Genomic DNA, 72,089 nt, shown 5'->3' with positions numbered 1-72,089 from the left:
ACATGGGAGCTAAAATTGTTGGGGTTAATGCCTTGCCTGAGGAAGAAGCATGTTATCTTTTTAAAGCGGTTGCAGGAATTTCTGATGATTCTGTTTTGAGTGATGTTGCAAAACAGTTTGCAGAGGAATGCAAAGGTATACCTCTCGCGCTTGTTGTTGTCGCCAGGGGATTAAGGACTAACTGTAAAACACTAAAATCCTGGGAACTGGCCCTTGGACAGCTGCAAAAATACACATTCAGAGAATTCGAAGGAGAAAAAGATTTGGTGTATTCAATAGTTGAGTGGAGCTATGACAATTTGGAGAGTGTCGGGGCTGAGTCACTGGCTCACTGCTTTTGCTTTGCAGTTTGTTTCCAGAAGATTATAGCATTCCAGTTGAATGTTTGGTCAGGTACGGCAAAGGGCTAGATTTGTTCAACGAGAGAGACACGTTAGGTGATGTAAGAAGCAGAGTAGACGTGCTTGTTAATGACCTCAGGAATTACCATTTGTTGCTGGATGATAGTGAAAGAGAAGACCATGTAAAATTGCATGATGTCGTGCGAGAAACTTGCTTGAAAATTGCATCAAAAGGCGAGCATGTATTTTTGGTAGGGAATGCTAGAGAGGAAGAAAGGCACCAACTACCGGATTCATTTGGTCCTTACACGGCTATTTCACTAACATTAGAAGGTTCCATTAGACTATTTCCATTTGGCGAGGAATGTCCAAGGCTTAAGCTATTGCGTTTGGTATTCCAATCAGGCAAAGTGAACCTATCAAAAGATGCTTTCGAAGGAATGGAAGATCTCAGGGTCATGGAGTTAAACAATTCACACGCAGAATTTTCGCTATCATGGCCAGGCCAAATGTTAACGAGCCTTCGGACATTGTGCCTGGATTATTGTGTATTGGACACTGGAACGTCATCAATGCTTGGTTATATGATGCAATTGGAAATGTTGAGCTTCTTTAAATCCAGACTTCAGGATGATCAGTTTCCAGTGGAGATTGCTCGGTTGAGTAATTTAAAGTCGTTGGATTTGAGGGTCGAGCGAAGTCAGCAGCCGTTGCCTCATGGTGTCCTGTCAAGCTTGAAGAAACTAGAAGAATTGTATATGGGATCTCCTCACCATTTGCGGCTGGGGAGAGACAAAGAAGAAGAAAGAGGATGCCTTGAAGAGATCGCATCACTCTCTTGCCTTGAGTGTCTCCAAATTCATGTCTATGACCTTAACCTCCTATTTCAGTTATTGCACCAACTTCCTATTCAGAGGTTGTTAAGATTTCACATTGTAGGAGCTGATCATAAAATTAACCGGAGAGATCTTACTAGAGAGTATCAATTTCGGAACAGTTTCGAACTTATTTACTATCGGTATCATAAGAGGAGGTTTGTATTTAAACAAGCATTGGATCCTATAGTTAGCAGCATTGTTAAGAGAGCAGAGAATCTCACTTTTGAGGGCGTGCCCTGCTTGAGGAATCTGGTGAGCGACTTGGATGAAGATGGATTTGTCAACCTGAGAAGGCTTAAATTAGACCATGAGGTACACCAATGCCTTATTGAATCCACCACCAATTTAGTTGCTCGACAGGTTTTCGAAAATTTGGTGTTCATGGAATTAGATCATGTGAATTTGGAAGAAATATGTCGTGGGAATCTTCCACCTCGGTGCTTCAGTCAGCTTCGGGAGATGAAACTTAAGTACACAAATATTAAGCATTTGTGGAAGGGGCCAATTGAACCTCCGTCACTTTGCAGCCTCAGAATTGTTGAGCTAAGATACTGCCATCGAATTGTAACTCTCTTCTCACAATCAACGCTGAAATGTCTAGTGAAACTCCAAAAGCTAGTAGTTCATCAGTGTACAAACTTGGAAAGCATTGTCATGAGGGAAGAAAGTGTGAACGAGGAAGTGCTTGAGCTACCCCTACTCGAAACTTTAGTGATGCAAGAATCAGGCTTGTTGTGTTTTGACTCCAAACGTGAAACAGCCAGAGCTTTTCTCAACCAGGTCAATCTCTCTCTCTCTCTGTTTCTTTGTCTCTCTTTCTGATATACTTCCTTTGTGTCAAAGAAGTATTTGACCATAATGAGCTCACTGAAGAAGCAATTTATTTTTCCCAAAAACTGTTAATTAAATATTCAAAATTGTTTCAGTGGTCATATTCTAGTCCTTGAATGAGTTTGCCAAAAAAAAAATTTGTTTTTTATTTAATCTTTTAGCGCAAGTAAAAACCAAATGGTGATGAATGAAATTTTGACAATGACAAATTTTGATAGCAAGGATTAATGCTATGATTGATAAAAGATACCTTTCCTCCAGGTCATTGACCGGGCATACATAAACATACATACATATGTGCGAAGATACATGTTTGTATTACATAAGTAACTAAATTTTCCAGGTTTCGCTGCCTCGCCTGGAAGGACTACAGATTAAAACTTATAGGCATCGCCCCAAAGAGTTAGTGGGAGATGGAATGCATAGCGGGTATCTTGAGAACTTGAAGTATTTGCAGATCACCGATAGCTGTATCGGATGCATTGCCAAAGCTGATGGGGTGACAATATTACAAAATCTGCAGAAACTTGTGGTTAACAGTCACGGGATGCAATTACTTTTTGAGTTTGAGGGGCTGAAAGTTCCTGTGCTAACAAAAACAGAACTCGAAATTCTTCCCAAACTGGAGTCATTGGAATTACAACAATCCTCAGGATTAACCCACATTTGGAGGAATTTTCCAAGAGGGGTTCGAGTATTCCAAAACTTAAGAAAGCTTATAGTATGGGAGTGCAAATTACTAAAGTTTTTGTTTGATCCTCCTTGTGTGGCGAATATGCTTGTGAGCCTTGAGGCGCTTGAAATTAGTGATTGCTTGGAAATGTATGGAGTTATTGGTGGGGAATTAGGAGAAGATCAGATCAGTCAGGAAGATGATGCTCAGCAACAAGATATCGTTGGAAAACATAGAGAGAGCTCTGCATTGGAAAGAAGCAACAAGCTGGAATTTGTGTTTCCCAAACTGAGCTCTTTAATTTTGATAGGCCTCCCAAATCTTTTGAGTTTCGCTGGTAGTCGCCGCGAGGAATGTGAACTCAAATTTCCCTGTCTAACACATCTGAAAATACTGCTGTGCCGGCAGTTGAAGCAATTGTGTCCAGGAAAGCTGGATGCACCAAATCTTGAGAAAGTTGAAGTGGTCGAGAATGCCATTCCTGTGGATTTAAAGGTACATTAATACATATCCCAATTCTAATTTACCATTTTAATTTTGTCCGATCACTCCACTATCCTTCAGTTTCCCTAGCTGAGAGTTGAGTATTTACGCTTTTCTTTAACTATTTTTGAGTATATATTTCACAGGATAGAAAGTTCATCTTTTTGAGGGACTCAGCGGCCTCTGATTTCTACCGAAGGAAGAAATGGGAGTTGTCGTGATGTTAAGGTGCACACTTGTCATGGACTTGCATGCACTCTCTCCTTTTCTGTTTATTTTAGTTCGATCTCATGCATCTTTCATTCATATTATTTATTTATTATGTTTATTTTTTATTTATTTCAATGTACATTTATATATATTTTTTGACCTATATGAATGGATCAATCATATACTTACATGATAATTGAATTTGGTTTGACTTGTGTTCAAATGATTAGGACCCTAAACAGTTTTTTTTTACCTAATATACATACTTAAATATACTCACTTTTGGTGAACTTTAATTTGATTTACGTTTGTGCTATCTAACATACAAATAAATAATATGTAAGGGAAAAAATTTAAATAAGGTAAGTTGGGGCTGTGGAATTTTGTATTGTCAGTTCTCTTATCAACATCTTTGATGTAGATATTAGTTTTTTTTTTTTCAAGCCGTAAATATTAGTATGTTGGATTAATTTTTTTGGGAGTTTCAATATCTAACATGTAATTTTATGTTGGACATTATTCATATTTAATGTCGGATTGCAATATTCACGCCCTTTGTTTTTTTATCTGAATGTTGCAGGAGTCAAGAAGTTAAGCCAATAGTGTGGTCCGCTACTACGGCTGTGCTTTTATGTACTTGGCAGTTGGACATGGATGAAAATCTTAGCTGTGGTAAAAGAATATTTGTGGAGCTCATAACTATATATTTAGGGCCCAATAAACAAATCATTGATAAATGTCCTTTTAGCAAATGCCTTTGAAAAGGACAAGAACTATAAGGCATTTTCAATCCGTTTAAATTTATTCCTAGATTGCAAGAAGTTTCTTTTCAAGATTCATTATTTTTGAAAGTCATTTTTTCATGCATTGTCAATATATACATGAACAAATGTAGATGCATGTCAGATAATTGACAGTTGAGGAATTGACATGACCTAAAAAAGTACAAATTGGATGTCCCAAAATGCCTATACGAGTAATTGATTCTATCCTACTTATTCTCTTCTCTTTTCCCTTCTCCATAAAATAAGAACCCTAATAGCGAAACTATATGCCGTCTTAGGCCATTCATCACCGCCTTCTGCCTACTCCACACTATCGCCAATTCTCACAAGCTGATTTTGACCAAATTTTTCGAAGAATCATTTGCGAACAATTGATAATTGTATACAGAACGAGTGCAGTAGCATCAATTCGTTATTGGGGCTTTCAATTGTATACAGTTATTTGGATTGTTGGTCACCATCATAGCATTTAAGGTTTGGTAGGGTGAGAGGTCAAAAGTTCAAACCTTACTTCTTACCAATTGCCACTATATACGGCTTGCCACTTTAAGTGGTTTAAATCCATACGGCTTTACCATATTCCGAACTCAATGAACAAACCTTAGGGGAGGTAAATATAATTAAATCACACAAACATATATATACATATATTGAAAGCACCAAAATGATCTAGTGATTTAGTTTTATTGGTAATATTAATGACTTTCTTCTATTTTCAAACATAAATGTAATTTTAAGTATTATTGGGGCTTTTTATACCCTACCAACCTTTAAGTTTTGTTAGCAGTAGAATTCCTTATGGAAGGGAAATTGATTTGCAAAGGTTATAGGTTATAAATTAATTCACTTGACAAAATTTTGTGTTAAATTTTATTGACCAAGTATTAATTAAGGTCATATTCTTAAAAGTCTTGACTAACTTAGTGTATGTTAACCTTCTTAAACTTTATAAATTCAATGTCTCATTGCACAAGATAGTTATACAAAAAACGTAGACATGGTTGAATTTAATTCATGTGCATAAGAATCATATTTTGGTTTTCTTTTTCCGTGATGTTACTGATTCCAAAAAAAATCCGTCCAAAGATTGACATTATTGACATATATCTAATCTAATTCTAGATTAATATTAATAGAATAAGTGACCCTTAATGGCTAAATTATGTTCCCAAGGTCCTTTTCCATTTTTTTTGCGGTTATTGCCAGGGGATTAAGGACTAACTGTAAAACACTAAAATCCTGGGAACTGGCCCTTGGACAGCTGCAAAAATACACATTCAGAGAATTAGAAGGAGAAAAAGATTTGGTGTATTCAATAGTTGAGTGGAGCTACGACAATTTGGAAAGTGTCGAGGCTAAGTCACTGCTTTTGCTTTGCAGTTTGTTTCCAGAAGATTATAGCATTCCAGTTGAATGTTTGGTCAGGTACGGCAAAGGGCTAGAATTGTTCAACGAGAGAGACACGTTAGGTGATGTAAGATGCAGAGTAGACGTGCTTGTTAATGACCTCAGGAGTTACCATTTGTTGCTGGATGATAGTGAAAGAGAAGACCATGTAAAATTGCATGATGTCATGCGAGAAACTTGCTTGAAAATTGCATCAAAAGGCGAGCATGTATTTTTGGTAGGGAATGCTACAGAGGAAGAAAGGCACCAACTACCGGATTCATTTGGTCCTTATACGGCTATTTCACTAACATTAGAAGGTTCCATTAGACTATTTCCATTTGGCGAGGAATGTCCAAGGCTTAAGCTATTGCGTTTGGTATTCCAATCAGGCAAAGTGAACCTATCAAAAGATGCTTTCGAAGGAATGGAAGATCTCAGGGTCATGGAGTTAAACAATTCACACACAGAATTTTCGCTATCATGGCCAGGCCAAATGTTAACGAGCCTTCGGACATTGTGCCTGGATTATTGTGTATTGGACACTGGAACGTCATCAATGCTTGGATATATGATGCAATTGGAAATGTTGAGCTTCTTTAAATCCAGACTTCAAGGTGATCAGTTTCCAGTAGAGATTGCTCGGTTGAGTAATTTAAAGTCGTTGGATTTGAGGGTCGAGCGAAGTCAGCAGCCGTTGCCTCATGGTATCCTGTCAAGCTTGAAGAAACTAGAAGAATTGTACATGGGATCTCCTCACCATTTGCGGCTGGGGAGAGACAAAGAAGAAGAAAGAGGATGCCTTGAAGAGATCGCATCACTCTCTTGCCTTGAGTGTCTCCAAATTCATGTCTATGACCTTAACCTCCTATTTCAGTTATTGCACCAACTTCCTATTCAGAGGTTGTTAAGATTTCACATTGTAGGAGCTGATCATAAAATTAACCGGAAAGATCTTACTAGAGAGTATCAATTTCGGAACAGTTTCGAACTTATCTACTATCGGTATAATAAGAGGAGGTTTGTATTTAAACAAGCATTGGATCCTATAGTTAGCAGCATTGTTAAGAGAGCAGAGAATCTCACTTTTGAGGGCGTGCCCTGCTTGAGGAATCTGGTGAGCGACTTGGATGAAGATGGATTTGTCAACCTGAGAAGGCTTAAATTAGACCATGAGGTACACCAATGCCTTATTGAATCCACCACCAATTTAGTTGCTCGACAGGTTTTAGAAAATTTGGTGTTCATGGAATTAGGTCATGTGAATTTGGAAGAAATATGTCGTGGGAATCTTCCACCTCGGTGCTTCAGTCAACTTCGGGAGATGAAACTTAAGTACACAAATATTAAGCATTTGTGGAAGGGGCCGATTGAACCTCCGTCACTTTGCAGCCTCAGAATTGTTGAGCTAAGATACTGCCATCGATTTGTAACTCTCTTCTCACAATCAACGCTGAAATGTCTAGTGAAACTCCAAAAGCTAGTAGTTCATCAGTGTACAAACTTGGAAAGCATTGTCATGAGGGAAGAAAGTGTGAACGAGGAAGTGCTTGAGCTACCCCTACTCGAAACTTTAGTGATGCAAGAATCAGGCTGCTTGTGTTTTGACTCCAAACGTGAAACAGCCAGAGCTTTTCTCAACCAGGTCTCTCTCTCTCTGTGTTTCTTTGTCTCTCTTTCTGATATACTTCCTTTGTGTCAAAGAAGTATTTGACCATAATGAGCTCACTGAAGAAGCAATTTATTTTTCCCAAAAACTGTTAATTAAATATTCAAAATTGTTTCAGTGGTCATATTCTAGTCCTTGAATGAGTTTGCCAAAAAAAAAATTTGTTTTTTATTTAATCTTTTAGCGCAAGTAAAAACCAAATGGTGATGAATGAAATTTTGACAATGACAAATTTTGATAAAAGATACCTTTCCTCCAGGTCATTGACCGGGCATACATAAACATACATACATATGTGCGAAGATTCATGTTTGTATTACATAAGTAACTAAATTTTCCAGGTTTCGCTGCCTCGCCTGGAAGGACTACAGATTAAAACTTATAGGCATCGCCCCAAAGAGTTAGTGGGAGATGGAATGCATAGCGGGTATCTTGAGAACTTGAAGTATTTGCAGATCACCGATAGCTGTATCGGATGCATTGCCAAAGCTGATGGGGTGACAATATTACAAAATCTGCAGAAACTTGTGGTTAACAGTCACGGGATGCAATTACTTTTTGAGTTTGAGGGGCTGAAAGTTCCTGTGCTAACAAAAACAGAACTCGAAATTCTTCCCAAACTGGAGTCATTGGAATTACAACAATCCTCAGGATTAACCCACATTTGGAGGAATTTTCCAAGAGGGGTTCGAGTATTCCAAAACTTAAGAAAGCTTATAGTATGGGAGTGCAAATTACTAAAGTTTTTGTTTGATCCTCCTTGTGTGGCGAATATGCTTGTGAGCCTTGAGGCGCTTGAAATTAGTGATTGCTTGGAAATGTATGGAGTTATTGGTGGGGAATTAGGAGAAGATCAGATCAGTCAGGAAGATGATGCTCAGCAACAAGATATCGTTGGAAAACATAGAGAGAGCTCTGCATTGGAAAGAAGCAACAAGCTGGAATTTGTGTTTCCCAAACTGAGCTCTTTAATTTTGATAGGCCTCCCAAATCTTTTGAGTTTCGCTGGTAGTCGCCGCGAGGAATGTGAACTCAAATTTCCCTGTCTAACACATCTGAAAATACTGCTGTGCCGGCAGTTGAAGCAATTGTGTCCAGGAAAGCTGGATGCACCAAATCTTGAGAAAGTTGAAGTGGTCGAGAATGCCATTCCTGTGGATTTAAAGGTACATTAATACATATCCCAATTCTAATTTACCATTTTAATTTTGTCCGATCACTCCACTATCCTTCAGTTTCCCTAGCTGAGAGTTGAGTATTTACGCTTTTCTTTAACTATTTTTGAGTATATATTTCACAGGATAGAAAGTTCATCTTTTTGAGGGACTCAGCGGCCTCTGATTTCTACCGAAGGAAGAAATGGGAGTTGTCGTGATGTTAAGGTGCACACTTGTCATGGACTTGCATGCACTCTCTCCTTTTCTGTTTATTTTAGTTCGATCTCATGCATCTTTCATTCATATTATTTATTTATTATGTTTATTTTTTATTTATTTCAATGTACATTTATATATATTTTTTGACCTATATGAATGGATCAATCATATACTTACATGATAATTGAATTTGGTTTGACTTGTGTTCAAATGATTAGGACCCTAAACAGTTTTTTTTTACCTAATATACATACTTAAATATACTCACTTTTGGTGAACTTTAATTTGATTTACGTTTGTGCTATCTAACATACAAATAAATAATATGTAAGGGAAAAAATTTAAATAAGGTAAGTTGGGGCTGTGGAATTTTGTATTGTCAGTTCTCTTATCAACATCTTTGATGTAGATATTAGTTTTTTTTTTTTCAAGCCGTAAATATTAGTATGTTGGATTAATTTTTTTGGGAGTTTCAATATCTAACATGTAATTTTATGTTGGACATTATTCATATTTAATGTCGGATTGCAATATTCACGCCCTTTGTTTTTTTATCTGAATGTTGCAGGAGTCAAGAAGTTAAGCCAATAGTGTGGTCCGCTACTACGGCTGTGCTTTTATGTACTTGGCAGTTGGACATGGATGAAAATCTTAGCTGTGGTAAAAGAATATTTGTGGAGCTCATAACTATATATTTAGGGCCCAATAAACAAATCATTGATAAATGTCCTTTTAGCAAATGCCTTTGAAAAGGACAAGAACTATAAGGCATTTTCAATCCGTTTAAATTTATTCCTAGATTGCAAGAAGTTTCTTTTCAAGATTCATTATTTTTGAAAGTCATTTTTTCATGCATTGTCAATATATACATGAACAAATGTAGATGCATGTCAGATAATTGACAGTTGAGGAATTGACATGACCTAAAAAAGTACAAATTGGATGTCCCAAAATGCCTATACGAGTAATTGATTCTATCCTACTTATTCTCTTCTCTTTTCCCTTCTCCATAAAATAAGAACCCTAATAGCGAAACTATATGCCGTCTTAGGCCATTCATCACCGCCTTCTGCCTACTCCACACTATCGCCAATTCTCACAAGCTGATTTTGACCAAATTTTTCGAAGAATCATTTGCGAACAATTGATAATTGTATACAGAACGAGTGCAGTAGCATCAATTCGTTATTGGGGCTTTCAATTGTATACAGTTATTTGGATTGTTGGTCACCATCATAGCATTTAAGGTTTGGTAGGGTGAGAGGTCAAAAGTTCAAACCTTACTTCTTACCAATTGCCACTATATACGGCTTGCCACTTTAAGTGGTTTAAATCCATACGGCTTTACCATATTCCGAACTCAATGAACAAACCTTAGGGGAGGTAAATATAATTAAATCACACAAACATATATATACATATATTGAAAGCACCAAAATGATCTAGTGATTTAGTTTTATTGGTAATATTAATGACTTTCTTCTATTTTCAAACATAAATGTAATTTTAAGTATTATTGGGGCTTTTTATACCCTACCAACCTTTAAGTTTTGTTAGCAGTAGAATTCCTTATGGAAGGGAAATTGATTTGCAAAGGTTATAGGTTATAAATTAATTCACTTGACAAAATTTTGTGTTAAATTTTATTGACCAAGTATTAATTAAGGTCATATTCTTAAAAGTCTTGACAAACTTAGTGTATGTTAACCTTCTTAAACTTTATAAATTCAATGTCTCATTGCACAAGATAGTTATACAAAAAACGTAGACATGGTTGAATTTAATTCAAGTGCATAAGAATCATATTTTGGTTTTCTTTTTCCGTGATGTTACTGATTCCAAAAAAAATGCGTCCAAAGATTGACATTATTGACATATATCTAATCTAATTCTAGATTAATATTAATAGAATAAGTGACCCTTAATGGCTAAATTATGTTCCCAAGGTCCTTTTCCATTTTTTTTTGCGATTATTTATTTTTTTTAAACCAAGATGCTTGGATTTTATTGCCTTAGAACAGTTTTTGAGGGGGACAGAAGCCTGACCTCAATGATACAAGACAAGTACAAGACACCTACTTACTTAAGTCGACGTCGCCGAATAGACGGGTAAGATAGTTTATCCAACCGATATTCACCCCTAACTACACCTGGTAAATCCCTCAAATGTTCATAAATACATACCGATTCAACCAAGGCACACCCCACATTGGCTAGAACATCCGCAACCTTATTGGCCTCGCGATAGCAATGCTTAAACTGTATACTCCCCTAAGAGAACTCGCAACACTGCTCGGTTATTCATGTAACACGGCCTTCAAATTTCATCTAGGAAAAATAAACTTGCTAAAGTGAATTTCCATCCTGAATAGAGTTTTGAAAATAGATTTCAGAATTAGTGAAGAACAAGAAACAAACTTTAGCTGGATAATATAGAAACTGAACATGAATTGGAAAACAAAATTTATGTAAATTAATTTTACATGGAAGAAATAGGCACCAATTGTGGAGAAACAAAAGAAAAGGGAGAAAATAAAAAAAATGAAAAAGAAAGACAGATTGAATAAATCACCAATATGATTTCGTAGTTTTGAGATTTAGGTTTTTTTTTCTGATAATACCCTTACCATATACTCCAATTACAATTAATTATGATGCGATATCTTGATAAACTAATGCCGAAACAACAACTTTTGGGGGTTTTCCTGTAATATCAATTTTCATGTTTTAGTTTAGGAATAAAATCCTATTTACGTAAACTTTCTCCAATAGAATTAGGTTTAGAATGGAATTATGCAATTATGAAGGAAAATCATTTATTGTAAACTAGTACTAGATTCCTTTGAATTGCTCTTAGAATATAAGACAAATAGGAAAAAAATCTAATCTTTTAGGAAATAAGTTAATCTCTTGGAGATACATTAAGGGAGAGCACATTTGGAATGATTTCTTTGGGTTTTGCATGTAAGGTAATACCATCTTCGAGATATATTTTGCTAGAACAAAAACTTTGAAATATTTTTCGGAAATATAATTTCATTAAGACAGTTTTTATACAAAAAAAAATTAAATTGGAATAAATTTCAAATGTAATGACTTTTGAAAACAAAACAAGTACGAAAAGTAATTTCTTGCTACAAACTTTAGAAATTAAACAATAAGATGAAATACATTTTTCTTAAGCATAAGCTAACTAACTTCGACTTTTTGAATGAAAAATTCTCAATTTTATTAATTAAAAAACAAAGTAACAAATAAAAAACTCAAGCTCTAAGCCTCAAGTAAAATAAAGAAATTAGTAAGAAAAATCTCTGTACACGTCTCTCTATTCTCAGAAATTTTGGCTTGACAAATATTATAAATTGTATTTCAATCTAATTTCACAATAACTATTGGTAAACCATTCACACGCACTTGTCCAATCATTGGACAAATATTTTTATCAAATTATAAGTATGAAATATAAAAGTTTATTTCTATGATTCACGACAAGTGCCACTAGCTATTAATGCAAACCAGCAGCATTTTTTTTAGTAGAAAATAGTAATACAGTCATGACAAAATCATGATTCACAAAAAAAGATATTTAAAAAAAAGGGACCACTCAGGTCAAATTAAGAAACTTTCGATTCCTTTTTAAAGATTCTTAAATGTGTCAATATTCATTAGGCTCAAGAAATGAAACACGATAGTAAAACCGATAAACAATCAATGCATCAAAATAGAAATTGTACATTTTAAGCAACAAAAAGCAACCCAAAAAAAAAACAAGTTGAAAGAAAGAATGTTTTAAGAAGAAATATCTTTTAATCTGTAAGAAAGAATGGTGCACGAAAAGACTATCTTTTAATATCCTTTCTTACAAGTTGATGTATGGCTTCTAATAAAAATAAAGTTCAGTTCTTTTGAGTGTTTAGTTTTAACATGCTTGGTAGGATTATGAAACAAATATCAAATTTAAAATATAATTACATTTGATAGATATAAGTAACAAAATGAGTAACATTGTCCCACAAAACAAACCAAAGACTAAAATCTAAAACAAGAATAAAACAAGTAGACTAATATAAGGATATTAATTCTTTAACCATATATTTATTTGAGAGGATGTAAAATTGCAATAAAATCTCAATCTTATAAAATTATTTCTGTTTAGGCATGTCAATAGGTAGGATTTGGATTTGATCTCTTTGATTCAGATCCAGATCCATTAAATTTAATTAGACCCAAATCTAAATCTAGAAAACTTATGGGTCTGAAAAAGTCAATTTCCCACAGTTTCCAATGCCTAATGAGCTACCACCCGATATAAACTTATCCCAATACTCTTTATTTGCATGAGTCCCAAGAATCAACTCTTCAAAACGAGATAAATTCCAACGAGAAAGAGAAACATTTGTTTCCTCTTGTTGTACTCAACGGTATGCCCATTGTGCTCGACATCGTGCTACTTAACAGGAAATCTCAAGGGAAACAACACTGTTTGAGAGGTAGCATGAGCTAGAAAAATTAACCACGTTTACAGCTTGTTCCTGCTGAAAATTTCCCACAGATTCCTAATTAATGATTAGCATGACGAAGCTTCTCTAAAACTATTCTTGTTCATACAAAAATTAATTCTCAGGTACGTTGTACATGTTGAAATGTTGCCTCAAAATTCTGTTCGTTGTTTGGATATCATGAACTCGTGTATAAGTTAGCAAGTCACAAAAATACCTAGACTCGAGTCCGATGAAATATTGACCCTTTTAAGTTATTGCTGTTGTACTGGCCACCAACTTAATTGTTCCCCAGGTCAAGTCGGTTAAACTTGCCTGTAAAAGAGGGGTGAGGTTTTATACCGAGGATTATCTATTCTTCCCTAACTATTAACTTTCTACCTCCTCCTCCTTTCTCTTAGGTAACTTAGGCAACCTATGCACGGTGAGCACATACCTACAGAAACGAAATCATTTTCAAGTGTAATAGGAACCCTACTCTTCGGCTTTTCTTCAATTCCTTAATTCTCTTCTTCTCTTCCTTGATTTAATTCTATACATGAAAGCACTTCCTTCTAACAGTAAACATTATACGTCTAACCTATATCAAAATGTAAACAAGTATATGACTGGGGCCTGGGGGATTGCAGGCATTTGAACAAATATATTCAATAATTTTACATGTTAACTTCATTTTTTCCTTTTGCATCTTCATATTCTTTTTTGGGATGGGATTTAGCAATTCTTGGGCTAACAAATTGGGCAGAAGCATACTTTGCTTCTCTAGATTGCTTTGAATTTGTTCTTTTCGAGGCTAAAGGCAACTTCAATATTCTCTTGTCGGATGAATCTAACAATTGTGGGGCTAACAAGTTGGCCATAAGCATTCTTTGCTTCACGAGATTGTTTTTGAGTTTTTTATTTTTGAGGATTGTGATTCTTGACTTGTGCCCATTAAAGTAGTTATGGAACATCATTCATTCACAAAGTAACAGTGACAAGGAAAAGATGGAAGTGATGATTACCATTCCAAAGGCCATAGGACAGAATGTTATAACTACAAAGCACAAATGGGATTCCTATTCCCGTTACACTAGAAAGTATCTTCTCTCCATCTAGCAGAAGATTTTCTGTCACACAAGTCTATATCACACCTATGTTATACCTCTTATTTGGTGTAAGTTATTCAATATTTAGTGTACCTTTTCACTATGTTCGTTTGTACCAAGACTTATACCAAGAAAATACAAATTAGGACAAGTCTTGGAGTAGATTAACTTAGTTAAAATATACACCAAATATTGAACAACTCACAGCAACCAACGAGTTTAACACAGGTATAACAGGTCAGTGTGTACTAGAAGACCTTTGCCCTCTCTCCCTTATAAATGTATGTCAAATTATCATAATAGTTTCTCAACTACTTAACAAAAAGTTTTGTTAGGTAATAAAACATTATGACATAGCTACTACACTATTAATGAATAATTAAGGTGTGCATGTCAGTTTAGATACGGTTTGAGCCTTGATGAGGATCCGAGTTTGGATTGTACAAAATCAAACTCTGAGCAAACCTATGATTCTCATATAGGGTTTGAGGATGAATATGGTTCACATTTAAAATATAAGTCCCCCAACACATAAAAAATAAGACTGGTTTGTATTGGATTTGTGTAAGATCGATTCATTGTCATACCTAGTATATCTAAACTATATTTAAACACAAACAACTTTTGACTTGAGGGATGGACAAAAGGGATTTGGGACAGACACAATTGTGTTTTCATCCAATTTTATATTATTATCATATATACTGTATTATTTGACGTATAGTCATATTATCTTTTCTGTAAAATAGTTGGTATATAATATACATGATTAAAATATTTCATATATATATTCTATACAACAAGTTTGATGCAAGGACGAAACTAAAAATTTTAGTTTGAGATTCAGGACGAAATACACATGCATATATAAACTTCCGAATCAACCTGATATTTTTTGAAAATTTTGGGGAAAGGGGACAAATAGCTTAAAATACATAGGCCCTCCCTTCCTATCCCTAGTTCTATCCTTGGATTGATATACATTAGATATTATAGTGAATACAACAAGTATGCAGAACCAGGCAGAACATAATCGTACCTTCCCTAATTCAAACAAGTGCACTTATTGTTGGTTTTTAGGACATAAACTAAGAAACAACACCTTAGTTAGCATTGCAAAAAAATGGCTTATAAACACTTGTATTGAAACTAAAAATGAACTTGTATTATTCATTCATCAACTCACTATTTATAGTATTTACATGAAACAAACTAACATAATTTCAGCTAATAATTTTCTAAAAAATATCAACAAAACTATTTGATCCTACTCAGCAAATTCTAGCTAAAATGTTTGTTAACAAACCAACAGATCTTTGGTAAACAAATATCCTAACAACAAGACTTAATTAGCTACTAAATAATTTATTTTAGTACCAAACACAATCTAATAAAATCTATCGAAAAAGTTGGCAAATCTCAACTCTCCTCCTTGTCACTTTTGCTATAAATTTTGAATTGTTTGCTCAATTCATTATTTCATTAGACCTTGTTTTGGACAAGGTTTTTGTAAGAACCTCTGCAACTGCAAATTGGCCTCACACTGAACTTCTTTTTTTGACTTTCAAGTTGAAGATTAGCCTTGCAACAAATCACTACTTCTGGTTTTTTACGCTAAACTCCAAATAAAAGATGGTTTTTTTTTTATGGATCCAAATATCCTTCTCATAGGTTCAAAGTGAAACACCCTTTTACAATATTTGAACCTATATAGAAAATATGAAGTTTTGCATGGTTCTTCATAAATTTTGTCATCACTAACAAAACCTGTAGACCCAAATCCAATAATATTATACTCTTGATAAATATTAGGAATCAATTTGATACCTTGTGACTTATCAATGGCTTCCTCTTGAATTCTTCTAGGATCTAAATTCTTGATTTCATCATGCTTCACTTTAAAGTTGTCAAAATCTAACCAATTCGTAGTGAAACTTTTTCTTTTCATTTTAATTGAGAATAGTTTATTCTGGATCAAGTCATAAGTCAGTACCCTTACGAAAACAGCATCAAAAAATTATATATGAATGCTGGCATTAGATCTCTGTATAAATATAATTCTGTGGCCTGTAATTTGTGCATCCATTGGTTCTTTGAATAGCGGTGGAATAAAATTTGTGTCCACCATAACCCATAGATTATTGACAACCAAATAAGTCCAAAATTTAATGACCCAAATTTGGTAAGTTTCATCACTAAAAGTTGAAGCATTTGACAAAAAGTTATTTCCTATCATGGTTTTGAACTGATAAAGGATCCTCACTGAATTTACGCACTCTTAAAAAACAACACAAACCCATAACACATAAGTTCTTAATACAAATTTATTGGTTTTTTAGGGTATAAACTAAGAAACAACATCTTAATTAGTGTTGCAAAAAAATAGGTTTACAAAAGACTTGTATTAAAGCTGAAAATAAGCTTATTGTCTTCATTAATTAACTCACTATTTATAGTGTTTGCATGAAACAAACTAATACAATTTCAATTAACAATTCTCTAAAAATTCTCAACAAAACTACTTGATAGCGCAATCTTCTACTTAGCAAATCCTAGCTAAAATATTTGTTAACAAACCAACATGATTTTTGGTTAACAAATATCTTAACAACAAGACTTATTTAACTATTAACTAAATTATTTTAGTACTAAACACAATCTAATAAAAATTGTAGAAAAAGTTGACATATCTCAAAACTTATAAATGTGTACATGACAAATGCAAGAAGGGTAGAAAAGCGTGAGTGCCCTCCTAAGATTTTAAAAATTCTTTTATATCCCTTAAAAGATTGTTAATATTTCACATGCATTCTTATAGAAATTAGGTTTTGCCCTCCCAAAATTTTAAAAGTTCTTTATATTCCCTTAACAAACTAAAAAGTTTTCACCTATGCCAATGTAAATACTAGACTTAGTACCTGAATTTTTTTTTTTTTTTTAACAAAAGCATAAGAGTTTTAACAAGCTGGGCTGGCAACCCCCTGCGGGTATAAGAGTGCCCCTTAAGCATATATCTTTATAAATTTTGTGCCGAAATTCCATGCTTTGGTTCCTCCCATGTATGTGTGTATATATTAGACGTAGATATATTGAACAACAAACATAACAAGTAAGATCTTGTTTTCACATGTTAATTCGAAGTTTGGCTTTTGCATCTTCAATATTCTTTTGTAGGATGAGATCCATTCATCGTTGGGCTCACGAATTTCGCAGAAGCAATCTTTAACATAATTGTCATGAATTTTGTTTTTTCAGGCTTTGATTCTTGACTTGTCCCCATAATATTGCTCGTGTAAGTTTATAACTTTATTTCCATTAGAATCGTAAAAGTTATGGGAAAAAGAATAAAAGTTATGGTTACCATTCTAAGGAATATAGTGTAATAACTACTAATAAAAAATGGAATTTCCATTTCCAGGTGCATTAGCAAGGTATCATATCTATCCTCTATAAATTTGCCTTGATGTTGATTGCAGTTTCTCAACTTTCTCACCTATGAATTCTTTATCCCTCATTTGACCTATTCACGACTTCATTCTTTGTTGGAATTATCACCCTGGTTTTTCAATCAATCCAACAAAAAGAGGTATGTGTTTATCTTTTTCAATTTCTCTTTCGACTCAGCACTTAAATATGCTTTTTTCTTTTGTTTTTGCGTGGGCATGTAAGCACAAATCATAATCATATTTTTGCATAATTTGTCATAATATCCATGCATTGTTTAAGTAGAAGTATAAGAACAAGAAAATACGGCTATGGCCCTCTTCTAGCACCAGGATTAAATGGTAAGTTTTCCAATTAAGTATTAACTTTAGCTATAAAACTAATAAGTTTTGTTATGATGGTGGTAAGACATAAACATTATAACTAAAAAGTACTATTTTTCTAACTAATGATTATTTACTTAACTGCACTCACCACTTATTTAACAGAATTAAACGGATATTATTCTACTTCAACCAATTGATGCCAGTGATAATAAAACATAAGGATACCCACATTGATCCATAATACATTAATAACCAACAGGTACATGTGTCGTTAAAACACGTATGCCATGAGAAGTTCATTCGGATAAGAATATGATCAGTGTAATAATAATAATAATAGCTCACAAGTATTTGTATACCAATCCTCAATATAATGCTGGCCAACAAATACGTGCGTCGTTAGGAATGTATTTAATTGATGAGTATGCAATGAGAAGATCATTGGGATAAGGATACAAGTACAGGAAAAGAAATATAGAATTCATATGTTACTATTCACATGGCTTCAACTTTCAACTGCTTGCCTTGGGCACTTTTTAATAATTTGATAGAGTTATTTGAGTCTTTTGTGGAACAATGGACTGCTTGGTACATAGGCATTTTCGTAAATTCATTTTTGACCCATAGGTGTAGAAAAAACATAGTGCTGATTAAGATTTTAGCCATTAATGCACATTAAGCTCTTGAGATTCTTTCTTTTAAAATTGGTAAATAACTGAGAAGGCCTCTAAATTTCTAAATTCCTACAAACGATTTTGGCTTTGTGCAGTTTAGGAATTGTTTTAGTGTAGTTTAGGATTTAAGTTTTGTTTTAAAAAAAGAAAGTTGTGAACAAAGACTTGGACAATTGAGGAGTGAGTAAAGAAAGGAAATTTGGAGAAATTGCGCTCACAATTTCTGGAGTTAACATGGGGTTGGAGAAGCTCATTTGAAAAATAATGTGCTGCAGGAAGTTGAAGCAATCGTGTTCCAGAAAGTTGGATGCACCAAATCTTAAGAAAGTTAAAGTGGCAGAGAATGAAGCCATTCTCGTGGATTTAAAGGTACATATACCCTAATTCTTTTAAGGGAGAATTGTAGTTTTAGTCCCCAATGTATTACCCATGCACAGAACTGGTCCTCAATCTATTTCAAAAAGTAAATTTGGTCCTTAATCTATCCAATTTTGCGTAAAAGTGGACAATTGACAGATTCCTTCCAGTTGAGTAACGGAATGTGGCGCGTGCACTCACTGTACCAGAACGTGCAAGTGGTTTCAATGTTTGTAAATCAAGAAACTATTTAAAAAGTCAAAATCTATCCTCTCTTTTTCTCTTCTTTTCATTTTTTCACATCTCTGTTCTTTTCTATCCTTGGACAAAATGTGAACGATTTTCAGTAAGCCTTGAAATGGGGTCGGTAATTTGGCTGGTTTGAAAGCTAATCTGGAAGAACTGAAGACAGGCGGAGGGTTGAGCTTCAGGTTTTTGGAGGCAGCGTCGACGAGTTCGTGGAGAATTGGAAAGGAAAGGTTCTTGAGGTCTGATGGCATTCGAGAACTAAAAGGCGCAAACCCGGACTGGGTGAGTTTGGGCGTTGTCAAGTTCGAGGGTTCTACCCCGGAGCCCATTTCAGGAGGGTTGCAGAGAGTGAAAAGAGCGACAGTGGCAGAGGGAGAAGATGAGAAAATAATCTACAGAAATTTTGAGCGGTGGCCTGAGTAGCACCATTTGGAATAAAACCATCAGAATTTTATAGCAGAAACTGAGAGAAAGGATACTTGGAGTTGGTCTGAGTGAGCAGCTTAGCTGGCAGCACTGATTGAAAAGAAAAAGAGACCACCGAGTGGATTGTTTACCTTTTGATTCTTAAGTCCTATAAGCAGCGAGATAAATGAATTTAGGAGGAGAAAGTAGCTGCCATTATTAGCTAAGTGCAAGCGGTGAGTGAATGGAGCAATAGAAACTGATATATTAATTGGGCGGTGACCGAGTGAAGAAGCACGCCTTCAACTCTTTTCTTACAAACTAAACACTAGGAGCAAAACTGAGAGAGAGACTCAGCCACACCCCTTCATCACAAAACACAACCAAGTGAGAGGAAAAGAGAACATTCTGGTTTCTCCTTGCTTCCAGCCCGCAACCAAGAGAGTGAGAAAGAGAAAGATAGACATTTGCTCACTTCATTGCTCCAGCTTCTAACCTCAAAACCGTGAGCCAAAAGTGAGTTCGAAGAAGAGGCTGGTGCAGTTTTGGGAACCGAAGCAGGAAACTAAAAGTGCAGTCTGCAATTTTCCAAACTCTAAGAGGAAAGAAAGAGGTAAAATGACTGCAATAATTTTTTTTATCTGCTGAAGTCCTTGAGTACGTATATAGTATGCTAGATTCTAGTCAAGAAAAGTAAGTTTGGTTGCGAGAAATCCTGCTCAGAACTGGTAGCTTGCTAAAAGAAAATTCTGCTCTTTAGCTAAGAAACAGGTACGGATTGTGCAGGTGCTATCAAAGGAGGATGGAAACAGGTAGCTAGGAATGTATGAATATGTTCACTTTAAGTAGTAAAAGCAGGTTACGGTAGTAACTTGAAAGAATCTGAACGTGCGCATGAAAGAAATCTAGTGCAGGTTGCTTTGCATCAGATTTTGCAACCTTGCACCGGCATGGGATTTGATTAAGTTTCCTCTTGGAATCTAGTCATAAACTTCCGTGTTTAGCTTAGGATAATCTGTAGTTGAATATGTATCCTTTGTAGGATCAGCTAGGACATACAACAGAAACGGAACTAATGATAAAATATCAAACGAAAGGCTGCTGCTGCTACTAGAAATTAATGTTGCAGCCGAGAGAAAGAATTAGGCACCATTGCAGGTTCTTGAAAAAACTGATTCCAAACCTTTGTATTGAAGTGTAACTCAGGGTATAACATGTTAGTTCCAGCATGTATGTTAGATTAGAAGGGACAATTGAAACCACTTGCACGTTTTGGTACAGTGAGTGCACGCGCCACATTCCGTTATTCAACTAGAAGGAATCTGTCAATTGTCCACTTTTACGCAAAATTGGATAGATTAGGGACCAAATTTACTTTTTGAAATAGATTGAGGACCAGTTCTGTGCATGGGTAATACATTGGGGACTAAAACTACAATTCTCCCTTCTTTTAATTCCAGCTTTTAATTTTGTGTCTAACTTCGCAATATTTTAGTTTCCCTAAGAGTTGAGAATTTACATTTTCTTTAATTATTTCTGAGTATGTACTTCACAGGATGGAGAGACTATCTTTTTGAGGCATTCAATTCTATTATTGGTACAGAGATAAGAGACAAAAAGAGTTGTCTGGATATTAAGGTACATACATGTCATAGGCTTGCAAACTCTGTTGTTTTGTTTCTTTTAGTTCGATCTCGTATATTTTTACTTTTTTTTTCCTTTTGTTAGGGAAGGGTGGGTGAGGAGGTATAAGAGGATGGTGATTTTGATTTTCAATGTGCATTATGCATACTTTTTATTTATATGAATGAATCAATGATATATTTACATGAGAATCGAATCTAGTTTGACTTGTTTAAATGATTAGGACCCTGAACAGTTTTAATCAGATATACACACTTAATTATATCCACTTTCAATCAACTTTAGTTTGATTTACATTTGTTCTATCCTATATTTTTCTATATATAAAACATAAGGTGGGGGTTTGATATTAAAATTTTGTGTCATCTTTTGATTTTTCAATTTTACCGTCACAAAAGTAAAGGTTTACTAAAGACAACTACTTAAGTTTAGTAATTTTTAATAACTTCCACTTCCAGTAACTTTTGTTTTTTGTTTTGCCTAAAAAAGTATAACTTCTTTTTTTCCCCAAAAAAAAAGCCTAATAACTTCCCTTGGATTTAACAAAAATAATTAAACTATTTTTTCTTAATTTTCACATGCATAGGGTGTACTTTTCCTACGAGTACAAATATATTTAAGCATCATTAATACTTGCCTTTTTAGTTTTCTTTCATATATATGTTCACACACTTTATGGAGGCTAACATACTCGGTAAAGCAGTATTTTTGTCCCTAAGATTGTATATTCATAATAATTCGTCAGTTGTTGGACATATGAAAACTTACATTTTTGTCAAACAGTTGAAAATGTAATATAACTTTGCACCAAACTATACCTCATGTATTTTCCAAAATAGTTCTAGAAAATTCCAAAATAATCTATGCTAAAAAAAATATTTGTTGGTGAGAAAAGTTTCTAAGTTACTTGTATCCTTTACGTTTGCTTTTCCAAAATCATTTCATTAAATTTACTTTAATGAGCTAACATTGTTTTTCTGCCTTTGTACTTGTACTCTTTCGTAACTATTATTACCTTAATTATGTATCTCTGAAGTTTTTCCATATTTTTCATGCAATTCATTAGATCCCTTTTCTCCATTTTTCAAATAACACAGTAATAGAAATTTGAACAGAATTTTGCAATAATGGTCATCCAAGAAATTGTCAATTCAATTCTGGGAACAATTGCAGAGAAGTGTGTCGATCCAATTTGGCATCAATTTCAGTACTTAATTTTCTACAAAAGCAACGTTCAAACTCTGAGCAATGACATCAAAAAACTTGAACTAAAGGAAACTGAGGTGCAACAAGAGGTAGATCGAGCAAAAGACAATACTGAAGAAATTAAACCAACTATTGTTGATTGGCTGAAACGAGTTGAGGATGTCAAGAAAGATGCACATACTATTTTTGAGGGTATGGAGACTATTAAGGTGAATTGCTTTAATATTGTTAGGCTTCCGAATTTGAAGTCACGGTATTTGCTAGGCCGACGTGCGGCGAAAAGAATGAGTGTTCTTGAAAAGCTTTTAGCATAGGGGAATTTTGATAAAGTTGGAAGCATTGCTCCATTAGGCAAAATGCGTTTTAGTGAATCAACCCCATCCTTAGAGGAAGGCCTAGTTTCTAGGATGTCAACAAAGAAGGAAGTGATGGAAGCTTTAAAACAGGAGAAAACAAGCCTAGTGGCGATTTGTGGTATGGCCGGTGTAGGCAAGACTACTTTGGTGAACCAAATAGCCGATCAGGTTAAGTTTGAGAAATTGTTTGATGATGTCGCCATGGCTACGGTGTCTCAAACTCCAGACATGAGGAATGTCCAAAATCAACTTGCTGAGCAGTTAGGGCTGACAATATCTGAGCAAACTGATTGTTTAAGAGCTAAAAGAATGTCTAAGAGACTAACCAATAGTGATAAAAGAACTCTTGTTATATTGGATGACATTTGGAAAGAAGTTGATTTTGAGAGTCTGGGAATTCCCGTCAAAGGTGAATGCAAAAGCTTAAAAGTAATATTGACATCTCGGCTCTCTGATGTGTGTAGTATTATGGGAGCTAAAATTATTGTGGTCAATATGTTGCCTGAGGAAGAAGCATGGCATCTTTTTAAAGAGAAGGCAGGAATTTCTGATGATTTCATTTTGAATGATATTGCAAAACAAGTTGCAGGGGAATGCAAAGGTTTACCTCTTGCAATCGTTGTTGTTGCTAGGGCATTAAGGAGCAATCATACACTAGAATCCTGGAATCGTGCCCTTCGACAACTAAGAAAGGACAAAATGGGAAACCTAAAAGGAGTTCAAGATTTGATGTTTTCAAGAATTGAATGGAGCTATAATCATTTGGAAACTGCTGAAGCTAAGCACCTACTTTTGCTTTGTAGTTTGTTTCCAGAGGATTATAGTATTCCGATTGAATGCTTGGTTAGGTATGGAAAAGGGCTACAGCTGTTCCAAGATACGGAGACATTGAGAGATGCAAGAGACAAAGTAGACATGCTGGTTGATGAGTTAGAAAGCTCCTATTTGTTGCTAAATGACGGTGAAAAAGAAGACTATGTAAAATTACATGATGTCGTGCGAGAGGTTTGCTTGTCAATTGCATCAAAAGCAGAGCATGAGTTTTTAGTGAGCAATGCTGGAGTGGGAGAAAAGAATTCTTACACAGCAATTTCACTAATATCGCAAGATTCCAATCATAATGTACTTCCATTTTGCAAGGAATATCCAAGGCTTATGTTGTTGCGTTTGGTATTCCAATTCGATTGGGCATTCGAATTAGGGAAATTGGACCTGCCAAAAGATTCTTTCTTAGGAATGGAAGCTCTCAGGGTCATGGAGTTAAACTTCTTTCATATAGAATTTGCAGTATCATGGCCTGGCCAAATGTTAAGGAGCCTTCGGACACTGTGCCTGGATAATTGTTACTTGGGCGCTGGAATGTCGTCAATGCTTGGACAGATGATGCAATTGGAAACTTTGAGCCTCTTTGTATCCAAAATTCAGGATGATCGGTTTCCAACTGAAATTACTTGGCCGAGCAATTTAAAGTTGTTGGATTTGAGGGTTAAAAGTAGCCTCCACCCCTTGCCTGTTGGTATCTTGTCGAGCTTGAAGAAACTAGAAGAATTGTATTTGGGATTTCATTGTCAGTTGCAGCTAGGGAGAGATAAAGAAGAGGAAAGAGGATGCCTTAAAGAAATCTCATCAATCTCTAACCTCACACGTCTCCAAATTGATTTATGTGACCTTAACCTCCTACTTCTACTATTGCAGGAATTTGATACTCAGAAACTGTCAAGATTTCATATTGTAGTAGGTAAGTATGGAGGAAAATTGTCAGCTCTGAGCAGAAACTACCAATTTCAGAATAGCTTCAAACTTTATTTCTCTCATGATGAACCGTTGGATGATTTGTCTAGCACTGAAGCATTGAAACAAATGTTTGATCCTAAAGTTACTGGCATTATCGAGAGAACTGAGAATCTCACTTTGGATCTTTCTGGATCATCATGCTTGAGGAATATTGTGCCTCACTTGGGTGGAAATGGATTTATCTACTTGAAAAGGCTTGATCTGAACAAAGGACAATATGAATGTCTCATTGATTCTACCACCAATCCTATTGCTCGACATGCTTTTGAAAATTTGGTGTCCATGAAGTTAAGAGATCTGAAGTTGAACAAAATATGGTACGGATTTCTTCCACCTTGGTGCTTCAGTCAACTCCAAGAGGTGGAACTTAATTATGTAAGTGCTTTGGAGTTTTTGTGGAAGGGGCCAATCGAACCTCCATCATTTTGCAACCTCAGATCTATTGAGGTAAGAAACTGTGCTCAAATTACAAGTCTCTTCTCACAATCAACATTGAAATGTTTGGTGAAACTCCAGAAGTTAGTAGCTTATGACTGTAAAAATTTGGAGAGCATTGTTTTGAGAGAGGAAAATTTGAAAGAGGAAGTACTTGAACTACTCCAACTCAAAGTCTTGAGACTTATGTGGACAAACTTGATGGGTTTCGGCTCCAAAGATAGTAAGGCCGGGGTTTTTTTTGACCAGGTATCGCCTCTCTCTTTCGATTTGTGTAATAATTATATCCTATACTTGATATAGTTGAATTCAGGTGAACAACTGAAAACACACTCGAGCACTTCCTTTTACAATATGTTAATCATATTTTCAAAATCAATGTTTCATCAATTATACTCTAGGCCTTCATCATTAATAATTAGTTTTTTTAAAGGTTCTTTGGCACATGAACACACGTGTCTATGCATAGCGAACGTCCTTGCAAGTGATTTTTCCTTTTTTTTTTCATAGACTGCTAGCAGCTGCACGGATCCAAACTCTACTGTAACTACATTTTGCATTTTGTAATCAACATTATGTCGTGGTCTACGCTAAGTTTTGCCAAATTTTCCAGGTTTCACTCCCTTGCTTGGAAATACTAGAGATAAATAGTCCTGGTGATGGCCCCGAACTACTAATAGGAGGTAAAATGGCTAGCAGATCTCTTGGCAACTTAAAATCTATGCATCTCTACCATGGTGACTTTATCCGATGCATTGCCAAAGCTGATACTGTTTCACTATTACAAAACTTGCAAACACTTGAGCGGTGGTGGGGTAATATGGAATTCCTTATTGACTTTGAGGATCTAAAAGTTCCTAATATGCCAAAAATGGGACTTGAAATTCTTCCCAAACTAGAGTCACTGGACTTATTTGCCTGTACAAGGTTAACCCATATTTGGAGGAATTTTCCTGAAGGGGTTCGAGTATTCCAAAACTTGAGAAGTCTATGTGTGTACAACTGCCCTTTAAACTGTTTGTTTTATCCTCCAAGTGTGGCTACGATGCTCATAAGTCTTGAGAAACTGAAAGTTCGTAGGTGCTCGAAAATGTGTGGAGTTATAGGTGAGGAAGATGAAGAGGTCAGCCAAGAAGATAATGCTCAGCAACATGATGCTGGAAAACATGGAGAAATTGCACTGGAAAGAATCAGCAAGGAATTTGTGTTTCCTAAATTAAACTCTTTGTGGTTGGAAGACCTTAAGAATCTTCGAAACTTTGGTGGTAGTCATCGGGAGGATTATGAGTTTAAATTTCCCCTGCTCACTAAATTGTTCATAATGAGTTGCCCAAAGTTGAAGAAATTGTGTTTCGGAAATTTGGATGCACCATTGCTTAAAAAAATCCAAACAACGTCGAGAGATATAGAGAATTTTGAAGCTCCTGTGGATTTAAAGGTGCTAATATTCTAGCTCTATTTTCAACCAACCCTTTTAATTTTATCTCACTTCACTAGATTTAGTTTCCCTAAGGGTCGAGAATGTATATTTTGAATAATTATTTCTGAGCATATTTGTCTCACTTCACTAAACTTAGTTTCCTAAGTGTCGCAAATGTATATTTTGAATAATTATTTTTGAGCATATTTTACAGGATAGAGAGATTTGTCCTGATTATGGAGTTGTTTGAATGGACGTTAAGGTATGTCTTTCTATATTCTCACAAACTTTATCTATTCCCTTTCTCCTAAATATTTATATCTTTTTCTTTTTCCTTTTTGGTTTGGGAGGAATGGAGGTTATTATTACAAGCCGGTGCGCATTTATGCTTTTGATCTATATGAGTGAATCAATGAATAATATTATACGACAATAGAATCTGATTGATTAGAAGACATTATTACCCTAAGTCGAAAATCTAGAAGTTTTGAAATTAATATGGTTTCGTGTTTTTGAGTTAATATGGTTTGATTTTTCCAAATATTTATGTAAAGCTTTGAACAGATTTTCAGGTCACATACATATTTAATGATACTTCTTATTAGCTTCTTTGATCTTAATATTACTATTTTAGATAAAGCTAATGCTGTGAAATCCTGTTTTCCACAATGAAAAAAATGCAAACCTTTGTATTTCACCTTTCAAAGCTCCAATCTCTTCAAAGATATAAGTGAATATTCCATGTAGGAGTTGCTAAAAAAATCTTGAAACAGAGACAACAAAAAGTAAACTATAGCTACACAAGTCTGAGTGACAAATTGATACAGTAATTCCAATATATAACAATGTACATTTGTTTTGGACATTATGCATCATCGAGTTACAATATTCACGCTTTTGTTTTTTTTTTCCACACAATACTGTAGGAGTCATCAAGTTGATTGAGTAATATGGGTCCGGCTACTACGATCTTGACTGGTGGACAAGGCTGTTGGATATGGATGGAAATCTTAGTTGGGTTAATACAATAAGTGTGCAACTTATATAAGCATTATGTTTTGCCTACTTTTGTCCTTGATTTTCTAATAATAAGTGTATTCTATGTATTGTATAATGGCCTTACACAATAAATGTATTGTCTGTATTGTATCATGACTTTCAAATTATATATGTATTCTATGTGTTGTATCATGACCTTTAGATATAAATAATGAAGCTATTCTAAGTGGATTTAAAAGTATAGATATCCTAATTCTTTTTTGTCCTTTGAATTTGTCTTTTAATTAGTTGCTATTACTTTATTATATATAGTTCTTGTGAAAATATCATTCAATTATATATTTCTGCTTAGATTTCTTTTTCACCCTTTGAATTTGTCTTTAAGTTACTATCACTCTACTATACATAGTTCTGGTGAAAATATCACAATTATCATTCTCTCTGGCAAACGCAAGCTTAAGAATCTTGGGTGAGAGAGTGGAGTAGAGGTTTGAATTTCAGAGCTCCATAAGTATGCTTGCAATGCAGTTCAGTCAAATTTTAAGACTTTTATACTAACTTCCAATAGTTTGATTTCTGGAATTGTTTAAACCATTTAATCCGACACTGCATTTTCCTTCCAAGAAGAAGAAGAAGAAACCCTACAAGCATTTGCAACGACCATATGAGCATGATTCCTTATATGAATATGAAGGTATATGATAACCCACTCAAAAACGTTCTTCGGAGATGTCAAAAGCTAAAGCTCACTCATGCTACATTTAGAAAGTTACATGTAGTTTAAAAGAAAATGTCAACCCACAATATACAACACTGAGCTCACCTGCAATGGAAGAATTTCATAGGAGTAACCCATAATTTGTGCAAAGAGCAGCAAGAATCACGAATTCAACAGGAGATGCACCATTCCCTCCAGTTGGTCCACAACATGACAACACGATATAAACAGGTATCTGCCACATCTCGGTATTCTTTCCATCTTCCACATGCACACAGACACACCCCAAAAGAAAAGTTTAAGCAACATTAGAAGCAATCATTAGGACAACCACAACAATAAAACATCTCTTCTTCTTCCAGCCACCTCTCATTGAAAATTTAAAAGCACCAGCAGAGTAGTATGCATCCCAACTACTACTTTTATCATCCACATCTTTCTCACTCTACACTAATCTTGGACCACACCTGAATCTTACCACTACATACAACTCTATAGATGGTCCTGATAGGCAGACAATAAAAATATTGGAAAAGCATGCAATTTGTAGTTGCTAATTCAGACATAGTGTAGACACCAAATTTTGAATAATTTGTATGTGGCATCTACTTCATGATTTTTATTTTAGAACGCTTGCATTTAGTTCATTGTTGTGTGTTTTGCATTTCTAGTTGTTATTTTATTTTAGTTTTATTCATTTTGCTCTTTTAGTTTGTCTATTCATTTTTATTTTGTCATTTTAGGTTGATTTTAGTTTTTAGTTTTTAGTTTTTAGTTTTTTTAGTTTTTAAGTTTATAGAGTTTTTAGAAAGAAAAGAAAAATCATTTTAGTCATTTTGTTTTTATTCAATGCTTTCTTGAAAGAAAAATGAAAATGAAAATGAAAAAAAGGGAAAAAGGAAATTTGTTCACAAAAATATATTTATTTCTTTAAATGCAACCTTTTTGCACTTTAGTTATTTTTATTAAGTTATTTTGAAAAAAGAAGAGAAAAAAGGAAAATGAAGAAAATTTGGAAAAATGGACATTTTTGTTGTTTTTATTTATTTATTTAGTTTGTTTTTTTTATTTGTTTTCATTCTTATTATTATTACATGGTTTTGGCAATTTGTTATTATTATTATTATTTATATTTTATCATTTCTGTATTTATTAAGTTTAAAGTTAAAAAAAAAAATAAAAATAAAAAAAAAAAGAAGAAACGCGCAGCATGAAGGCTGCGTTTTTGCCGCAGCTTGCAAATGGACTTTGGGGAGCTCCTTGGCTGCAAATTGCAGAAGAAGGACTGAAGGTTTAGGGTGAGGGAGGTGCCATATAAATAGCAAAAGAAAGCTACAGCCGCACAGGGGGAGTTTGGGAATATAGGAGAAACGGCAAAAGAAAAATCAGGACAGAAGGATTAGAGGTGGGCGGCTGAAATAGAGTGAGGAGGAAAGACGGAGGTGACGGTAGAATAGAGGAAACAGCAAAAGGAGGAGAGAGTTACGGGAAAAAGAGAGAGGTTTTAACGGCATAAGGAAAAACCAGAAGGGGGGAGAGTAAGAACGGCTAAAAGAAAAACTGAGAGCTGAGAGATTGAGAGTGGGGACAGCGAGAGAAAAACTGAAAGAGAAAGAGGGTTTAGAAGATCCGAAGAAAGCAAGAGGGGAGAGTCGAGGGGGATAGAGAGGTTTCGGAAAACCTGAAGAGAGAAATCGACGGGCAAGGAGGTGAAGAGCAGCAAAAAATTCGACCTTCCAGCCTGCATTTTTTCCAGCGAACGACAAAAGACTCTGAGCTCCCAAAATTTGGATTCCTACATCTCAACTTCATAGGCTACAAAGGTAATCCTTTTCTGGCTTCATATCTCCCAACAAGCTCAGTAGTTTGTATGTTTTTCCTTTTCCATTAGACTTCATAAATTTTCAGTTTTGGTCCGCAAGTTTCACGGTAGAGAGTTGCAGGTTTGGACATTGTTTTGATATGATGAGTTTATATTGACATTCTGGGTTTGTGGTTGGAGGTTGGGTTTGAAGATTTTTGGAGTTTGTTTGTCGTGAGAATCAGTTTTGTTTGGGTAGTTATCAATCATGCCTGTTTTGTCTTGGGCTAGTTCTTCATTTTGTTCTAACGCTAAAGGGGCCGAAGAGTTGGAATTTCTGGAATAGATTTTTACATGTGGAAGTGTTGCATATTGTTTTCTTGTTAGAAGCCTAAAAATTCATGATGTTGATTGTTGGGATGTGGTTCAATAATGGTAAAGATTTGTGATTTGGGTTGAAGATAAAAAAATGAATGAAAAGTCTTGCGGCAATCTAAGGTTGGCCGTTAACTAATTTTGTATGAAGGTTGGCCGTGAACTTACCTGTCCTCATTTAAAACTCTGGTTCATTGGCTTTGTTTTCTGGTTTGTTTGGGTCAATTTTTAGCATGAATGTGAGTTATTTCTGAAGTGCTTTGAATCTGAAGTTTGATTCACAGTTGAACGGCAAACAGATTTTCATTTTGGTTGATAATTTCTGGGTAGCTAAGCTTTCTGAAATGGCTGACTTTCCCCTTTGGTTTAATGCACGTAAGTTATGTATTTGGTTGGAGTTGAAGATGCAATATACGTGCGTGTTTGGGAAGGTTTGAAAACCTTAAATTAGAACCAAATGTTTGCTGAAATTAACTATTGAACCAGTCTTGCGCACCTATGCTTAGATTTTTGGCATGGCTTTCCGTTTAATTTTTGTTGTTCTTGATTGGCTTGTTTGTGTAGTCATTTGCTTAGTGTAAAGTTGCAAGCCTGGATTTGAAAGTATTTAATCAAAGCTGTGTGTATTTGGGTTCAATAAGGTTTGAAAGAAACGTTTGATTCTTTATTGGAAAACATATGAGCAAGTGGCCGAAATTTCTGTGGCATTCTTATGGTTGTCCAATGAATTTTCGCGCTTAAGCTGCATGCTTAATCTTATGTAGAAGGGAAGGAAGGGGGAGTTTAGGTGTTGAGTTTGTACATTTGCATCCTTAAAACGTTTGAGCTATGGTCGAATGTTTGCTGAGAATAAGTAAGTCAAAACTGCCGAACTTTCTGTCCTAGAATTTTCCAGCCGTGACACATGAAGTTTCCCTTATTTGTTCTTTTGCTGCATTTTTCATTTAGCCATGAGTTTGCATTTGTAGCTCCCTTGCTGCATTTCTCAGCTTAGCCATGAGCTTGCATTAGTTGTTCCTTCTCTGCTCCCTAGTTTTTGCGCATCAATTGCTGCTGCATTTTACATTGAAGAAAACTGGAAAATGTTAAGTAAAAGGCAGCAGGCCTGCACTTTTGGGCTGCTGGGGTTTTTTCATGTTGTTCGAGAAATGTTTAGCTTGCCCGTAATTCTGCAGAGATGTTGTGAGAGTGTTTGGGAGCTTAGCATTAGAGGCCAGCCGTTTTGTTTGATCTGTGGTTACCGAAAGGAAAATTTTGCTGTGGTTGCCTTCCCTTCTTTTGTTTGTCAATCAAAATCTGATTTGCTATTTTAACCTTGCAAACAAAATTTCCTGATTTTGATTTGAGTCAATAATTTCTGGTTTGATGTTTTGTTTGTATGATGAGATGAATGTAATTTTTGCTGGGCATTGTCGAAGCTTGTGGAAATAAAAGGGAGCAGCCCTTGTTTTTTTTTAAGTTGCAGAAACTCTAGTTCTTCAAAGATTAGCATGTTGTCCGAATCACCTTTGCTGTTTCAAGTTCAAAAGCCTGTTTGGATTTCCCCCTACCTTTGTTTCAATTCCTTGCATTTCGTGTTTGGTTTGTCTGTCTGAATGTGAACTTGGCCGAATGGGTAGCGAGCACAGAAATTATATTGCTGAGTCTTCATTGCAGAAATTTTCTAACGTATGCATGCATGGAATAGCTCTTCAAAATTGCACTTTGACCCCCCAAGTCCCCTTTGTTTCACTATGGCCCAAACCATTGAAAAATCTATCAAAGTGATCCCTCAATCTTTCTTTTCTTTTTCAATTTAATCCTAATTTTATGAATCACTAGTTGTGCAATTGTTTAAATGCTTTCGATGGGCCAAATTCATGTAATTAATGGTTAAATTTGAGATGCCTTGACCCCTCATATTTCTTTTCCCTTCCAATTAGGTTCTAATTTTTCAAAACATAGGCTAGTTAAGTTATTTAAATGCTTTGACGTCTATGTGTTTCTTTGTGATTATTTGAACTTTTTCTTACTTATGGGTTCTCGAAATTCTCAAAAAATGTGTCAATTGGACTTGAATGATTGAGTAACGCTTGTTTTTGGATCCTTAAGTGGATGTTATAATCTTGATTTCGTTTGATTTAATTTTGCTTAGCTAATCTTGTTATTTGAATTTAATAAATAATTTTCCATTCTTTTCGTGATTTTTGCATTTGATTATGGTGGATTCCACCTTAGGCCATTCGATTTGGCACTCCATTTTTAGATTCTTGGGACCTTTTACTCTAGACCGGGTTTTGCCCGTACATGCATGGTCTATTCCATATTTAATTTTCGTTTCATGCTTAATTTCCATTTTTTGTGTTTATGGTTGTTTCATGTGATTATTTGATCAAATAAAGTGGTGCCTTGACCTTTTTATTATTTTGGAGGGTAATTGAATAATTTCACTTCATTGGGGCGTCAATTCAAGGGAGGTACACTCTATCCCTCATTTGCACTACATTTGACCTTACGTGCTCCTACGTGTTATGTGAATATGCATGTCTACTCCGCTTTCCTTACCTCCTTGCATGCATTTACTTGCTTTTTTTACTTTTATTTAAGTTTTATGGGGTATGTGTACACCTCTTGGCTTGTAATAGATAGGGCTCGGAGAGCATCTTGTCCATTTCCCCTTCCCCTTTATGCTTTCATGGGGTATGTGTACACCTCTTGGCTTGTAATAGATAGTGCTCGGAGAGCATCTGGTCCATTTCCCCTTCCCCCTGGTTGCTTGTTTTTGTTGCTACATGTTTAATTGCTTTATTAGGCTCTTGCATCTAGTCGAGCATGCTAAATGCTATGTGCTATGTGTTTACGAATATTTTGGCATGTCTACTTGCTTTCATAGCCATGAATGAATGGAATGGATGAATGTACGTTTCCGCTAGTCCAACGCTAGTCGGAATTCATAGAATGGGCTAGTCCAACGCTAGACCCTTAGGGATTTCCCCTCATTAGCATATCTTTTGCTTGTTCACCACATATCATGCATTTTTCTTAGTTTTATCACTTGGCATGCTCCTCGAACCCCCTTTCCCTTCATTTTAGGATTTTTGCATATCATGATAGTTGTAGGGTCCATTTGCTTGAGGGTCCCCTTCTGATAAGGGAAACGAGCGAGTGTGGCTACTCGATAGCCTTAGCACGCTAGTTTTGCCTTCTAATCAAAGGGAAAATCGAAGTCGACAAGTTAGGAGTCATTCCCATACCCGACCTGATGCATTCCCTTAGGTTCATTCATTCTCATTTATCACTCACTCATTCTTTTCAATTCACATTTTCCTTTCCTTATTGTTCATTTTGATTTCTACTTCACAAAATTGCATTTAATTACACCTATATGCACTTATCACTATATTTCATACACTTGCACACGAACACTTGGAATTTTCATACAATTGCACACGTGCACCTTTTCATACACTTGCACACAAACACTTGGATTTTTAATTTCTTTCATACACTTTCACACTTGCACATTTGAGTCTCATTTGCATTAATCGACCTCTATGGGGTTTTCCTTTGTTGGCCGCCACAATTCATGTGGTTTGGGACCACAAGCCTCATAAGAGACATCGTAGACTCTAGGATTGCATTTTTCTTTCCGTTTTGCATTCATATAGTCATGTCCAACGTGCGAACATATATTGGGTAGAAAATTAGGAAAGGTAAGGTTAAGTCGCGCAACTAGCCTTGGCTAGGTCAAAGGGGTGCCTTGGATTCTATCCTTGCCTTCCCCTTTGTCAAACGTGACCCCCGAACCTTTTTCTTTGGCTTACGTGGACTAGGAGTCGTTTTAAAAAGGGTTTTACTACTTTGTCTTTAAAAAACACTTTTTGGGTGACTTGGTACACCCCAAATCTATACCAAGTGGCGACTCCGTCTTCATATTTAAAAAACCCTTTTTAAAATTTCATTTGGCCAAATCGTCGCTTTCCAAAGTCCCATGGCCTTTTTACTTTCCATTTTGCACACGTTCACACCACACATCACACATCACATTCACATTCATTCATTCGAAAAGTGGGGCGCGACAGTTGGCGACTCCACTGGGGACTTCCTAAGTGGGTCCAAGCATTTGACTTGGCCATTCTTTTCCTTTTTCTACCCTTTTTTATGCATTGCATTTGGATATTAGGGTTGCACTTTCCATTTTTAGGGCCTTTTGCCTCGTGCGCGTATCCAACTATTCCCTCACTCACGTACGTGTGATTGGTTGATTGGATGTATGTTTACTTATTTATCTCGCGCTTGCATTGCATTTGGGGGGGTGTGTCACCTTTAGAGCCTCGTGTGGTTCTCACCCCTTCCCTCAAAATAGGGGAACACTTCATACGTGCACGTTTACTTGCTTTTATCCCATTTTATTTTGTTTTTCGTGGGCGTTTCCCACACCGCCTTGTAGGATTAGGATCGATTGCCTTGGGTAGGCGGCTGGTGTGCTCTGCGCCCATAGCGCTACCTAAGGGATCACTCGAGCCACCGATCAAAGGCCCTGGGAGTGATGACCCTTCGCCTTTAGGTCTGAAGGCTTGGGAGCCGAAGCTTTATCGAGTCTAGGCATTAATGAACCAAACCTCATGCATCCATGTTAGCATTTGCCTAGGGTAGAGTCAGCCTCACCCTTTTTTTAAGCACAATTAGGCACGAGGGAAGGGGTTCCACCCCTTTTATTGGTTTTTATCGTATTTCTTTTCTTAATTGCTCCCAATGTGTTATGTGTACTATCAATTGCACTAACCATTCTTTTGTTTTCTTGGATTGCATTCATGTGCCTTAGCAATAAGGGGCCTCTTTGGCACTCTTTTAGTGACTCACCCACTAGATAGCTCACATGTCTAAATTTCAGTCTTTGCACTTACCTTTCAGTAAATACATTTCATGTTTAGACCCTTTCCCCCCGTTGCATTATTTACATTGCTTTAATAAACTGGCATCACGTATAAACCCTAGAAAGGGAATGCCATTTAGGGGATCCCGTGTCAGGAATAAACCACCTTGTGTCTCGGATATTTAATCCAAAGAGACTGACACGTTTACATTTTGTACCATCCAAAGGGGTAGTGCACAAGGTAAGGTAGGATCCGATTATTTTCATAAAGTGATCTTTGAAATATGAGCATCTAATAATCACTTTTTGGCCATTTTATCAAAAATTGGTAAAAATCCCTTGCGTGAAGGACATTAATTTGAAGAAATTCACAAATGATTCCTCCTATTGAGATGATAAATAAATTGAGGCCAAATTGTGATTTTAGAAGGCTCATAGACTGATTTTCTGAAACCACCAATGGCCGGCCGATTCGATCAATCCATTTTGTCAATTCATAATCGATTCCTTTGACCAATTTACCATTTTTAGGGTCATTTGACTAATTTACCCTTTTTAGGGTCATCCGGTCAATTTTGAATAAATTATCAATTCAATTGACCAAATTACCCTTTTTAGGGTCTTTTGACCAATTTACCATTTTTAGGGTCATTCGGTCGCTTTTGAATAAATTATCAATTTAATTGACCAAATTACCCTTTTTAGGGTCTTTTGACCAATTTACCCTTTTTAGGGTCATTCGGCTGATTTTTGAATAAATCCCTAATTCTCTTTCATTCATTTGCCCAATTTACCCATTTTTAGGGCAACCGAGCCGATTTTGAATAAATCAAGTTTCGTTCAATCTGTTTGATCAATTTACCCTTTTTAGGGAAATCTGATTAATTTTGGATAAATTTCATTCAATTCATTTGACCTGTTTCCCTTTTAGGGTAATTCGGTCGATTTTAAATAAATTGTCAATTTCATTCAACCCATTTGCCCTATTAGGATTTCATTGTCAAATTCCAAATTGGGAGATCTAGTCAATTTTGAAAAATCGTCCATTGCATCCAATCATTTGATCAATTAGGGTTTTGACCCGTAATTCACTGAGAAAATTTGTTAAAACGAATTCCAATCTTTTCGATGGGAGGTTCGTCAAGGTCAAACCCGTGCCTTTTGCAAATCAAAGGTGATCAATCTATTCGGACGTTGACCTCATTTTGACAAATCTCTCGTCACCCCAATTGACCAAATTCTTTCAAAATTATTTTTCACTCCATGAGCTGATTGGATCCATCAGGTATTGTATAGTGCCTGCTCTGGAGGATTGCATTTTCATGCTAGGCCTACCCTTGGCATAAAAGGGTTCTCCCATAGGACATGCATACCGATTTTGCAGTTTTGCCTACTAACTCGGGGTATTTTTCTTTTGTTTCCCCCCTCCCCTGCATTCATAAAAATATTTCAATAAGACGAAAATGTTCTTCTATATCTGATGATAATTTTAATCCAATAAAGTTTGAAGATTACAAGTGTTATTTGATTCTTGGGCGGATCCTACGATGAAAACCCTCTGAGAGATGTTGTAATTGTTTTCCAAAGGGAAATTTTGTATATTTGAAAAGGAGACAAAAGTGTATATGTGGAGCTCTTTACAAGTTTCTCCCTTCTCACTTGTATCGTAATTGAATGAGAAAATTTGTTTCAAACTTTTTCAGCAATAAACTGTTTGGACAATCATTGTTTTGTGTATATTTATGTACATTTCATTCTTTATTCTTATTCATTGGAGATTTCATGATGAATTTTAAGAAATAAGACTAAATTGGGATTTTTTCAACCTCCGACCTGAAAATTCACAATAAGAGTGTTCAGAATTAAAAGAGGTCATTCAGAAGGCCCAATGAGATATCTTTTTTCCTTCACTGAACCCCAAAATAAAATCAGTCACATTGATTGATAAATCGCAAATTGGGGCCATCTTTGCTTGAAAATATCCATTGTGTTTAATCGATTCAATCACATCTAAGTGAAAGCAGAAATGTGCATCATCCTTATTCGTTTGGAAAATTTGGAGTGATACTTCGAGCATTCTTTTCTCTACCTATACAGATTTTTATCACTTGCTCTCCCATTTGAGCCTATGAAAAGAATAATTTCGTTTCAGATAAGAGCCCTAATGATCACTACCCTATATTGGAAAATTTTCAAATATCAAATAGGGGAATGGATTTTCAATAACCGTTTCGTTACTTTGGTTGTCATGAGGTGTAAGAATGATGCTTTGGCCATCGTTTCTACAACCTAAACACTGATCATCCCTTGCATCCTTATTTGAGCTAAAATTGGTGGTTCTTTTCTAATGCACTCATGGTCGTACCCCACATTGGGGAGGGAAATTGAAAAAAAAAAACAAAAAAAAGACAAAGGAAAAAAGGGAAAAAGCAAAAATGCTAGAATAAGGAGGGAATTGCAAATTGGGGAAATTTGATTCCACTTGGGTTCCAAGTTTGAAAAAGAAAAGGAAGGGTTGTTGTCCATGTGAATCACCTATGTTTCACAAATATGGATGAACAAGGGTCTTCCCCAATCAGTTAATTCAGATACATGCCAAAAATTTCCCATTAATGAAAATTTCCTTTCAGAGTTATTGTAAGGAACGGAATACAAGTCAGGCCATCTTCTTTTCCAATCAAACATTCTATCCCTAGTTATCCCTTTTGAGCCTTCAGAATAAAATACTTCATTTGGCACCCCCTGAGAATCGCAAACCCCACGCTGGGGGCGAGTTGGGTTGAAAAAGAAAATTTCAAGAAGCGAAAAAGTGAAAAACCACAAAATCAAAAGGCAAAAGAAGAAAAGAGAACCTCAGTTCAAAAGTAAACTGGGGCAAATTTTGTGAAATTTCAAAGAATGGCAAAAAGGCCGAAAAGTCAAAAGGAAAAAGAAAAATGAAAGAGAAAAAGCCTCAATTGAGCAAAAACTGAGGCAAATTCTGATTTTACCCTAAAATAGGGTTGGCGCAACAATGCGATCTCAGATTCTTCAAACCAGTTTTGAAATCCGTTTTCAAGCCTTAACTTTTCTAAGCACCCCACCTGACCCCATTACAAAGCCGAAAGTCCTGACTTCTGTTCTTTGCAATGGCCCTGTCAAGCAAATTTCTGATGCCGGAAGTTTTAGCTGTATTTCTGAATTGATTGGGTGTGAGGTTGACGCTGCTCTTCATGTGAAACCCCGCGAGGGCATTTTTGGAAAAGGAAAAGAGAGCGAATGCAAAAGAAAGATGCAAAAAGATTTGATGCTGTTGGGTGATGATAAAAAGTCAAACAAAGTCCAAGATCTTGGAGTCCAAATTGAGGGTAATTTTGAGAAAAACGCGATCTTCGGTGCAATGTCCTTGAAAATTATTTCTTTCTTTAGCTATCGTTTTCAAGCCAAATTACAAGCTGATAAAGTCCATCGTTGACTTATTCCTTCATGACAATCCAAAGTGGCGATTATGCTCGTAAGCCATCAATCGTTTGTGATCATGGGAGTATAACCAGTTTTCACAGGTTTAGCTATCGTTTCTACCCATTTTATTGCAAGCCTATCAAGCTTGTATGTTGACTAAGTTTCCTTGGAAAATAAGGGTGACAAACTGTTTTGCTTTCATGAAGACGTGATATCGAATGAGCACAAAATAAGACAAATCTTGGCCTCCCATTTCCAAGTCAGAAATAACGCCCATTACCCAAAGCTTCGATGCTAAGGTAAGGAAGAAATATCTTGTAATTTGGCATTATTTTGAGGAATTCATCATGAAATTTCTGCATGAGTTCAAACTTGACGATTAAAGTTTCTTCACATTGTTGTATGTGCACTCTTTTCTAAATTTTAGAAAGTGCGGTTTTTCTTTGTTCAAGTAAATGGGAAATCATCTAAACCAATTTTTGCAATCAAATGGGCCCAAACTGGGGCAAAATTTTTATTTGCAAAATTTTGCAAAATAAGCCCACACAGGGGCAAATATTTTTGTAGTCCAATTGAGGATTTCGTCCAAGAATCAAAATAATGCATTTTTCAAATCAGTCACGCTCATTTGAGTGCACGTAAGCCCTGTGCAGGTATTCACAGTTGAAGTCGACGAAAAGCATCTGGCGATGTAGAAGGCCGATGCCGAAGAAAGAGGAGAAAGAAGGGAGAAGGGCCCTACACTGGGACAAATTATTTGTGAAAAAGATTCTCTCGAAAAATCAGAAAAATTCAAAAAAAATCAAAAAAAACAAGTTCAAAATATTGTTTCTTGGAAAATCAAATTTAATTTTTTGTATTTTGACGAATCAAATTCAATTTCTTCACCAATTGGATGGCAGGATTGGGTCTTATCCCACTGACCATTCTAAAAATCACGTTGGGCCTGGATTTTGTGCCGCCAACATTCCAAAGATCCCGTGGGTCTATCCCAATTTTAAATCATTTTCGGGTCAGTCCCAGGATCAAAAGCATTTTTTGGGTCAGTCCCACGAGCAAAAGCATTTTCGGGTCAGTCCCACGATCAAAAGCATTCGGGTCAGTCCCACGATCAAAAGCATTCGGGTCAGTCCCACGATCAAAAGCATTCGGGTCAGTCCCATGATCAAAAGCATTCGGGTCAGTCCCACGATCAAAAGCATTTTCGGGTCAGTCCATGATCAAAAGCTCATTCGGGTCAGTCCCACGATCAAGAGCATTTTCGGGTCCCATGATCAAAAGCTCATTCGGGTCAGTCAAAGCATTTTCGGGTCAGTCCCACGATCAAAAGCATTTTCGGGTCAGTCCCATGATCAAAAGCGTTTTCGGGTCAGTCCCACGATCAACAGCATTTTCGGGTCAGTCCCACGATTAAAAGCTTATTCGGGTCAGTCCCACGATCAAAAGCATTTTTCGGTCAGTCCCATGATCAAAGCTCTTCGGGTCTAGTCCACGATCAAGAGCATTTTCGGGTCAGTCCCACGATCAAAAGCATTTTCGGGTCAGTCCCATGATCAAAATCGTTTTCGGGTCAGTCCCACAATCAACAGTATTTTCGGGTCAGTCCCGCGATTCAAAGCCTGTTCGGGTCAGTCCCGCTTAAATTCTGTTCGGGTCAGTCCCGTTTAAATTCCTGTTCGGGTCAGTCCTGTTTAATTTCATGTTCGGGTCAGTCCCGTTTAAATTCTTGTTCGGGTCAGTCCCGCTTAATTCCTGTTCGGGGGTCAGTCCCGTTTTAAATTCTGTTCGGGTCAGTCCCGTTTAAATTCTGTTCGGGTCAGTCCCGTTTAAATTCTTGTTCGGGTCAGTCCCGTTTAAATTTCTGTTCGGGTCAGTCCCGTTTAAATTCTGTTCGGGTCAGTCCCGTTTAAATTTCTGTTCGGGTCAGTCCCGTTTAAATTTCTGTTCGGGTCAGTCCCGTTTAAATTCTGTTCGGGTCAGTCCCGTTTAAATTTCTGTTCGGGTCAGTCCGTTTAAATTCTGTTCGGGTCAGTCCCGTTTAAATTCTGTTCAGTCCCGTTCGGGTCAGTCCCGTTTAAATTTCTGTTCGGGTCAGTCCCGTTTAAATTCCTGTTCGGGTCAGTCCCGTTTAAATTCTGTTCGGGTCAGTCCTGTTTAAATTTCTGTTCGGGTCAGTCCCGTTTTATTTTTCATGTTCGGGTCAGTCCCGTATTAGAATTCCTGTTCGTCGGAATTTTTTGCAGCCCAATAACACAGGTAAGTATTTGGTGTCCACTTCTTTGACTCAAGTTTTTTCAAAACTCAGACAAAGAGGGGCAAACTGTAGACACCAAATTTTGAATAATTTGTATGTTGCATCTACTTCATGATTTTTATTTTAGAACGCTTGCATTTAGTTCATTGTTGTGTGTTTTGCATTTCTAGTTGTTATTTTATTTTAGTTTTATTCATTTTTGCTCTTTTAGTTTGTCTATTCATTTTTATTTTGTCATTTTAGGTTGATTTTAGTTTTTAGTTTTTAGTTTTTAGTTTTTTTAGTTTTTAAGTTTATAGAGTTTTTAGAAAGAAAAGAAAAATCATTTTAGTCATTTTGTTTTTATTCAATGCTTTCTTGAAAGAAAAATGAAAATGAAAAATCATAAAAAATGAAAAAAAGAGAAAAAGGAAAAAAGGAAAATTTGTTCACAAAAATATGTTTATTTCTTTAAATTCAATCTTTGGGCACTTTAGTTATTTTTATTAAGTTATTTTGAAAAAAGAAGAGAAAAAAGGAAAAATGAAGAAAATTTGGAAAAATGGACATTTTTGTTGTTTTTATTTATTTATTTAGTTTGTTTTTTTTATTTGTTTTCATTCTTATTATTATTACATGGTTTTGGCAATTTGTTATTATTATTATTATTTATATTTTATCATTTCTGTATTTATTAAGTTTAAAGTTAAAAAAAAAAAAAAAAAAAAAAAAAAGAAGAAACGCGCAGCATGAAGGCTGCGTTTTTGCCGCAGCTTGCAAATGGACTTTGGGGAGCTCCTTGGCTGCAAATTGCAGAAGAAGGACTGAAGGTTTAGGGTGAGGGAGGTGCCATATAAATAGCAAAAGAAAGCTACAGCCGCACAGGGGGAGTTTGGGAATATAGGAGAAACGGCAAAAGAAAAATCAGGACAGAAGGATTAGAGGTGGGCGGCTGAAATAGAGTGAGGAGGAAAGACGGAGGTGACGGTAGAATAGAGGAAACAGCAAAAGGAGGAGAGAGTTACGGGAAAAAGAGAGAGGTTTTAACGGCATAAGGAAAAACCAGAAGGGGGGAGAGTAAGAACGGCTAAAAGAAAAACTGAGAGCTGAGAGATTGAGAGTGGGGACAGCGAGAGAAAAACTGAAAGAGAAAGAGGGTTTAGAAGATCCGAAGAAAGCAAGAGGGGAGAGTCGAGGGGGATAGAGAGGTTTCGGAAAACCTGAAGAGAGAAATCGACGGGCAAGGAGGTGAAGAGCAGCAAAAAATTCGACCTTCCAGCCTGCATTTTTTCCAGCGAACGACAAAAGACTCTGAGCTCCCAAAATTTGGATTCCTACATCTCAACTTCATAGGCTACAAAGGTAATCCTTTTCTGGCTTCATATCTCCCAACAAGCTCAGTAGTTTGTATGTTTTTCCTTTTCCATTAGACTTCATAAATTTTCAGTTTTGGTCCGCAAGTTTCACGGTAGAGAGTTGCAGGTTTGGACATTGTTTTGATATGATGAGTTTATATTGACATTCTGGGTTTGTGGTTGGAGGTTGGGTTTGAAGATTTTTGGAGTTTGTTTGTCGTGAGAATCAGTTTTGTTTGGGTAGTTATCAATCATGCCTGTTTTGTCTTGGGCTAGTTCTTCATTTTGTTCTAACGCTAAAGGGGCCGAAGAGTTGGAATTTCTGGAATAGATTTTTACATGTGGAAGTGTTGCATATTGTTTTCTTGTTAGAAGCCTAAAAATTCATGATGTTGATTGTTGGGATGTGGTTCAATAATGGTAAAGATTTGTGATTTGGGTTGAAGATAAAAAAAATGAATGAAAAGTCTTGCGGCAATCTAAGGTTGGCCGTTAACTAATTTTGTATGAAGTTTGGCCGTGAACTTACCTGTCCTCATTTAAAACTCTGGTTCATTGGCTTCGTTTTCTGGTTTGTTTGGGTCAATTTTTAGCATGAATGTGAGTTATTTCTGAAGTGCTTTGAATCTGAAGTTTGATTCACAGTTGAACGGCAAACAGATTTTCATTTTGGTTGATAATTTCTGGGTAGCTAAGCTTTCTGAAATGGCTGACTTTCCCCTTTGGTTTAATGCACGTAAGTTATGTATTTGGTTGGAGTTGAAGATGCAATATACGTGCGTGTTTGGGAAGGTTTGAAAACCTTAAATTAGAACCAAATGTTTGCTGAAATTAACTATTGAACCAGTCTTGCGCACATATGCTTAGATTTTTGGCATGGCTTTCCGTTTAATTTTTGTTGTTCTTGATTGGCTTGTTTGTGTAGTCATTTGCTTAGTGTAAAGTTGCAAGCCTGGATTTGAAAGTATTTAATCAAAGCTGTGTGTATTTGGGTTCAATAAGGTTTGAAAGAAACGTTTGATTCTTTATTGGAAAACATATGAGCAAGTGGCCGAAATTTCTGTGGCATTCTTATGGTTGTCCAATGAATTTTCGCGCTTAAGCTGCATGCTTAATCTTATGTAGAAGGGAAGGAAGGGGGAGTTTAGGTGTTGAGTTTGTACATTTGCATCCTTAAAACGTTTGAGCTATGGTCGAATGTTTGCTGAGAATAAGTAAGTCAAAACTGCCGAACTTTCTGTCCTAGAATTTTCCAGCCGTGACACATGAAGTTTCCCTTATTTGTTCCTTTGCTGCATTTTTCATTTAGCCATGAGTTTGCATTTGTAGCTCCCTTGCTGCATTTCTCAGCTTAGCCATGAGCTTGCATTAGTTGTTCCTTCTCTGCTCCCTAGTTTTTGCGCATCAATTGCTGCTGCATTTTACATTGAAGAAAACTGGAAAATGTTAAGTAAAAGGCAGCAGGCCTGCACTTTTGGGCTGCTGGGGTTTTTTCATGTTGTTCGAGAAATGTTTAGCTTGCCCGTAATTCTGCAGAGATGTTGTGAGAGTGTTTGGGAGCTTAGCATTAGAGGCCAGCCGTTTTGTTTGATCTGTGGTTACCGAAAGGAAAATTTTGCTGTGGTTGCCTTCCCTTCTTTTGTTTGTCAATCAAAATCTGATTTGCTATTTTAACCTTGCAAACAAAATTTCCTGATTTTGATTTGAGTCAATAATTTCTGGTTTGATGTTTTGTTTGTATGATGAGATGAATGTAATTTTTGCTGGGCATTGTCGAAGCTTGTGGAAATAAAAGGGAGCAGCCCTTGTTTTTTTTTAAGTTGCAGAAACTCTAGTTCTTCAAAGATTAGCATGTTGTCCGAATCACCTTTGCTGTTTCAAGTTCAAAAGCCTGTTTGGATTTCCCCCTACCTTTGTTTCAATTCCTTGCATTTCGTGTTTGGTTTGTCTGTCTGAATGTGAACTTGGCCGAATGGGTAGCGAGCACAGAAATTATATTGCTGAGTCTTCATTGCAGAAATTTTCTAACGTATGCATGCATGGAATAGCTCTTCAAAATTGCACTTTGACCCCCCAAGTCCCCTTTGTTTCACTATGGCCCAAACCATTGAAAAATCTATCAAAGTGATCCCTCAATCTTTCTTTTCTTTTTCAATTTAATCCTAATTTTATGAATCACTAGTTGTGCAATTGTTTAAATGCTTTCGATGGGCCAAATTCATGTAATTAATGGTTAAATTTGAGATGCCTTGACCCCTCATATTTCTTTTCCCTTCCAATTAGGTTCTAATTTTTCAAAACATAGGCTAGTTAAGTTATTTTAATGCTTTGACGTCTATGTGTTTCTTTGTGATTATTTGAACTTTTTCTTACTTATGGGTTCTCGAAATTCTCAAAAAATGTGTCAATTGGACTTGAATGATTGAGTAACGCTTGTTTTTGGATCCTTAAGTGGATGTTATAATCTTGATTTCGTTTGATTTAATTTTGCTTAGCTAATCTTGTTATTTGAATTTAATAAATAATTTTCCATTCTTTTCGTGATTTTTGCATTTGATTATGGTGGATTCCACCTTAGGCCATTCGATTTGGCACTCCATTTTTAGATTCTTGGGATCTTTTACTCTAGACCGGGTTTTGCCCGTACATGCATGGTCTATTCCATATTTAATTTTCGTTTCATGCTTAATTTCCATTTTTTGTGTTTATGGTTGTTTCATGTGATTATTTGATCAAATAAAGTGGTGCCTTGACCTTTTTATTATTTTGGAGGGTAATTGAATAATTTCACTTCATTGGGGCGTCAATTCAAGGGAGGTACACTCTATCCCTCATTTGCACTACATTTGACCTTACGTGCTCCTACGTGTTATGTGAATATGCATGTCTACTCCGCTTTCCTTACCTCCTTGCATGCATTTACTTGCTTTTTTTACTTTTATTTAAGTTTTATGGGGTATGTGTACACCTCTTGGCTTGTAATAGATAGGGCTCGGAGAGCATCTTGTCCATTTCCCCTTCCCCTTTATGCTTTCATGGGGTATGTGTACACCTCTTGGCTTGTAATAGATAGTGCTCGGAGAGCATCTGGTCCATTTCCCCTTCCCCCTGGTTGCTTGTTTTTGTTGCTACATGTTTAATTGCTTTATTAGGCTCTTGCATCTAGTCGAGCATGCTAAATGCTATGTGCTATGTGTTTACGAATATTTTGGCATGTCTACTTGCTTTCATAGCCATGAATGAATGGAATGGATGAATGTACGTTTCCGCTAGTCCAACGCTAGTCGGAATTCATAGAATGGGCTAGTCCAACGCTAGACCCTTAGGGATTTCCCCTCATTAGCATATCTTTTGCTTGTTCACCACATATCATGCATTTTTCTTAGTTTTATCACTTGGCATGCTCCTCGAACCCCCTTTCCCTTCATTTTAGGATTTTTGCATATCATGATAGTTGTAGGGTCCATTTGCTTGAGGGTCCCCTTCTGATAAGGGAAACGAGCGAGTGTGGCTATTCGATAGCCTTAGCACGCTAGTTTTGCCTTCTAATCAAAGGGAAAATCGAAGTCGACAAGTTAGGAGTCATTCCCATACCCGACCTGATGCATTCCCTTAGGTTCATTCATTCTCATTTATCACTCACTCATTCTTTTCAATTCACATTTTCCTTTCCTTATTGTTCATTTTGATTTCTACTTCACAAAATTGCATTTAATCACACCTATATGCACTTATCACTATATTTCATACACTTGCACACGAACACTTGGAATTTTCATACAATTGCACACGTGCACCTTTTCATACACTTGCACACAAACACTTGGATTTTTAATTTCTTTCATACACTTTCACACTTGCACATTTGAGTCTCATTTGCATTAATCGACCTCTATGGGATTTTCCTTTGTTGGCCGCCACAATTCATGTGGTTTGGGACCACAAGCCTCATAAGAGACATCGTAGACTCTAGGATTGCATTTTTCTTTCCGTTTTGCATTCATATAGTCATGTCCAACGTGCGAACATATATTGGGTAGAAAATTAGGAAAGGTAAGGTTAAGTCGCGCAACTAGCCTTGGCTAGGTCAAAGGGGTGCCTTGGATTCTATCCTTGCCTTCCCCTTTGTCAAACGTGACCCCCGAACCTTTTTCTTTGGCTTACGTGGACTAGGAGTCGTTTTAAAAAGGGTTTTACTACTTTGTCTTTAAAAAACACTTTTTGGGTGACTTGGTACACCCCAAATCTATACCAAGTGGCGACTCCGTCTTCATATTTAAAAAACCCTTTTTAAAATTTCATTTGGCCAAATCGTCGCTTTCCAAAGTCCCATGGCCTTTTTACTTTCCATTTTGCACACGTTCACACCACACATCACACATCACATTCACATTCATTCATTTCAAAAAGTGGGGCGCGACACATAGAATTAGGAGAATAGCGAAGAGTATGACAAACCAGTTTGAAGCAATCAGGCATGCTAATTTCAGTACATTTCAACTACATAGGAGTTGCTTTTACGTCATTTTGTATATAATAGTAACATTACTAAGTCACTTGCAAGACAGACAGAAGGGTATTTGTACATTAGATAACTATGAGAATAGACACAAAAGGGTAATGCTACTTTTCCCGAGTGGCTTAGTACAACCAAACTATTATAATTCAAGAGGAAAATTTTTCACCTAAAAAGTGACTCTGGGGTAGAAATAAAATTGACACAAGCAACGGTATTAGAACTCATACAACTACCAAGGCCAAGCAATTTTTCTAAATATTTGATAAGTAAAAGGCCTTTTCTTTCTCTTTTTTTTTTGAAGAGAGACAGAAGGGGGGGGCAGGGTTGCAAATGATATACAAAATTTTGATCTACTGTTACTCCCGAGACAACAATCATATATAGTTCAGAAGGATCAGAGTGGAAGGAAATATACCTTGAAGCAAGAGGGGCAAAGAAAGCCGGCGTCCTCTCATTTGAAGCAATAAAAAAAGTTCATCCTAGTGGGACCTGTTTTGCAATTCTTCAGGAAATAAATTCTGGACCGGTATCCCTATCAAGATAAGGATAAAAAAGACCGATCAATGCTGAACCTATCCTTATGTGTTTTCAATTTATCACCTCGTCTGTGATGGATAGCATCACAATCACCAAGAAGCACCTTAATCTGTACAAATAACAATGGGAAACCTCATCAATCATATTAAATGTCAATCACTTAAAAATGAAAAGTTTTAAAACAAAGCAATGTTATAGTTGACTGCAATAGAACGCTAGCCATCCGAAAGCATCAATGATCGCATATTAGAGCTTTTGACTCCCATAAAGAAGGTATTCAAAACCACATATGGATGACATTTGACCACAATTAGGCCAAAGCCATTTTGAGCGATAGATGAACCAAAAATGTGTATGAAACTTCTAAATACATATAAACCCAAAGGTCACCAACACTATATTGACTTTGAACAGGCATATGTCCCGTCAATGAAGTACGTCCAAAACTTTTTTGGTGCACGCTCTTGACTCTCCAACCGTGAATGCAGTACCAACCAATGATCAGCACCTCAGACAAAAATGGTTTGGTACATACTCAAACAGCCAGTAGAAAAGAATAGCTCTAAAACAAAAAGAAACCCACTGTCATCTTTGAACACCAAGGTTCATTCTCAAATCTCCTGTCAAATATTCAAGCCCTACACTGTGCACCAAAAATTATAATCAAGCAACCAACCAAAGGAGCCCATTCGGAAAGCATGCAGCAGCAGTAAAGGTAAGCCTTCTTGTACAGTCTTTCTATGTGGTGAATTATCCCCCTCATCTATAAGCTTAAGCCATATAAAAGAAAGAAATTACTTATCGAAGACTCCCCCTGACATGTATGCTGGACTCCTTTCAATACAAAGAGCACATGACGCATCTATTAAGAGTGGTGCCAAACATTAACAGAGAACCTGTGCTTACCGTGACACTAGTGGTCATTTACGGCCATATCTAGAAACTTCAACTGTCAAACACGAAAAGGAAATATTATTTTTTTAACAAAATTAAAAGTTCACAACCTGTTTACGAAAAGCGACAATGCACCTTACAACTAATTGCAGTAGTCAAGCTTTACGACATTAATGTTTACCCTCCCAGGGAGTGGTGAATGGTAGAAATAATCACTCTTCTGAAAGTCCCATCACCAAAATTACAACAAAAGGGGAACATCTTATTTCAAACTTTTTAAAGAAGCACCACCCAGAATCCTTCAAATAGGAATAGAAATTCTACGTATCATTAAGATATCATGACCAGTTTTTCCAAACAAGCTCCACGGCACCCTCAACATCAAGTTTACTACAAGCCCAGGTTCTGCTCTTTTCATCAAACCAAACTTTGATAGTCAACTCAAGAAAGAAATGAAACATTTGCAGTATGTGAATAATGTAATGAGCATATAAACTTTGGCCACCAAACGTGAGGACAGCTTATCGACTATCTTCCCCATTTTCAAAAGAATACCAAGCAAAACACATTTATGCGAGGGCATTATTAAGCATCACACCTATGACAGACCATTGTGTTCCCATATTTGACAGAACTTTCTTTTCTTTCCTACTTTTTTTGATTTGTTTTGTTTAGTTTTGTTTCTGTCCTTTTCCTTTTTAGCTATAATAGAGGAAGGGAAGGGGAGAATTCATGGCAACAATTCTCCATGTCAAAAACGCTCACACCATAAGTAGCGCCTTCAGGAGATGATCAACAGAAACATACACAATGCTTCTATCATGTCCAACTTAGATCAACAAAAACACGGAAAAAAAATAGCTACACTGTAATTGTACATTCACGAAAACAACCAAAAACAACTTAGAGGGCATAATGGATATAAACTATTAGTGTGTTTGAATAGTAGATTATTTGGGATAATTTTTAAAAAATATTGTAGCACTTTTTTGATGTGATGTATATGAGGTAAAAGGTGGATAAAAAATGTGTTGATGATGCAAGCAAATAAATTTTGGCAAAATAATTCACTATCCAAATAAACCATATATTATAATGCATCAAATTCAAAAATCAAGAATGGCTAAGATACAGAGTTTGGAAATTGGAACAACTCTTAACTTCTTAATAGGCTCTTTGAAGACCTTCAAGGTCAACTGATCAAGATTTTTTACATCCACTTTTAGACAATAATGAAGTTAGTTTTCAGCCTAAAGGTAAGCTTGTAGTTAAGCTTGCTTACACAATTTGCAAGAACAAATGAATGCAGCGCTCTTAGACAATTAAGGGACTCCAATTAGTTAGTAGACTTTAAATGAGTATCAGGTGACATAAAACTTGTCATAAACAATTAAAGCACTAGGAGGGCTAGAATTAGACCAGAAAAGGGCTTCTTGATTATTTAACTAACTCGATGGTGGGAATTTTTCCAAAATGACTTCAATTGCTTCAGTCTAAAGCTTACATTTAAAAAGAAGTTTATTCTTCTTTGTCTACAAGCTACCTAACTCTCAGGTTAGAGACAAGAAGTGGTCCGATTTTAACATCACAGGCTGCTATAGTGCATTCTATAGAATCTTGTCATTCCAAGGTCTAAAGCTCACACGGTGTACTTGAGACCACGAAACAAGACCCCAAAACAACTCAACAAATGATTAGAAAAGTATATTACAGTTAAAAGGAGGAAAAAAAAGAAAAACTTAAAAACTCTGGAAAACAGCCTCCACTTAATTATATTTTATCCCCTTGCTAACCCTAAGTACCATAATAAACAAGGGTGGGTAAGGTCCTGCTTTGTCAAACACTTGAAAACATTACAATGATAAGTGGGCAAGTTAAAAGCAAAGTAGTAAGACAAACTTTACCAATTGCATGGGCATAAACCGGAAAAGATAGTATGCTGATAAAAAGAGGTTATTTGCAAACAAGTTAACTTGCTAGGACAAGGGAAATTCCCACAACACAGTAATTCATGTTTCACCAGTCACTGATAATAATGACAGGAAACAGAAAATGGAACAAAATACTGCATATATCACCGTGAACCCTTTTCTGCTGCAATCTTCAACTTCTTGCCAGCCATTGAAGGAAGAAAAGAATATGACGAGAATAGCACTACGGTTATTCTGATCCTTGCACTCCATGAACTTGAATGCTTACCATGATTAATACCTACAAGAAAATTATCAAGATTCAAAAAACCAAGCCCATTGAGCTTCACAAAGAAATTTCTGCAACAAAACTGTAATCCTCGGTGAACCTAAACTTAGAGGGAGAGAGTGAATGACCAACCCAAGCACCATTCAACAAGTTAAAGGGCTCAATACTTGGATCTTTTACCAACCCAAAAACAAGATTAAAAGAGCCTTCAGTAGTGTGTAACAAAATCCTAGAGATTGATCATTTGTAAACAAATAACTGAATGCAAGAAGGACGGAGTGTATTGGATTGATGCACATTCTAGAAGGCATTACAAAGGTTCAGAAATGTACAAAAGGAGCAAAACACAGGAATGAGTCGGCCTTTTTTGGCAAAATATTGGGTATTAGAAAAGGAACAAAAACTTGGAATGCTAAGTCCACCAATCATCAATAACAGATGGTTTTGTATTTCTTGAGTGAGTAAATAGAATCAATGAGGCCATGAAAGTGGAAGATTCACAAAGCCTGTAATCCAGTAGCACCAGAGCATAATGCTAACTGCTCCAAGTCTTTTAAGGGTTACATCCATAAAGTAAGACTTCCAACTGAATGTGAAAACAGGTCCTCTAAGCGCAAAACACTAAGAAGAATGGAAGGCCTTGAAATGCAAAAGTTTGCCAGAGTAAGCTAAAATCTCGGAAGTCAAAATTGAAGAACGTGCAGGTAACTAGAACACATTTGTTTTGTCACAATTGTAGATCAAGTCCAGCAAAATTTCTCATTTATATGTAACTAAAGTTGTATGCTACCACAGCTCACCCTGTGCTGGTTTATCTCTATATGTTAAATTTCATCAGCAAACCTCATATTCTTCCAAAATCTCAAACAGTACTTTAAATCATAAACAACATTCAAGCAATGCAGTGTGAACTTGTGTCACCCAAAATTAATACTCTAAAACTCTCCTCTTCAATTACAAGTTCCCGTCTTTCCCAACAAAATCCTTGAGAATTACAGGGCTGACAGTGAAATCAAATCCAACGCTACATACTCAGGTGAAAGCAATATTATTCTACTCCCCTAGGCACAGAATTCAATTGAAGGCACTTAAATCTCCAATTTTCAATTTTCAGACATCACCCTCATTCCAAATGATAAAATATATAACCATCTCAATCAAATTTGCTCATAAAAGGGGGAAAAGGAGAATAAAATGGAGGATGGACTTTTCTTTTATATCAGTAATAACAACAGTACTCACCAAGAGATAATCAATCTATCTCAAGGTAAACTAAAACAGATTTAACAATTCGCTTCTAGTTAATACCAGAAAATGATGCAGCTTTCCTCTTTGTTAATTCCAAACCCATCTTACATCCAATCAGAGTCACAAACAGAACACATTGTATGCCTCATGTCTAAGCAAACTTTCTCACAATACGATTATGGCAGTACACTTGTACTTTGCATTGCCAATGTTGTATATAACCATCTTTCCTGATCAGTAAAATTTACAACTTTCTGAACCAAAATGAGTAACAAAAGGGGACAAAGAAAAGGGAAAATCAAAGGGAGATGAACATTCTTCTATTTTGATATTATACGCATTTTACTTACCTAGAAAAACCAGACCATTTTAAGACAAACTATATCATAGATAAAGACTCAGTTGTACATAACACTGCAAAAAGATGCAGATCTCTCTCTTCTTCAAAATTAGATACGTGCTATATCCAATCAAAAACACCAATAGACCCATAATAGACACAATGTATAAGCAGAATTCTTTAATCAATGCTATATCAAAATTCACTTGTACTTCTGCCAATGTTGTACTTTACCAACACCTTCTATCATGAACCTTCATCCTTCTGGTGGAACCCCTCAATGAGAAAAGTTGGATAATGCACCAGAAGAGATAAAAACACAAAAATTTCAAAGCCATGGATAATCAAGAATATTCCTCTCGTTCTCCTTATAGTAAAGGATCAGCTAACTCTCCTTTCCCCTCTCAAATTTTTAACACACCCAATCAAAATCATCAGTAAATCCAGTAATACACATGCTATACGACCAAGACTCTTCCTCTATTACCACTGTAGCATCTCTCTTGTACTCTGTGCTGACAAGATTGTAATTTGATATATCATGCATAATAAAGCTCCATACGAGAATTAACATAACAAAGCAGCAAAAGAACAAGAACCCACTTGTCCAACCATTCATATAATCAAGATTATTTCATTTTCCATTTTAGTTTTTTAAGCCCCCAAACAAAAAGTATTTTCCTCTGAAGATACATTGCTTCCTCAAGAGCACACCTGAGGCTGGACTCCAGGTGGCCAAGGCCTTCACAAGACTCACGGTACTTCCCAGGATAGGACAGTCAATTCTATTGCCCCAATACACATACTTTCTCAGAATCTCTTAGCATTTTTGCTCTGTATACTTGTTCCAGTGATGGAATAACAGAACTCCTCCGTGGAAAAGAAAGAAGATGCAAGATAGAAAACAGCAATGCAGCCAACGGTAGCTATACGGACGATAAGAATGGAAGATCTGGGTGGTGGTCTCTGTCGAGGTTTTCCTCTCTGGGTTTTGTGTTCAAAGAAAATAGGATTTTTTTTTCTGTTTCTAATCCTTTTCATTTTTCCCTGGGCAAAGAGCCTGAACAACTCTCGAACTTTCATGTTTTTGTACTCTCATTTTTTTAACTTGAACTTTTCACAACTAGAGTTAATTAAGTGGCCTACAATACAGAAAGAGAGAGAGAGAGAGGGAGAGAGAGAGAGAGAGAGGCTCCGTTGGTGGTTTGTCCAAAATAAAATTTCTTCAATTTTATTCACATTTTTTTTCCAAACAAATCAAATTACCAAATACTACTTTTTTTTGAGAGATACAAATTATTACCTATTTGGATTTTAGTTTTTCAAAAAAAAAAATTTACCTTTTTTGTGAACAAATTTCTTAATCACTTTTTATTCTCATATATGTCAAATCACTATAGTACATTTTTCTTAAAATTTTCAAAAAAAAAAGGCAATCTGAACAACCTTTTAACCCAAAGTACACTTATCTTTTGTCATTTGTGAGTCATGACATCCAAAGCCCACAATCGAAAATAACAAATAGCTATTGTCCAAATTACATTCTACTTATAATACATTTTTCTCAAATGAAATTTCTCCGAGTTATGGAACCAATTAGATTCTAACCTTTGAACGGCAAAGTGTTCATCAATTATTCACTTTCAAGGCATTAATTAGACAAAAGTGACAAAACAAATATATAAACAAAAACAGTGCCAATTTAATTCTTGTAGGTTAGGCAATCTAACATTTAACCCCTTATAGCTTTTAAACCTTAGCATCTGGTTGGATAGCTGTACTTGTCAAAAAACATGAACCTAAAATACACAATTACAATAACACCTCATACAATATCACAAAAAAAACCCCCAAAAACGTCTAAAAATGCCAAAAAATAACTTAAAAAATAAAGCAAAAAGAGCAAAACACATACAAACACACATATCTCATTATCATCGCTCCTTATCTGTGAGGACTCGAAAAACACAAAGCCAACTTGTATTATAATTAAACATGAAATCCAATACAAGAGAGAAAGTAGTAGAAGAGATATCACCCTTGTCACATGAGATCAACCTCTTCATCTTTGCCCCTCCAATATTCATCCAAATCTAACTACAAATACAAGATGGATAAACTACTCTACCTATACTATACTAATGAACCAAGGAAACTCTAGTGAAAACTACATTTCTGGTGAGTTTCTCTAGCCTTCTCCCCAGTTATTTTGAATCCTGCAAGTCCATGGCTATATATAGATGAATGCAATCAGGAAATGAGGCTTGAAACATCCCTTTTACAGCTGCTAATTGGTTGTCATACGTTCATCCATAGCTGTAAATTGTTGAAGGAGAAAACAGGTTGTACCAGCAGCTATTTCTGACCAGAATCTGGCTACTTCAACTGCTATTTTCTCTATGATGACGGCTAAATTAGCTCTTGTGAAAAACATAGAAGTTGTAGCCCATTGAAATAGCTGTCCAATGCCTCAAGAATCATCCAATTTAGAGCTGTCTAGATCGAGATATGATAAAAATACCACTGACTGGTCAATTCCGCGTTTTCAGCTCTCAGCAGCAGACTTTTACTTCTGTATTTCGACATTTTGACCAGGAAAACAGCCGAATTGGACTTTGATGTCTTCATACAAAATGTAGATCTGTCTCTTAGCTTCGAAAATGGTTCAAGAAGCATCTCAATCCAATGTATGTACCTCAAGATATAGCCAAAATACCAACAGATGCCAAAGCTGACTTTTGTTTGATTCTTTTGTTCTTAAATTGCATTTCTCAGCTGAGTTGAATTTCGGTATTTCAACTTTTGGACAATGAAAACGGCTGAATTAGATTCTGATGTCTTCATACCAAATTTAGATCTATCTCTTAGCTTCAAAATGGTATAAAGATCACCTCAATCCAATCTGTGTAGCTCCAGATATAGTTAAAATACCAAAACGTGTCAGAGTTGTCAAAGCTGACTTTTCTTGATTCAAATTGCATTTCTCCTTTTACACTTCATATTTTATTTTCACCATTTTAATCCATCTTCAATCATCCAAATATTTTCTCAATGCACTTCATTTGATGATTGAATCATTAAACCTACAAAATATGAAATTTTTACCATAAAAATCAATAGAAATGCAATTTTCACACTTTAACCACAAAATGCATATTTTCACTAGAATCTTAGTTAATTATTTATAAAATTAAATAAAACACACCAAAACTAATTAATAAAGTACACTAAAAATACGTAAAATATACTCTTATCAACCGCTATTGGGCCAATAACCCTACCATCCATCAACTATCCCCACCTTCCCTGCAACTTCTCCCATCCATCCACCTTTCTTTGCCCCATCAACCCTCACTTCTGTAAGAAAGGGAAAGGGAGTTTGACAATAAGAGAAAGGGGATAGGGGTTTGACAATGGAAAAGGAAGGGCTTGTAGGTGATGAGTCTTGATCTCGTATGTTTAAGTGTATTTTATTACTTGATTTTTAGTGTGCTTTAACAATTTTGATAGCTAAATAAATAAATTTTTAGTGAAATTTGTATTTTGTGGTTTAAATGTGAAAAATTGCACTTCTATGAAGCTAAGTGATGAAAACTTCATGTTTTTATAACTTTTTATAATTCAATCATCAAATAAAGTGAAGTGAGATATTTGGATGATTCTTGATGATTTAAAGTGATTTAAAATGAACATGAAGTATAAAATGATAAAAAATGTGAAATGTAATCAAGTGGAAAAGAAGAAAAGATTGGCAGCTCTAATACCTTCTGACATTTAGCTATATAGTGAGCTACAAGCATTGGATTAAGATGATTCTTAACCCATTTTAAAACTAAAACATAGGGATACATTTCTTATGAAGATATCAAAATTCAGTTCATACATTTTCATGGTTAAAAAACTGAAACACGGTCATAAATTTTTGCTGCTGAAGATTGAAACAAAGTTCTAATCAATTGAGGGTATTTTAGTCATTTCTCAATCTATAGAATTCCAATTGAGATAATTCTTGATGCATTGGAAACTAACTCAATTACGTACAATTTTCACGTTTTGTGCAAAAGTTAGTTCACTTCCATCATCAAGAAATTTGTAGTTCAATTTAGAGTAAAAATAGAGCAATTTCCAAAATCATAAAAAATGTGCAAACCTGTAGAGGAAGACAAAACACAACCTAAAATGCGACCCTTCACCTGCATTTTAACCCCACATATTCATATTTCGGCTACTTTATAGTTGGAAATAGTTGAACTTCAACTTGTAGTTCTTTCCTACTATTTTTTTGACCAATTTTCAGAATGGATTTTGGCTGGAAAGTGCAAGAAGCATCTTGGAGACTTGGAGAATCAATATTGGAAATCTCAAGGCACAATTTATAAAACTTGAAACATGATTGTTAGGAGCAAAATCTTCTATAAATAGGGTCTCTTGTGAACATTTTTTGTAACTTTGGAGCCTAGACTCCTACACCAAATGTAGTCTTTCACTAGAACTTCCTACTTCATTAGTGTAGTATAGCTTAGTATAATTAGTTTTATCCAATCCTTGTATATAGCTAGACATAGATGAAGTTGAGGGTGAAAATGGAGAGTTTGGAACTCAAGTGACATGGGTGACATTTCTTCTATCATTTTGTTTCTTGTATTGATTTCATGTTTAGTGAATATATAAATTTGGTTCTTGTTTGTGTTATATTTATGTCTTGCTAGTTTTTATACCTAGGGGATGGATGAACTTCTATGATTGTTAAGTGAGTTTTTCTTGGTTATTTGAGTTTATTTCTTGAGCAAGTTATTTAGCACATTTGTTATTTCAATCATGATTAATTAACCATTAGTTGTGACTATCTAAAAGTACTATTTCATCAATAACCATTATGATTTAATACTAGTTCATGAAAGTGTTAAATCTAGGAAGTTAATTCACTAATATAGGATTACACTTTTGTGGCTTTGGTAGCTTATTCCCTGTAATTTCATAGAATTTAATGAATCCATAACTATTTTCATATCACATTAGTAGATATAGAGTAATTATAGATATGGTTGGTATATTCGCGAAAGCGTATATCACATACATTTGAAAATTATGCCATAACTAACCAAAGTAAATGAATTCATTTAACCAGTAATTTTACTTACAATAGTAGTTAGTAAATCCATAACTCTAAGAATCTCTTTGTTATTGTTTTTACCAATTTTTTATGATTCATAGTATAAATTTACTTGCTTTAATTGTAGTAGTCTAAATAATAGAAGAGTTCAAAAATCACTAGTAGTTGATAATCTTTTCTGTGGGATTAACACCTAATATCTCTTATACTCGATAAACAATCTGTATATTTGAAGAAAATGGGGTGTTTAGGTTTTTAAACTTTGGTGTGAAATAAAAATCTCGTCAATGGAGGGAAAAAATGAGTGAATAGGGAGAGGATCTCATGGTCGTGGGTGAGATAGGGGAAGGAGACGAGAGTGGAGAAGGGACGGCAAATCATTATCATTATCATTATCATCTCAAGAACTCTAAAAACACCTTAGAGCCTTACATCAAAAAATTTTTTAAAAACACATCATTTTCATTATCATTATCATTATTACTATCATTATCATTATTATCATTATCATTACTATTATAAAAGTTACCATGAGTTTTGGTATCGTTGAACTATGCATTTTGATGGTCTTAATTTTTGTTATCCCAATTATGCTCTTATTAATTGATGATTGATGATTAATGTTTTATAGTTTGCTTTTACTATAATTTATGATGATTGAAGTTCATTCTAGAAAATATTGGTTGATGACAAGACCAAACATTAATTGATACTTAAGTTCACTATATTGCATCCGACCATTTTAATTTATAAAGAAAAATCTCATTAAACTTGTAAACACAAAATGAGTTAAGAAACGGTCAGCAAATAGATGAATTATATTAGTTGTATCCATCCAATTCAAACGAAGGGGAAGAATTTTGCATGTCACACACAAATGTCACAATTTGATTTTAGTATGAAAGTATAAGCAAAAATTTTGGCTCTAGGTTTTATCACATCAAAATTACCATTTTCTCCAATAATTAGAAACATTTTACTACATTTCAATGATAATAAATATCAATTAATATGGTTCATGAATACAGTTACAAAAATGAAACATCCCTTTGAGTAATAGTGTATTAAAATCTAACGGTCATGTTAAAAGACAGTCTTCTAACTAAAATAGTACTATGCATCATTTACAAGTCAATATTAATAGTAAACAAAAGAAAAAAAGAAACACAAAAAAAGATCAAAACTAAATGAAAAAAACCATGATATGACATAAAGAATGATAAACGTTACCCAAAAAAATTGCAAAATTCAATTCAAATATCATCAAAGAGAACAATAAGATCAACCGAATCAAACAAAATGTAAAAACATAAATATAGATGCAACTTTGATATCAATAGTACCAGCCATCTTAGTTAGATTGAAGTGTTAGTATAATTAGCTTCAATTTCAGTGATACCCAAAGTACTCTACATTAAATGACACAAAGAAAGACAAAAAATGACAAAACATTGAAAAATTAAACTCAAATGATGGATATTTTGATACCCAATGTGTCATTAGTCTTAGATTAGAGTGTTAGCAGAATCTAGTCTTAGTTTTTAGTGCTGCCTTAAGTATTCTCTTCTCGAATAATATTCAATATTGGTAATTATCACAAAAAATGAAGCACCAAATCTGAATTATGGAGACAATTAAAATAATAAAGCACTTTTATCTAAAACTGTCCCTTTGCGTTTTACTCCCAATTTATTTGTTAATGAAAAATTCTTGATTATTCACAATTCTAATTCCAATTCCAAGATCATCAGAAGTATTAACATGGATACTACAAAAATGGTGATCCGAGGATAAAAAGTTATTGTTGCTTTTGCTTAATTTGCTTTAGAGAAAATAAAGAAAGCCAACTAGCTAACAATTCAAAGACATCTGGAAGAGTAAAAGAAAATTGACACAGTATATGAGTATTTTTGTTGTCGTATGAGCCAGTCTCCGGAAACTATTAGCCACATCTTTTGCATGGGGACGTGGCGGAAGCAGGTTTGGGGTTGCTTTGGGGGTCTCATTGGCGGATTTAATGAGGCTCTCACGGTTCGACATAAGGTTATGAGTTGGTGGGTGAGACCTACTCATACCTCTTACCTAGGTTATGTTCTCTGCACGTTGCCATCGTTGATTTGCTAGAACTTATGGAAGATGCGAAATATGTGGATTTTCGAGGGTAAGCTAGACTCGGTCATGCATGTTTGTGATCAGATTTTTTTGGAGCTGTGAGAATGTTTCTGTCTTCAACTTCGGGAGGTGCCACAGATCTGTAGTTCGCGGAGTGGCTTTTTCGATATGATAGCTCGGTTGCGAAGCAGGGTTACCATCCTGGAGGTTTGTTGGAAGTGTCCGACGCAGTCGGTGGTGAAGCTGAATGCCGATGGTTGCTCAAGGGGTAATCCAGGGATGAGTGGCAGTGGGGGGTTGTTCAGGGATTATGCTGGGAGGTTCATGCTTGGGTTTTCATGTTACTTTAGGAAGACTACAAGTCTTTAGGTAGAGATGAAAGCTCTCTTGTTTGGTGTTCGATTAGGGGTATCCCATGGCTTAGGAATGTTGCATCTGGAATCTGATTCACTGGTGTTGGTCCGTATTATTCAGGGAAAGGCTAGTTGTCCTTGGCAGTTTCAGAGGGAGTTACTAGATTTGTAGCAATATAGCCGGTATTTTGAAGCTGTGTCTCACTGCTTTCGGGAGGCTAACAAGCCGGCGGACAGATTGTCTAATGTTGGAGTGGAGGCTAGGTGTACTATGATTTATGAGGACTATAAGGCATTACCTAGGTTGGTGAGGGGTGATATTACCTCAGATGTGTCTGGGTTTCCAAATTTTCGTAGATGTCGTTGGTAGGGGTTGGCTAGAGATGGTTCAGGTTGATCGTTCTTGTACTCCTGGGGGAGGGATGATCCCGGGATTTGTGTTTTTTTTGGATGCATTAATAATATTTTTATTTATATATAAAAAAAGAGTAGATGATTTACTGAACTACATAATGAATGTAAAATAAATAATTTAGTATATCCATGTAATACTATTGTTAACCTATAATGGCTGTTCATAATATCTGAAAAAACATTATATTTTAGGATAATACAATCATATATAAAATACATGAAATATTACTATTCTACAATAAATTCTCTAAAACCACTCCCAAAAAAAAAAAACTTAACTCAAACGGCACCCAAATTTTGCCAGCATATGTTCTGAACCAAAAGGTGATTAAACAATAATTTTAGAATTTAATTGGGCCTGCCTTCTTGGTTTCTCTAAGGGTGGTTTTAAGAAAATTGAAGTATGTTCCTTTATTAGTGTGTTTCTAAGATAAAAATATGGTTGACTTTGTCTTCTAAATGGGCAAAATCTAAAAAATATAGGGTCTGTTTGTTTGGGTGAAAAAGGTTTTCCGAAAAATATTTTCCATATTTTCTGTTGTTTGGTTGTCAATTAATTTGGGAAAATAATTTCTGACAGAAAATAAGTTACACCCATAGAAGAAAAATGACTTCCTTATCTATCATTGTGAAGTTATTTTCCTTTCATAAAAGCAGTCTTCTTTTCACAGTCTCCAGCAAGGAACCATCGATAAAAGGAGTAAGAAATTCCGAGCACCATGCTTCCGCGGAATGCTGGGCCAATCATGCTGGTTTCTCATCACCTTTTGCTAGAGCCTAGAGCCGCTGTGTGCTTTATGATGCTTCCAGCTCCATGATGGCCAGACCGTCGCTACATTTTTCAAGATATTCCAGGTCTAGGCTACTAAACACACAACTGTTTCCACATATCCCCCATTTATACTTCCCATCCAATTAAATCAACCTCAGCTACTAGAAATGGGAAGCAAGAAATACATTATTAGGACTCCACCCAAAAGTTCCTAAAAACCCATCAAAACTGGGTACATCAAACTAAAATAAACACCTCAAGTACCAGGGTCTTTATAAACTTTTCTACTACAGATTCTGTACAAATACTCTCAATTGCATCATTTATACACCACAAAATATAGACTTTCTGCATTTACAGAGTTCAAGTCATCCATTATCCTCCTTGCAGCTAAACTGTATCAACGTAGGCTAAACCCATCAAGCAAATTCAGTTGTCTAGGGAGGTTAGCAGTTATTGCAACTCTTACCACGAAGAAAAATTTTTATATTCTCCTATTGAGACACCTACTTTTCTTTTCTTTGTCACAGAAACCGTGGGTAGACTGCTGTCAACAGCAGTAGTAGACTCAACCTGTGAATTCCTTGCTTTCAAGTAATTCCCTACACCACCACCCAAACCTTGACTCCCTGAAGTGCCAGTCCCTGAATTGCTGTACCATGAGCCAACCTTATCCTGAAATGCAAAGAAATAAATAAGCCATTTAAATAGTAGAAGTGGGGGAAAAAATACAGACGCAAGACAGCTTGAACAATATCAGATCCAGGACTAACATTTTCTTCATCTTCAGCATTGTTCTCATTAGTACTCTTCTTCTCGTCCTCTTCATCAGATTTTCACTTAATAACGAAACACTGGAAAATTATGGGAAAGGAAGTGATTTTCCAGGAAAATGACTTCGATGGAAAATATTTCCCTAGGAAAATATTTTCAGTCCAACCAAACGGACCCATATTGTTCAAATAGAGATTTTTATGGTATTGCATTATACAAGTGGTCACTGAAAGCCGCTATAGAATCAGATCAAGTCCAATCAAGCCTGAGTCTAGCATGATTCAAGTTCAATTCACATTTAATTCAGGTCTATTATTTAGACCCAAAGCCTACTTAACCCAATTAAAGATTAGGTTCACTGTGCTTTTTTTGAAGCAAGCGGACTAACAATCCTATTTATACTTTTTTCAATATTTATTTTTCTTAATGAAAAGTTTATAGAATACTATATTAAAAATTTTTGTCCCTGCATCTAAGGCAAAGCACTTTAATCCTTCATCACAATCTTTTGGAACCTGCAGTAATCTTTATTACATGGCATCTGTCCTTTTATTGTTTTCCACAAGTCAAGTCAATGGAGATTATAAATTCCTGACAACAAAAGGATCCTGCATTTTTTTCTTTTGAAGTTGTAGAATTCGGATTCTCTTTTACTAAATTACTAGTCTTTTGCCACCACCCATTTGCATGGTTTTACACAGATTTGAGTGTTGGAAATGGTTAATATAGAACTCTCTATGATTGTAAAGTTTTACATTATACATTGTAGAGCTTCTATTATTGCAAGTACATAGGTAGTACACGAGTATACGGAATATCTGAATGCCAATTCCATAGTAAAGATTATCAATTACTAGAATGTGATTATTTAGACTAACACAAGTAAAGTAAGTAAATCTATTTTACAAATATGCAACAAATGTAAGAAAAATTATAAGAGTAAGGATCCTAAGATTATAGAATTCCTTAGTACTCTTACAAGTAGTATGAGTTTTTATTTTTTAACTAGACAAATATTCTAAAATTTATTGTTAATTCCAGTGTAGTATATGGATGAACCATCATGAACTCGTGTATAAGTCAAGAAGTCCACGACATGCCTACACTTGAGTTCTGCAAAATATTGCCTTTTTAAGTTATTTCCGTTATACCATTGACTTAATTATTCCTCGAGTCAAGTTAGTTAAACCTGCCTACAAAAGGGAGGGGGGCAAGGGATGGGTTGGGTAGTTCAGAGGGAGAGAGTGTAAGTTAGATGTTCCGAATTCGAATCCTTCCACTTACGTTAAAAAAAAAAAATGCCTACAGAAGAGATGTAAGGTTTGATATTGAGGATTATCTATTATTTCCTAACCATTAACTTTCTTCCTTCTTCTTTCTCCTGTTTGATACCATATGCATCATGGACATGTACCTACAGGAATGAAATCACTTACAAGGGTAATAAGGACCTACTCGACTTTTTTTCAATTCTTTAATTCTCTTCTATTCTTTCTTGTCTAATTCTATAGATCAAAACACTTCCTTCTAACAGCACAATTATACATCTAACCTATATCAAAATGTAAACAACTATTTGACTGCGGGTTGGAGGCATTTGGACAAATATATTCAATTATTTCACATTTTAAATTCATTTTTTCCTTTTGCATCTTCATATTCTTTTGTGGAATGAGATCTAGCAATTGTGGGGCTAACAAATTGGGCAGAAGCATATTTTGCTCCACGAGATTGTTTTGAATTCGCTCTTTTTGAGGCAAAAGGTAGCTTCAATATTCTTTTGTCCGATAAGAATAACAATCGTGGGGGTAACAAATTGGCTAGAAGCATTCTTTGCTTCATGAGATTATTTTTGAGTTTGTTCTTTTTGAGGATTGCGATTCTTTACTTGTACCATTAAAGTAGTTATGGGCCATCATTCCTTCACAAAGTAAAAGTGACAAGGAAAAGATAGAAGTCATGATTACATTCCAAAGGCCATAGGACAGAATGTTATAGCTACAGAGCAAAAATGGTATTCCAACTTCCGGTTACACTACAAAGTATCTTCTCTCTATCTAGCAAAGGATTTTGTATTGTACAAGTCTATGTTATCCATGTTATACCTCAGGTTGGTGTAAGTTGTTGAATATTTGGTGTATCTTTCCACTAGGTTAGTGCATATCAAGACTTATATCAAATATTGTAAGACTTGCACCAATAAAATACAATTTTTGTGTAAGTCTCGTGTATACTAACTTGGTTAAAAAATACACTAAATATTGAACAATTTACGCTGACGAAAGAGTGTAACACGAGTATAACAGGTAAGTATATAATAGAAGATGTTTTGCCCTCTGTCGCGCCCCGTTTTTTGATAAAATGAATAAATGGTTTAAAATGTATTTTTCGATTCAATTTGTGATTGGAAAATGAATTGTGATTTAAAAGAAAAATAGGTCTAAATGGGGGTTTGAGAATGCGACGATTTGACCCAAAATTATAGTTTAAAAAGGGTTTTTAAAACTAAATACGGAGTCGCCACTTGGTAATGAGTTAAGGTGTACCAAGTCACCTAAAAAATGTATTTTTTTTTAAAAAAATAGGAAAAAGTAGTGAGAAACCCTTTTTAAACGACTCCTAGTCTACGTAAACCAAAGAAAAAGGTTCGGGAGTCACATTTGACAAAGGGGAAGGCAAGGATAAAATCCAAGGCACCCCTTTGACCTAGCCAAGGCTAGTTGCATGATTTAATCAAAGATTTTCTTGTTTTAATCAAAGAATTTATTACATTTGGATGCACTACGTGAATGCAAATCCTACACCTAGGGGTATTGGGGGAAATTTCCCTTCAAAGGTTGAGTGGTGCCAATCACATTAATTGTGAAGCCCAATAACGATCCTTTGAAGAAGTCACGAATAATGCGAGTGGGATGCAAATGAATGGAATGCATGTATGCAATGTGAGGACATGAGTTTGAAAAAGTAATAAAAGACAATAAATATGTAAATGAAAATGTGCACGTGAGTGGGCAAGGTACGGTATGTGACATGATAATATGAAGTGCATGTGTGCAAGTGATGATAAAAGTGTTCGTGTGCAAGTGAAGAAACATAAAGGTGTACGTGTGCAAAATGGGAGGAAAAATGAAAGTGTGATGGGGGTATAAAATGATTGAGTGGATTTAAAAATGCATGAGCCTAGGGAATTCATGCATATTGGGTACGGGAAGACCTAAATCGTGACTCAATTTGCCCTTTTATAGAGGGAATACAAGCGTGCTAAGGCTTAGAAAAAGCCACACTCGTCTATATCCCATATTTAAGGGGACTCTCAAGCAAATGAACCCCTATAAACTAGCATGAAGTGCAAAACCTAAATTGAGAGGGAAGGGATTAGAGGGGCATGCGAAATGATAAAACTAAGAAAAATGCATGACATGTAATGAACATGCAAACATGTACTAACGAGGGGAAATTCCTAAGAGTCTAGCGTTGGACTAGCCCATTCTATGAATTCCGACTAGCGTTGGACTAGTGGAAACGTTCATTCATTCATCACATTCTTTCATGGCCATGGAAAGCGAGTAGACATGCCAAACACTCGTAAACACATAGCACATAACACTTAGCATGCTCGACTAGATGCAAGGCCCTAATAAAGCAAATTAACACGTAACAACTAAGCATGCAAGACACATAAGACAATTAAAGCCCTAACTATTACATTTGCTAGCTAGGCACACGTCTTCGATAGGTCTTCATTGAATGCTCCTCCAAGCCCTATCTATTACAAGCCAAGAGGTGTACACATACCCCATAAAGAATAACTTACTAAAAGCAAGAGTAAATAAAGTAAAGGAGCTAAAGACAGGCAAGGAAAGCAAATTAATCATGCAAATTCACACATAACACATAGGAGCACGTAGAGTCAAATAAAGTAAGAAATAAATGATTAGATATACCTCCCCTTCGATGGTAATCAAATGAAGTGAAAATGGCTTCAAAACAATAAAAAGGTCAAGGTACCACTTTATTTGGGAAAAATTAAAGAAAAACATACAACAACGGGCTCACATGGTCATAAAGCTCTTAAATCATGCATGAAGTGCAATTTAAACAAAGCATGGTAATTATTTGAAGCAAACAAGCAATAAAACTTGCAAAATTAAAGCTGCCAAGGACCAAATTGAGGACACATTATTCAATTGGTTGGGTCATAGTGAAACACAGGAGAAACTTGAAGGATTAAGATTGATTAAGTATTCCAATTACTGGGCGCATAGTGAGTCAAAAGGGGACTTGGGGGGCCGAAGTGCAATTTTTCTTTTGGTTTTTCATGCAGCTCATGCAACTCACGTAAGAAAATCTATTTCTGCAACATTTTCTCTTATGCTTGCTCAAAACGAAACCCAACTCAAACTCACATCTTATTTCCAAAAATCAGATTTCAAGTTCACATACATAGCTTTAACTAAGCTGCAAACTATGTCATTACCATCACCTCAACAGGTAGAAAACTTAGAAGGAAAAAACATGCAAGTTCTATGCAATAGCCATGAAACAAGTTTCTGCAATTACTTCACATACACTAGCAACCGAAGACTGCTGCACTTTCTTCTCAAGCTCAAGCTTCTTAATCACAACCGTGATCAAATTTTCCAAACCAACCAATTTCATTCAGACCCAACAAACAGAAAACTTAGCAACTTTATTCAGACAAACAGAAAAATTAGCAACTTCATTCAAACAGAAAAATTAGCAAAACATCAAAGGTTTGAAACTTCAGCAAACAAATCTTTTGAGCTTAGGCAGTTCGCATGGAAGCTGCACTCAAGCATTTCGAATCACAAACCCATGCTCAAAATCCTGTTAAGCTTCTCATGCATACAAACTACAACTTTCGGTCAAGGCTGGAATTACTATCTAACAAAAATAGCAAAGTTTGGAACCGCAATGGAAGAAAATAGCAAGACACAACCGTAAATTTCTGGTGCAGCAAAATGAATATGCATTTTCCAGCAGGTACTTGGGCATGATTCAAATGTCTTTTTGACCCAAAGACATGAACTCAACACTAAACTTTCCACTTCTTCCTTTCCACACAGAATTAAGCATGCAAGCGCAGAGAACAGCCACGGAAAGAAACAGTAAGAAGAAAAATGCAGCAATTTTTATTTGCGTGCAAACACTCCAACAAGCTCTACCAATATGTCATTTACAGACCAAATGCAAGGAATTTGCCCCCCATTACCATCGAATGTCCCCAAACATGAACTTTCTTATAGACGCAAACAAAGCCAATGAACAAAACAGGAGCAATGAAGCGCAGCTTTTCTTATTTCAGACAAGACTTCCGGATATCATCTTAACAGTAATCGCATGCATGACCCTCTTAAAATATTCTAGAGTGAAATCAACAAGTGTGGAATATTTTACAGCTTGTCAAACTTTAAATGCAACAATTTGGAATCCCAAAATTCCCAAAGAAAACTGGAAAAATTCTTTCTCCCTTCCTCGGATAAATTGAAACATTTCCAGCAGCTATGTGTCAACAATTTTGGCCAAATTTGCCCCCAGTTCAAATGGTTTACTACTGAATGTCATACAAGACTTAAAACAACATTTTTCATGCATTTCCAAGCATTATTTTCCAGAGAAAAATTCCCAAAAACAACTGCAAATTCCAGTTTCACTCCCTCGGCAAATCACATAAATTTTCCAGCACTTGGTTGGTCTTAAATCCGAATTTACCTCGGTTGAATCATTGTGTTAAGTACCCAAAACTAACATGCAAGGCTACTTAATGAAATTACTATCATTTCTAGTTCAGATCAAGTTCGGACAGCAACTATAAACATCCACAAATCCAGAAATTCATTCGGCTATTCTCGGATGATCTTGCATGCAGCAGATTTTCTTGTTCATTTTTATTTCTTGCTTAACCGAGCTAATGAGCTGCATGCAAAGCTTAATCATCTTGTCTTAAGTTAGTTAATCACATTTATAAGCTCAGATTGCCTCAGGGAAACAAAATTAAAGCTGCATTTCCATTTCAGTTTCTCGGCAAACCCATTCCTTCCGAATCAGATTTTTCTAATGCTTTGTTTTCATCATCCGGAAGCATAAACTTCACATGCAAGCTCTTAAACAGCTTCATCTACCCATAAACAACTCATCTAAGTCCAGAAATTACCTCAGCTTGAAGCTTAATACACACGACTAGCAGCTGCAACAAACCTCCACTCTCGGCTGTCCAGAAATTGCAGACCGCTAGCTCTCTCTCTCTCCCTTGCTCTGGCTTGCGGCTGGATTAAGGAAATTTGGTTCTCAGCCTTCACCAACTCACGGATGGAAGGAGGAATGAACCGCAGGTCTCTCTCTTCCCTCTCTAGTTTACGGACAGAAAGAAAGGAAACCAAAGGCTCGGCTCTCTCTCTCGGTCGTTAACTCCAAGGAAACCGCTCCCTCACAGCTCACGGCAGCAAAATGAAAAATGGAAGTCTGATATTGTGGTGAATTGGAAATGGTATCTAGTGGAATGTGTGGTTGGTGGAATGTATATGTTTTTGTATTGTGAGTGGAGTTGGGGGCTGAAATGAAGATGAATCGCGGATGGAGGAGGTTGAGTGTTTTAGAGGGGAAAGGAAATGTGATCCGGCAGAAATGGAATTGTGATTTTTTGATTTTTTGATTTTTTTTTGAAATTAATTAAATAAAACTGATAATAACAACAAAAACAACAAAAAAAAATAATTTAATTAACATTGGATAGAAACTAAATAAACTAAAATCAACAAAGCACAATTTTCCATTTTTCATCAATTTCCTCTTTTTTCTTCTTTTTTTTTTCACAAATTTTACGTTAAAACTTAAAACTAAAACTAAAACTAAAACGTGAACAAAATTAATATGACAAATAATTAGCAAATAAAGACCAATAAAAAAAGTAACAACTAAAATTGCAGACAAATCTAAAACAAATCACTGAATTAGATGCAACATACAAATTATTTTAAAAATTTTGGGTGTCTACAGTTTGGCCCCTCTTTGCTTTGAGTTTTTGAAAAAACTTGAGAACAGCAGTAAGACACCTAATACTTACCCTGTGTTAATTCGGCCCTGCTGCAAAATGATTTGAAGCGGACCAGGAATTTTAAAAACAGGGACTGACCCGCAACAAGGAATTTAAAACGGGACTGACCCGAACAAGGAATTTAAAACGGCTGGCCGAACCAGAATTTAAACGGGACCTGGCCCGAACAGGAATTTTAAAAGCGGACTGACCGCCGAACAGGAAATTTAAACGGGACTGGCCCGAAACAGGAATTTAAAAGCGGGAAAAAACTGGCTCGCGAACAGGGACCAGAATAAGGATTTAAAACGGGACTGGCCCGAACAGGAATTTAAAACGGGACTGACCCGAATAAGGATTTAAAACGGGACTGGCCCGAACAGGAATTTAAAACGGGACTGGCCCGAACAGGAATTTAAAACGGAATTTAAAAACGGGACTTGGCCCGAATAAAGTGAATTTATAAACGGGCTGGCCGGCGAACAGGAATTTTAAAAAAACGGGAACTGGCCGAAAAACAGGAATTTAAAACAGGACTGGCCCGAACAGGAATTTAAAACGGGACTGGCCCGAATAGGAATTTAAAACGGGACTGACCCGAACAGGAATTTAAAACGGGACTGGCCCGAACAGGAATTTAAAACGGGACTGGCCCGAACAGGAATTTAAAACGAAACTTCACTGGGGAAGTTTAAACAATGAATTAAGTTTTTTTTTTTTTTTTTTTTTTTTTTTTTTTTTTTTTTTTTTAAGAATAAGTTCAACTTTTGTACCAAGAGGGAAATTTGGATTTCTGTGACTGAAACGATAGCTGATGCTGTTTCTTATGATCGAGTCTTGCAAATAACATCGATCCTTGTTTACTGGGAAGCTTTTGTCTGACATCGGTTTAGGTGCCAAAAAGAGAGTGGCTGCTTTTGTTTGTAAATGCAACATTCCTGCAAAAAAGAAGAAATAATGGGCTTGCCACCATTATTTGATCCGGTTTGCCTTGAGAGTCGTGTAAACATGAGTCTTGTGATGCTTTTATTTCGGCTCGGCGGCGTCTGCCTTAAACCTTTCAATTTCTGAGACTGATAAAATGCAGATTTATCACGTCACCCAATCCAGGTGGTAGCTTTGTTGTATGTTACTCCCTGTAACTGATGATTGAATCCCCTATCTTTGCACAAACCTCAGGGTTTATCATTCATTTGAATTTAATGGTGAAAGAATGATGCATGAAAATTAGTCATATAAAAATCAATGTATATGCAAGATGATTTCCTATGTTAGGCAAAGATGAGCATGCAAAAGAATGTAGACAATCATAAGCATTCATACACAAATAATTTGAGAATAACCAAGAGGTTTATAAAGATACATTTTGCAAAAGAATATTTGTAAAGAACAAATACAAATTTAACCAACGAATATCATATTCAAAACTTTGGATATTTTCTCTTCGGAATCCGATATTGGCAGAAGTATCACAAATATGAGGAAAACCCCAAATGAACCAGGTCACCGGCTGTTCCTTCTTGAGCTTGTCTGTTGAGAAAACCTACCTTGGCGCCCTTTCGGGTTTTCACCAAGGTTGCCCCCACCCCTTTTGTTGTTTTTCTTTTCTCTTTTCCTTTTTCTTTTCTTTCTTTTTTCTTTTCCTTTTTCCTTTTTTTTCTTTTCTTTTTCTTTTTCTTTTTCTTTCGAGGTGCCCCTTCGGGTTTTCACCTAAAGAAGAATGAAATATCTCGACCATGATCGACTCAGAAACATGAATTAAAGATTTCTGGCATCAGTAAAATGTACTTCCCTTGTAAAATTAGGCGAAGACATTACGGACATCACCTGCCAGTTGATTAACAAATTTTCTTATAGAAATGCAGCAAGTGACGAAAACCAGGACTTTGGGCTTTTGTAATGAGGTCAGGTGGGGTGTTTTTCAAGAAAGGTTGAGGCTTGAAAGCAGATTTGATACGAGGGGTGAAATAACTTGAGATTGCACCCTTTTGAGAACAACTCCGAAACTGAGGAAAATTTGCCCCAGTTTGATCAGATTTTCTCTCTTTGCATTTTTCATTGTATTTTCCTCACTTTTTGCATTTTTCTTTGAAAACTAAATTTGCCCCAGTGTAGGTTTTTTTTTTTTCGAAACAAATTTGCCCCAGTGTGGGGTTTGCAATTCTCAAGGGTTATCAAACGAGATTTGTCAATTCTGATGGCTCAAAGGGGACAAGTAGAGATAAAATGTTTTTTAGTGTAAAAGAAGATGGCCTGACTTGCATTTCGCCATTTGCATGAATTTCTAAAGAAAATTTGCATGATCAAATGAAAAACTTTTTGCACATATCTGAGTTGATGGGTTGAGGGAAAACCCGTCCATCCATTTCCGCCAAAATAAGAGCTCCGCCAGGTAATACCTTTTGGATAATGAACGGCCCTTGCCAATTTGGAGCGAACTTGCCTTTAGCTTCATCTTGCATTGACAAAATTCGCTTCAGTACCTTATCACCTTCTTCAAATGCCCGCCGATGGACTTTTTTGTTGTAAGCTCGGGCCACACGTTTTTGATGGCATTGCCCATGACAGATAGCATTGAATCGCTTCTCATCTATCAAAGTCAATTGCTCATGGCGCTGCTTGATCCAATCGGCCTCCTCCAATTTAGCTTCCATAAGGATTCGTAGCGACGGAATTTCAACCTCAGCTGGTAATACAGCTTCCATCCCATACATAAGTGAATATGGCGTTGCCCCAGTCGATGTCCGAATAGAAGTCCGGTACGCCATCAATGCATAAGGCAACTTTTCATGCCAATCGCGATGCTTTTCTGTCATTTTACGGATAATTTTCTTCAGATTCTTATTTGCGGCTTCTACAGCTCCATTCATCTGAGGCCTATAAATGGCAGAATTGCGGTGTTTGATTTTGAACTGCTCACATAGTCCATCTACCATGTCATTGTTCAGATTCTTGGCATTGTCCGTGATAAGCGTTTCGGGTACTCCAAAGCGACAGATGATATAATCTCTCAGGAAATTGGCCACTACCTTCTTCGTGACATGTTTGAATGACTCTGCTTCAACCCATTTGGTAAAGTACTCGATCGCCACCAATATAAATCGATGTCCATTTGAAGCGGGAGGATCGATTGTACCAATCACGTCCATACCCCACATTGAACAGGGCCATGGGGCGGTCATGCTATGCAGTTCAGTGGGTGGAACGCGTATAATGTCACCGTGCATTTGGCATTTTATACATCTCCGGACAAAATCTATACAATCATGCTCCATAGTAAGCCAGAAGTATCCGGTTCTCATGATTTTCTTCGCTAGCAAATGGCCATTCATGTGAGGTCCACAAACGCCACTATGCACTTCCTTCATCATATATTGAGCTTCATCTTCATCAATGCACCTTAAAAGGTTCAAATCCGAGGTTCTTTTGTACAACACTTCTCCACTCAAGAAAA

The 72,089-nt window shown here is 35.9% G+C and overlaps 3 protein-coding genes and 1 long non-coding RNA gene across 4 annotated transcripts in view; 3 read left to right on the top strand and 1 right to left on the bottom strand.

The window, feature by feature from the left end:
- The window catches only part of LOC113757712 (disease resistance protein At4g27190-like), a 3,049-nt gene extending 883 nt beyond the window's left edge, over positions 1-2,166 (top strand). The window contains exons 1-3 of the mRNA XM_027300854.1: positions 1-135; positions 360-1,999; positions 2,146-2,166. The exon at positions 1-135 is cut by the window's left edge and continues 883 nt beyond it. Coding sequence (XP_027156655.1) covers positions 1-135; positions 360-1,999; positions 2,146-2,166 — 1,796 coding nt within the window. The remainder of the gene's footprint in view (positions 136-359; positions 2,000-2,145) is intronic.
- Positions 2,167-5,363: 3,197 nt separating this feature from the next.
- On the top strand, positions 5,364-7,301 carry LOC113757711 (disease resistance protein At4g27190-like). The gene has a single exon (XM_027300853.1). The coding sequence runs from the start codon at positions 5,364-5,366 to the stop codon at positions 7,299-7,301; it is 1,938 nt and encodes a 645-aa protein (XP_027156654.1).
- Positions 7,302-20,172: 12,871 nt separating this feature from the next.
- Positions 20,173-27,686, top strand: LOC113757709. The gene is made up of 6 exons (XM_027300851.1): positions 20,173-20,287; positions 21,230-21,312; positions 24,576-25,358; positions 25,723-26,547; positions 26,744-26,791; positions 27,456-27,686. The coding sequence occupies exons 3-5, from the start codon at positions 24,741-24,743 to the stop codon at positions 26,777-26,779; spliced, it is 1,479 nt and encodes a 492-aa protein (XP_027156652.1). The 5' UTR covers positions 20,173-20,287; positions 21,230-21,312; positions 24,576-24,740; the 3' UTR covers positions 26,780-26,791; positions 27,456-27,686.
- Positions 27,687-28,239: 553 nt separating this feature from the next.
- On the bottom strand, positions 28,240-53,062 carry LOC113757710. The gene is made up of 4 exons (XR_003466455.1): positions 52,758-53,062; positions 50,335-50,467; positions 47,241-47,471; positions 28,240-28,507 (listed from the first exon to the last, which is right to left on the bottom strand). It is a non-coding gene; the product is annotated as an uncharacterized LOC113757710 (long non-coding RNA).
- Between the last annotated feature and the right edge of the window lie 19,027 nt (positions 53,063-72,089).

Source organism: Coffea eugenioides, unplaced genomic scaffold, assembly GCF_003713205.1.
Source record: "Coffea eugenioides isolate CCC68of unplaced genomic scaffold, Ceug_1.0 ScVebR1_3256;HRSCAF=4439, whole genome shotgun sequence".
Taxonomy (NCBI): domain Eukaryota; kingdom Viridiplantae; phylum Streptophyta; class Magnoliopsida; order Gentianales; family Rubiaceae; genus Coffea; species Coffea eugenioides.
This window is presented reverse-complemented; position numbering and strand designations above follow the sequence as displayed.

Bases quoted from the DNA above. Each gene is read 5' to 3' on its own strand.
- LOC113757711 (XM_027300853.1), top strand. From the start codon at position 5,364: ATGTTCCCAAGGTCCTTTTCCATTTTTTTTGCGGTTATTGCCAGGGGA.
- LOC113757709 (XM_027300851.1), top strand. From the start codon at position 24,741: ATGTTTGATCCTAAAGTTACTGGCATTATCGAGAGAACTGAGAATCTC. The intron at 25,359-25,722 runs GTATCGCCTCTC...CAAATTTTCCAG, and splicing joins CCGGGGTTTTTTTTGACCAG to GTTTCACTCCCTTGCTTGGA. The intron at 26,548-26,743 runs GTGCTAATATTC...CATATTTTACAG, and splicing joins AAGCTCCTGTGGATTTAAAG to GATAGAGAGATTTGTCCTGA.